This window comes from Trifolium pratense, linkage group LG2 (assembly GCF_020283565.1).
Source record: "Trifolium pratense cultivar HEN17-A07 linkage group LG2, ARS_RC_1.1, whole genome shotgun sequence".
Taxonomy (NCBI): Eukaryota; Viridiplantae; Streptophyta; class Magnoliopsida; order Fabales; family Fabaceae; genus Trifolium; species Trifolium pratense.
This window is the reverse complement of record NC_060060.1, coordinates 15,605,164-15,664,841: the sequence shown is the minus strand read 5'-3', so window position 1 is coordinate 15,664,841 and position 59,678 is coordinate 15,605,164. Positions and strand designations below refer to the sequence as shown.

General features: G+C 32.3%; 9 protein-coding genes across 15 annotated transcripts in view; 4 read left to right on the top strand and 5 right to left on the bottom strand.

Moving 5' to 3' along the window:
• The first annotated feature begins 4,533 nt into the window (after nt 1–4,533).
• LOC123907558 lies at nt 4,534–5,185 on the top strand. The gene is made up of 2 exons (XM_045957873.1): nt 4,534–4,976; nt 5,117–5,185. The coding sequence occupies exons 1-2, from the start codon at nt 4,659–4,661 to the stop codon at nt 5,183–5,185; spliced, it is 387 nt and encodes a 128-aa protein (XP_045813829.1). The 5' UTR covers nt 4,534–4,658.
• Nucleotides 5,186–5,287: 102 nt separating this feature from the next.
• LOC123904264 (putative disease resistance protein RGA3) lies at nt 5,288–5,734 on the bottom strand. Its single transcript, XM_045953948.1, has one exon. It carries the CDS (start codon nt 5,732–5,734, stop codon nt 5,288–5,290), a length of 447 nt encoding a protein of 148 aa, XP_045809904.1.
• A 1,284-nt stretch (nt 5,735–7,018) lies between these two features.
• LOC123907553 (putative disease resistance protein RGA4) lies at nt 7,019–23,955 on the bottom strand. Of its 2 annotated transcripts, none has more exons than XR_006809269.1 (2): nt 7,830–11,761; nt 7,019–7,384 (listed from the first exon to the last, which is right to left on the bottom strand). XR_006809269.1 is itself a non-coding variant. In XM_045957867.1 (2 exons), the coding sequence occupies exons 1-2, from the start codon at nt 23,897–23,899 to the stop codon at nt 8,410–8,412; spliced, it is 3,210 nt and encodes a 1,069-aa protein (XP_045813823.1). In that variant the 5' UTR covers nt 23,900–23,955; the 3' UTR covers nt 8,395–8,409. The 2 variants fall into 2 exon arrangements, 1 of the variants encoding a protein (XP_045813823.1); XM_045957867.1 differs by lacking the exon at nt 7,019–7,384 and adding an exon at nt 21,594–23,955 and having other exon boundaries at nt 8,395–9,313.
• LOC123907556 (probable serine/threonine-protein kinase PBL15) lies at nt 16,595–20,479 on the top strand. The gene is made up of 4 exons (XM_045957871.1): nt 16,595–16,688; nt 18,591–19,079; nt 19,818–19,953; nt 20,045–20,479. The coding sequence occupies exons 2-4, from the start codon at nt 18,663–18,665 to the stop codon at nt 20,206–20,208; spliced, it is 717 nt and encodes a 238-aa protein (XP_045813827.1). The 5' UTR covers nt 16,595–16,688; nt 18,591–18,662; the 3' UTR covers nt 20,209–20,479.
• A 6,860-nt stretch (nt 23,956–30,815) lies between the features above and the next one.
• Nucleotides 30,816–35,730, bottom strand: LOC123907552 (putative disease resistance protein RGA1). 6 transcript variants are annotated; one of them, XM_045957864.1, is made up of 4 exons: nt 33,581–35,434; nt 32,096–33,277; nt 31,572–31,635; nt 30,816–31,181 (listed from the first exon to the last, which is right to left on the bottom strand). In XM_045957864.1, the coding sequence occupies exons 1-3, from the start codon at nt 35,289–35,291 to the stop codon at nt 31,619–31,621; spliced, it is 2,910 nt and encodes a 969-aa protein (XP_045813820.1). In that variant the 5' UTR covers nt 35,292–35,434; the 3' UTR covers nt 30,816–31,181; nt 31,572–31,618. The 6 variants fall into 6 exon arrangements, with proteins under 6 accessions (XP_045813820.1, XP_045813821.1, XP_045813815.1 ...); XM_045957865.1 differs by having other exon boundaries at nt 30,816–31,154; XM_045957859.1 differs by having other exon boundaries at nt 32,096–35,730.
• A 7,120-nt stretch (nt 35,731–42,850) lies between these two features.
• LOC123907555 (probable serine/threonine-protein kinase PBL15) lies at nt 42,851–45,814 on the top strand. Its single transcript, XM_045957869.1, has 5 exons — nt 42,851–43,322; nt 44,062–44,197; nt 44,293–44,426; nt 44,576–44,699; nt 45,196–45,814. Exons 1-5 carry the CDS (start codon nt 42,906–42,908, stop codon nt 45,642–45,644), a joined length of 1,260 nt encoding a protein of 419 aa, XP_045813825.1. The 5' UTR covers nt 42,851–42,905; the 3' UTR covers nt 45,645–45,814.
• Nucleotides 45,815–47,024: 1,210 nt separating this feature from the next.
• LOC123907550 (D-inositol 3-phosphate glycosyltransferase-like) lies at nt 47,025–48,653 on the top strand. The gene has a single exon (XM_045957857.1). The coding sequence runs from the start codon at nt 47,055–47,057 to the stop codon at nt 48,513–48,515; it is 1,461 nt and encodes a 486-aa protein (XP_045813813.1). The 5' UTR covers nt 47,025–47,054; the 3' UTR covers nt 48,516–48,653.
• A 294-nt stretch (nt 48,654–48,947) lies between these two features.
• Nucleotides 48,948–54,778, bottom strand: LOC123907549 (protein NUCLEAR FUSION DEFECTIVE 4-like). Its single transcript, XM_045957856.1, has 3 exons — nt 54,338–54,778; nt 49,942–50,873; nt 48,948–49,780 (listed from the first exon to the last, which is right to left on the bottom strand). Exons 1-3 carry the CDS (start codon nt 54,644–54,646, stop codon nt 49,294–49,296), a joined length of 1,728 nt encoding a protein of 575 aa, XP_045813812.1. The 5' UTR covers nt 54,647–54,778; the 3' UTR covers nt 48,948–49,293.
• A 4,436-nt stretch (nt 54,779–59,214) lies between these two features.
• Nucleotides 59,215–59,678, bottom strand: part of LOC123907548 (F-box/kelch-repeat protein At3g06240-like) — an 846-nt gene continuing 382 nt past the window's right edge. The window contains exon 1 of the mRNA XM_045957855.1: nt 59,215–59,678. This exon is cut by the window's right edge and continues 382 nt beyond it. Coding sequence (XP_045813811.1) covers nt 59,432–59,678 — 247 coding nt within the window. The 3' untranslated portion in view covers nt 59,215–59,431.

The window sequence follows — 59,678 nt, the reverse complement described above, 5'->3', positions numbered from 1 at the left end:
GTAACAGGTGCAAACACTTCATCATAGTCAATACCTTCTTTCTGAAGAAATCCCTTTGCCACTAGTCTTGCTTTATATCTGGTTACTTCACCTTTTGAGTTCACTTTCAGCTTGTAAACCCACTTCACATCTATTGCCTTCTTTCTCTGTGGAAGATCCACCAGCTCCCATGTTTGATTGCTTTCAATTGAATCCAATTCTTCTTTCATAGCACATCTCCACTTTTCACTTTGTAGAGCACTATGCACATCAATTGGTTCAGATTCAGCCATGAATGCTAAATGGATCAACTCACCATCATTGTTCACTTGACCATCTGAGTTCATTTCACACTCTTGTAATCTTGCTGGTAGAACTCTAGGCCTATTTGATCTTCTCACCTCAGGCACTGGCTGATTTACTTGTTCTTCACTAACTTCTTCAATCATCACACTAGTTGACTTCTTTCTGTCATTAGTGTTCCAGTCCCATTCCTTGAGTTCATCAATTATTACATCTCTACTGATCACCACATTGTTGTTGATTGGATCATAGAGTTTGTAACCTCCAGTTGAGTGATAACCAACCAATATCATCATTGTTGACTTATCATCCAGCTTCTTTCTCAATTGATCTGGTGTGTGTCTAAAAGCTAGTGAACCAAACACTCTCATATGATTCACATTTGGCTTGTGTCCTGACCAACATTCTTCTGGTGTGATACCCTTCAATCTCTTTGTAGGGCATCTGTTCAATGTGTAAGTAGCAGTAGACACTGCTTCACCCCATAACTCCTTAGGTAAATGCTTCCCCTTCAGCATACACCTCACCATATCCATTATTGTTCTATTCTTCCTTTCAGCAGTCCCATTTTGCTGTGGAGTATATGGTGGGACTATGTCATGCACAATGCCTTCATTGTCACAGAATTTTGCAAATTCATGTGATACATACTCTCCACCCCCATCTGTTCTTAGGGTTTTGAGTCACTTACCACTTTGTCTCTCAACTGTAGCTTTAAATTTCTTAAAAATTTCAAACACATCACTTTTCTTACTTATCAAGTAAGTCCATAGTTTTCTGCTAAAGTCATCTATGAAACTTACAAAGTACCTGTTACCTCCATTTGAATTCACTTGCATTGGACCACATACATCTGAATACACCACTTCAAGTACACTATTAGTTCTACTTGCTGCATGTTTGCTGAAACTCCCTCTGTGCTGCTTTGACTGTACACACTCTTCACAAATCTCTTCAGGAATTTGCAGGCTTGGCAAGCCTGTCACCATCTTTGATTTTTGCAGCAAGCTGAGGTCCTTGAAATTCAAGTGCCCCATTCTATAGTGCCATCTCCATTCTTCTCTGCTTGATGCAGTCATCAAGCACTTGTGATTCAGAACATTGAGCCCAATCTTGAATGTCCTATTCTTTGACATTTCAGTTTTCAACATCAAGTTACCTTTAGTGTTGTACACTTTCAGCAACCTATTCTCCATTACAATTCTATAATCTTTCTCTAGCAATTGGCCTATACTGAGTAGATTACATTTCATACCTGGTATGTACAATACACCAGAAATTACTGAACACTTGCCATCCTTTCTTTTGATTGTTACATCACCAATAGCTTGTACTGCAAGACTGCTATTGTCTGCAAACTTCACATTGTGATTCTGAGTAGCCTTTAGGCTTGTGAACCTGTCTTTCCTCCCTATCATGTGTGTTGTACATCCAGTATCAAGATACAATTTCTCTTGAAGATCACTTTCATCTTTTGTAGTTACAAGAAGCATCACTGAGCCTTCATCATCATCATCATTTCTAGCCATTTTGGCTTCAGCATCACTTGATTCCTCTCTGAATCTACATTCATCTGCAAAGTGACCATAATTTTGACAATTATAGCATTGGATGTGTTTCTTGTCAAATTTTCCTCTTCCACCTCTGCCACCTCTTCCACCTCTTCCACCTCCATTGTAACCACCTCTACCACCATTGAACTGTTTCTTCTGATTTCCACCTCCTTTGGTATCTTGATTCTCTTTTCCATTTCCATTCTGATAACTATCTTTTCCCTTATTGCCTTGCCATTTTCCCTTTCCTTTCTTATTCTTATTACCCTGCTGAACTTGTAATGCTATCTCACCATTTGATTTATCAGAATTTCTCTGATTCATCCTTTGTTCATGTGCTTCTAAAGAACCTTGCAGTTCCTCAACCTTGATACTGTCAAGATCCTTAGATTCTTCTATAGCAGCTACCACATAGTCAAACTTAGGAGTTAAAGATCTCAATATCTTTTCTACTCTCATTGTACCAGACACAATTTCTCCACAAGCTTTCATTTCATTAACTAATTTTGCAATTTTAGTGAAGAATTCACTTACAGTTTCTTTCTCTTCCATTTGTAGATGTGCAAACTTGCTTCTTAGGGTTTGTAACTTCACTTTCTTCACCTTCTGATCTCCAGCATAAGCTGTAGCCAAGATATCCCAAGCTTGCTTAGCTGATTCACAGTCTCCAACCTTTTCAAAGATATCAGGACTTACACTTTGATGAATTATGAACAATGCCTTGTAGTCTTTCTTCTTCAATTCTTTGTGTTGTGTTCTTTGAACCTCTGTTGTACCTTCTGAGAGTGGTTCAACACCACTAATCACTTGTTCCATCACATCTTGATAATTGAACAAAACTTTCATCTGTTTGCTCCAATTATCATAATTCTTTCCATCCAAAATTGGTAGATTCGCAGGGAATTGACCATTGTTAAAGGTTGCCATGGTTAAAGCACGAACCAGGCTCTTGATGCCAGATGTTGGCGCAGCTTAGGCTTGATACAATTCACTTTGGCCTGCACACAGGCTTGGCAAGCAGGCAAGAAACACACACGCGCGCTGCACTGTCACTTGGCCTCGCCAATGAGCACAGATGCAGGATCTACTGTTCTTGCTGCAACAATGGCGTTTTAATGGAAAGAATGAAAAGCATTTGTGTAATTGAAGAAGAAGATGATTATAGGGGAAAATAGCTCAGATTTTATTCATCCACTTGGGGGAAAATTAGTTAGTTACACACACTAATATGAGCCAAGCTCTTTTTATACTAGATCACCATAAGCTTGGTGATTCTCTTAGGCCCTAACCAACTAATAACCTCCTAACAAACTCTAACAACCTAGGTAGAACAAAATCTAACTGACTCTAACAAGCTTCACTAACAAACTTCACTAACAAACTAACTAACTTGCTTTAGAAGCAATTAGTTACACTTTCTTTTGGTAGCTTGCACACCAAGCCAGCTCATCAACAATATGAATTAGCCATTAGATTCTTCTTAGATTTAACACTTTTCACTATTGGTATTCAAATATCCGTAGTGGAATTCTTTGGTCAATTGTGTTTCACTACTGGTATTCAGATATCAGTAGTGAAATCCCTTCTCCAGAAGTCTTTTTTCTAGTAGTGGTGGAGTTTGGGTAAAAATCTTCGAGCTATTGTCATTTATATGAATGACTTTTTTTTTTTGAAGGAATTTATATGAATGGCTTATGACACATATAGAATGTTAACTAAAGGCAAGAGATTAAGAATTGCCATAACTAAAGGCAATTAAATGACACATATATGAAACCGCAGCCGATTGACCACAATGTACAAAGAAAATAGAACAACATGCCATTTTCTTATAACAACAATAATAAAATATACAAACACAACAACACCAAGAACATATCCACATGAATTCCATTCCAAAGCTTGGCATTTTCCTATGTCAATTTTATTAGGTGATTTCTAATAAATATGTTATATTTCAGTACCTTCCAAAGCTTGACATTTTTTTTGTTCTTATTTCCACTCAGTTATTCACCAGAATATATCCACATGAATTCCATTCATCTCTTTGGGTAATAACATGTTGCCAGCATAATGTTCCGCAAGAGCTGAAATACATCTTAAACATTTCTTTACAACAACTTCATTTTCAAAAGTACACCTTCCACCGATTTAGAAATCACATCATTGTTGAAACTTGAAATCAAATCACCAATGGTCTCTTTGACTCAAGGACGACATGAAAAAAATAGAATTTAAAATCTGGATACTTGTTCTTAGAGTACGTCATCATTAATTAGATAGTTGTTTTAAGGCTTAAATGTAGTTTTATTCCCTATTTTGATTGAATCGAAATCTTATACCTTATTTTAAAATTCAGAATTTTAACCCTCTTATTTTATAATTGTTTGAATTTTGCCCCTTCTATAATATTTAACTCAAGTTTTATTATATGTAATCGATGTGGGACTCTAATGACAAATACACGCTTAACATGGTGTTACCATTAGAGTTTGAAAGTGGCAAAATATATACTTTTTAATTAACTTACTCTGAAGTCTGATTATTATGGATTTAGTTTGTTTAATTTCTTTATAAGTTGGTTGTTTTGTGTGTGCTGATTTTGTGGAATGTGTACTCCGATTAAATGTGATTTTTTGTGTTTTTGGTATTGTGAAATTTGATGGGATATATATTTTATGTTTACACAGAGAAGAGAAGAAAATATATTGTTGCATTCATATAGAGAGATCAAATAATATCAACAAAATTATGCATAAGTAAGTTTTCAAAAAACTGTTAGTTTTACTTTTATGCACCAATATTAATCCACATATATATGACATGGAACCAGAGTACTCACAAGGATCAACTTCATGTTGTTTTTGCTTCTCCACCAAGAAAGGTGTTGTTGCAAGAAATAACAAAAGCAGAGGAGTTTCAAGTTCAGACCATGTTGAATGGAAAACGAACGATGAAATATTATCTGATATGAGCAATTTTTCTGTCAAAGAACAAGAAAAGAGGCTGAAGAAAGCATTGAAAGAGGAGAAGAAAGTATGTACTGAAGCAGAGAGGGTTGTACAATGGGTGAAACAGGAATCATCTAGAATTGATTCTTATACAATCAACTCAATTCTTAGTGATAACAAGGAGAAAGAGGTATAGGGGTTAATTAGATATAAACTGTGATTACAAGAAATATTTGTGAAGTGTATAAACATTATTTGCTAAGATATTTCAATGTTTTTTTTTTACATAATTTTTATTAATGAAATTATAATGTGTTGATATGAACTAAGAACTCACACGGATCATGGAGAGAAATCAACATGAAAACAACATTATTCAATGATTCAGTAAGTAATTAATACAAATTCTGTCTATAAGAGAAGAACATAGAAAAATGCATAACCAATTCAAATTCTCTCTAACTAACTTTGTAACAGAAAGTGAACTAACTAACTAACTACTTATTTTGTAAGGGACTCCAGTTCTCCTCTCTCTAGCCGTCTCTGGCAAGTGAACTTCCTTTCTTCAGCAATTTGATCGAGTCTCTCCATTATGCTCTTCATTTTCTTAGCAACTTTGTAACGAAATGCAACATGTTTAGGATTCAAAGAGGATAAGAAAGAGAGTCCATGCTTGAATCCTTTGTACTTCAACTCCACTGCTTTAGTGGCACACTCGTCCAAGATGTCATCAAGGACATGAGCTGCATCTTTCAGCTTTTGCAGCCAATCCTGTATAGCTTTATCAGTGAATTGTTTCTCCTCAGCATCTTCAAGAGTAGCCTTGATTGTAGTGAGCAAGCTGGAAATCTTTTCAAATTCTTGATCAAAACCAAGAAATAGGCCAATCTCCTTTTGAGCCAGTGAACTTAAACTCCTAAGAACAGTTTCAATCACAGCTTCAGCCATGTTTTTTTTTTTTTTGTAATTTTGCAAAATGAAAATTTGAAACAGGGTTAATCTGCGAAGCAAGAGGATACGAATGAAGCGGGTTATTAGATCCAAAATAATGCAACTCTGGAATAGTTGACTATTTGTGCATAGATGCTGAATATGATCTGTTCCTATATGCACTCACACGCTGAATAATATCTTACATTTTATTTTTATTTCTTAAAAATATTCAATAAATTTTGGTCTTCTAAATATTTTACTTCCGAATTTTTTGTTCTTATATTTTTAAATCAAATAATGCATACTCTTAATATTTTTGAATGAATTTTTGTATTCATATTATAGTATTATAATAATCTCTTCTGCACAAATTTAGAATTTTTTAATAATAAGATGATTTAAATGAACTAAAAAGTTCACATTGAATTCATCCTTTGTAAAAAAAAAAAAATTAAACTCTTGCAATATACTAGCATTCTGTTATGTACTAAATATGATGGCGAATAAATTTCATAATTTCGAACTACACATGAGTTGACATAAAACAATAATAAAAAATTGTGATAGAAAATATTTGATGATCAAAACTTGTTTACATTTTTTTTGGTAAAAATTCAAAATAAAATTTGAGATATTTATGGTGGGCTATATATAACAATTCTTTTGCTCTATAAAGAAAAACTCAAATCAAATTTTACACATTAAAAGATTCAAGAGAGGCAATATAGAAATATAGAAACTACAAGAGGCAATATAAGAAACAACGCAATCACATGGTGGGTGCCTTCCTAGAAGAAGCTAATTCCAAGAACACCGTTCACACTCCACAGTAGCCAAAGAGGCAGTTAAACAATGCAAAACCTGCCAAAAGGAACAACGCAACAAGGTGGAAATTAAGCCAATAAATAACTTGGTTATTGAAGAACTTGTTTGCTACTCCGACTTATTACTCTACATCAAATATTGAATGTTAATATTCAATATAAGTATAATATTACAAAATAAATAAAATTCAAGATAAAGCTTGTTATAGTGATTATAACGCAAAACTTAAAATCATGAAACAGATCAAATGAAACTGATTCGGTGGTAAAATTAAACATTGGTCATGATAGTGGAGTTTGGGTAAAAAGAATTCCGAAAGTGTATATTTATAAACATCGGTTGAAAGTGTATATTTATAAACATTATTTGCTAAGAAATTTCAATGTTTTGTTTTTTTTTTTTTATGTAATTTTTATTAATTAAATTATAATGTGTTGATATGAACTAAGAACTCACTCGGATCATGGAGAGAAATCAACATGAAAACAACATTATTCAATGATTCAGTAAGTAATTAATACAAATTCTGTCTATAGGAGAAGAACATATAAAAATGCATAACCAATTCAAATTCTCTCTAACTAACTTTGTAACAGAAAGGGAACTAACTAACTAACTACTTATTTTGTAATAGTGTGCCACAGCCCACAAGTCTAAGATTGGCAATGGGATGGAAGAAAGATTGTGGAGGAAGAGCTTTGATGAAATGATTTGCTATTTGATTTGATGAAGAAATTGGCAGCAACTTCATGAGGTCGAATGGAAAGCTTCTCTCGTACTCGTACCATTGACAATCAATCTCAATAATATGTTCTGTCCATTTGTGAAAGATGGGGTTAGCTGCAATACAAAAAGCACTTTTGTTATCACAGTATAAATTAAGCCAGTTTAGAAAACACAACTCCCAAATCAACAAGATAATAACATAGCCACTATAATTTACGGGTGGCTGAAGCCAATGCACGATATTCCGCTTCATAAATTGAACAAGCAATGGTGGATTGCTTCTTTCAGCGGCGATTGATCAAAGAATCTCCTAAAAAGAATCAATATCCGCTGATGGAACAGCGCTAATCCGGGCATCCAGCCCAATTAGAGTGACTGTAGTGATGCAGTTCTAAAAGAGAAGTTGTACCAAAGAGAAGTTCTTAAAAATGAACGTAATTCATTTTTATAACACTCTCTTGGCAGTATTAACTTCATAACTTTTAACACATTAATAGCAAAACAGTTAAACCAAGTACACAAGGAATTAAAAAGTAAAGGATATGAGGACTGTACATACGCTGAACTCTTTGTTTGCTCAGATTGAAGGAACTCATGCTGAATGGATCACACATATGCTTCATTTATAATTTAGTAATTATCATTTTCATCTATAAAAGAAGAACAATTGAGTAAGATAAACATGAAGAAAAAAAAAAACTTCTATAGCTAACCACACAAATCATTTACCTTATAATTGATGTTGGACACTTTAAATTATATGTCCACTTAAATTTTGAGTTTTTTTTTTTTGCATTGTGAGACTAAAAAAAGTTTTACAGATATACTCTCAAATCACATTCCACATCATATGTTTTATAATTTAAAAGATATTTTTAGAAAGTAACATAGAAAAATAGCGTGAGTAGATATCTACCAATTAAATCCTTAATCTTTTTTAAATTTGAATAATATATATATATATAGATTAGTTAAGTACCCTTATATCATATGATGACAAGTGCTTATGATGGACTATATATATACGTGTTCATTAACGAAGGTAATTAAAATTGAATTTGAAATTCTAAGTTTAAACACATGAAGATGTATATAACAAGGATATTGAGGACAAACTCATTTATAGCGAACCACACAAATCACTTACAGATATAAAGATACTTCACATGAGCTATTTTTGGCCAATCCTCCCCTGTTTCCTTTTCACATCTATTTGCTAACTCTGGATGGCAACCATTAATATGCAAAGTTTGAAGACCACTGAGACACTGGATGGTAGTTGGAAGACACATTAGGTTCGGACATCCAGCAATACTTAATTCACGAAGCAAGCCAAGGTTACCCAAACAGTCAGGTAAGGATGTAAGATTTGGAAGTTCACTCAATGATATGAATTCCAAAGCCGTCATGTGTTGTAAAGCCTCTGAAAAACCACTCATATCAGAGATATTTCCGATTCTCAATTCCTTAAGACATGTTAAGTATCCAAAACCTGCTGAAAGATTGAACTTTGGACATCTCTGGATTTCTAAATGCTCAAGAGAATGCAACCCTTGCAATGCTTCATCTTTCAATGACTCCAGGTTCTCACAATTTTCAATTGACAATCTCCAGAGTACACAGGGGTTAATGGTTTCAATTGGGAGTAACTTAAGTTTGGAGTGATTCCTAATCATTAATTCTTTAAGAGAAGTAAGATTACTTAGCATATTGTCTGGAAAGCAAGATACCTCTTCATTGTGTCCAAGATAGAGAGATTCAAGGTTATGGAGTTTGTGGATTGAGCTTAACAACTCCCAACTGCAATTCCCTTTCACACTTAGCTCCTTGAGAGCTGGAAGAAAAGGCAAACCTAACAAATTAGGACACCCGATGATTTTAAGTTTTGAAAGGCATGTAAACATGTTTTCTGCAACCTGATCTCTTGAAAAGCTTATCAATTTTGACATCTTATTTAACAATAGATTTTCCAAAGCTATAAATCCACCTGCAATTCCACCATTAGAGGACTCTTCTTTTAGATATAAACAGTTTTTGCAATCCCTGAGTTCCAAATCTTTTAAAGAAGGACTAGACATCCATTGTGGAAAATGTTCACCTCTATATCCTTCTACACCAAGAAATTGAAGTTGTTGGGCATGAGGTTGAAGCATTTCAGCAATCTGCTCGACATTTTCCTGCAAATCAGATTCTTCATTTGCACCCCATGACAACCGCAAATCGTTTAAGTACTTTCTAGACATATTGGCTTCTTTAGAATCTGTTACATTTTTCACTCGCTCAAGGTGCTTTAGGTGAAGCTCTCCTTTAAGGTTTAGCTGCGCCAATTCTGCCAAAAGGGAACCTCTTTTCTTCCCAACTATATACATGGTTAAAGTCCTTAGGGAAGTTAACTTGCTAATATTGGAGGGTAAGCTTGATAATGAGGAGCAACCAATCAAAGATATATGTTGTAGAGATTCCAAGCGTGTCAAATTATTAGGCAAATTTTGTAGTTTTGTACAACAGTCTAACTTTAAAATTTGTAAATTCCACAATTCACATAAAGATTCTGGAAGAGTTTTGAAGTCGCCATAAGAAAGATTCAAGTACCTTAAATATCTTAAATGGCCAATTGAGGATGACAACTTTTTCCTATTCATATACTCAAGCACGCGTAAAGAATAGCATTCTAGTAAATGAGGTGAAAGTTTGTACGCATCAATAGAGCCAAGAGATATATAGGTCTTCAAAGATTTGGTATTTGGTAACTGGATGACTTCCTCAAATTCCTTGCTTCTATAAATTGAGATATGACGTATTCTTTTAGACATCGGTGCGACACTGTCCTCTGTAATGCAATAGACATCTTCTGTAATAGATTGAGCAAGATCGTGAACAAGATCATGCATCTTGAAACTCAAAACATTGCCAAAAAATTCATCTTTCCTAATATCTTGAAAAAATGATCTCCAGTATAATTCATTCCACACATCATTGCCTATATCTTCTGCATCCAACATTTCATTGGATGAAATAAAGCCATTAGCAATCCAAAGTTCAATTACAAATTGCTTGTTTATAATGTAATCTTTGGGAAATAGTGCACAAAGGGCAAAACATTGTCTGAGTTTAATTGGCAAATTCAAGTAACTTAGTCTCAAGGCAGGCATGACAACGTTCTCACCTTGTAAACTCCACAACTTGCTTTCCTTGATATAGAGCCACTCCTTTTTATCTCTTTTAAAACGCAAGAGACTTCCTAGTGCTATTGTTGCAAGAGGCACTCCCCCACACTTTTGCACTATCTCCTTACCTATGACCACAAGCTCGGTGAGTTCTTCCTCGTTTGCTCCAAAGGCCCGTTGTTTAAACAACTCCCAACAATCATTGTAAGATAACATTGATAGTTCATGAGGAGGCATTGTTCCCATGATTGTTGCAACCTTCAAAAGTCGAGTGGTGACTATAACCGAAGCACCCTTTCCTCCAGAAGCCAATATAGATTTCAACTTTTGCCAATTCTCTTGCTCTTCATCCCATACATCGTCTAAAACAAGCAGATACTTTTTCCTGTAAAGCAAGTCATGAAGCTTTCTCTGTAGTGGATCTAGTTCCAAATCCTCACAAGCATGTCCAGATATTGATTCAATAATGGATTTTGTCATTCTTTTCAAACTAAAATCTTCTGAAACACATACCCAAGATCTTAGTTCAAAGTGTTTAACCACCCTGTCATGGTTGAAGATACTTTGGGCAAGTGTTGTTTTACCAAGCCCCCCCAAGCCTACAATTGGATAGACTGATAAATCATCCGAATCAGCAGCAGGACCAACTAAAAAGTCTGCAATTTTTTTCACATCTTCATCTCTTCCATACACTTGAGGTTGAGTAATGGTAGAGGTGGTTTGTCGCCGGTCAGGGACTCCAGTTCTCCTCTCTCTAGCCGTCTCTGGCAAGTGAAACTTCCTTTCTTCAGCAATTTGATCGAGTCTCTCCCTTATGCTCTTCATTTTCTTAGCAACTTTGTAACGAAATGCAACATGTTTAGGATTCAAAGAGGATAAGCAAGAGAGTCCATGCTTGAATCCTTTGTACTTCAACTCCAATGCTTTAGTGGCACACTCGTCCAAGATGTCATCAAGGACATGAGCTGCATATTTCAGCTTTTGCAGCCAATTCTGTATAGCTTTATCAGTGAATTGTTTCTCCTCAGCATCTTCAAGAGTAGCCTTGATTGTAGTGAGCAAGCTGGAAATCTTTTCAAATTCTTTATCAAAACCAAGAAATAGGCCAATCTCATTTTGAGCCAGGGAACTTAAACTCCCAAGAACAATTTCAATCACAGCTTCAGCCATATTTTTTTGTAACTTTGCAAAATGAAAATTTGAAACAAGTTTATGTGTGAAGCAAGAGGATAAGCAATAAGTTGTTTTGCGCGAACTTATTGGATCCAAAACTGCTCACTCAATAATGCAAATTTGGAATAAATGCTGAATATGTGGTCAAAGAAAGTTGCTGTCCTATATATGGATTAATCAACACGCTAAAAAATATGAGGAAAAGTCGAAGAAAGTTGCTTTGTGACTGCCACTCAATAATTCTTTTGATATTTTTATTTTTACTCTTTTAAACTTATGTAAAATTTGTTGGTAATTTTGTGGTTTGGTTGAATACTGATATCTTATACGTAAAATTAATTCAATATTTTTTTTTTATTTTTATATAAATATAATATGATACTGTATTGAATTTTATTTATTACTATGTACATACGTATGACCTAACTAAATTTCAGCCATGTTTTGTAACTTTGCAAAATGAAAATTTGAAACAGGTTAATGTGAGAAGATAGGATAAGAATGAAGTGGTTTTGCTTCGAGATCCAAAAACTGATCAATCAATCAATAATGCAACTTTGAAATAATTGAGTACTCTACATAAATGCTGAGATGTGGTCCTATATGTGCAAGTGATTGTCCTGTATGCACTAATAAGGGAATTTTAATGGATATTATAGGTGAGTAAAATACGACTTGTACAAAATTGACGAAAATGATTAACTTGAAACCTAAAATAAACGTAAGAGACTAAATTGATACTTTTTAAACGTAAGAGACCAAATTGAAACCTAAAATAAATGTAAGGGACCAAATATGTAGTTAAGCCAATTCGTTTTATATAGATGGTAGCATAAATTTTGCCAAGCTTATTTTTAGCTTACGCAAATAGTTTACACAATTTTTATGTATTATTATAAGTTTGTCAAGGTAGTTTACGATAAAATAGATTATAAAAATATAATTTTCACTAGTGTGGACTTATAAAATAGAATAATACATAATTTATATTGCATAAACTGTTTATATAAGCTAAAAAATAAGGTAATTCAAACGGGCCCGAATGTTTAGTTGCAATTAGAGTATCTCCTATAGAAATGTCTAAATGAGTTTTTTTAGTGTAATGATTTCTACATTATTTTTTTATCGTTTGAGCAACCGGTAGAGTGGATATAAAACAAATTAAATAAAAATTTAATATTGGCTTTTTTGATACATAATATTGGCTTTTCATACGATAATTAATTTGAACATACATTCATTAAAACGGTAATTAATCTCTCTTTGTAACTCCAAATTTAGTGGAGTTTGATTCTGTGGAAAACTAACTCGATTGCGGTCGTTTCGGTACCAGTTTGGTGAATTATTGATCCAAATTGAATTTTGTGCGAAACTTTGAACTTGAGGCTCAGAAGCAGATTTTGTGCAGAATTTTGGTGGGGGGCAAAATCCAACAAATTATAAAATAGGGGGGTAAAATTCCACATTTTAAAATAGGGGGATAAAATTCCGCAATTTTCAAAATAGGGGGAGTAAAACTGCATTTAAGCCAAAAAAATTTACATACGGAATGAAAAAAACAGATCCAGCGATTGGGTGTCAACTAAGCAGAGCGGGAGTTAACTTCTCAGGGACAAATCTTCTAAAGAACTCTTTTTTTCTTACAAAAAATATATTTTTCCTCTTACTAAAATAATTCGGAATGTATTTTCTAAAAAATTTTACTGTTGAAAATAATATTTTACACTACAAAAAATTCGAAAAATATGGGCATTAGCCCTCTTTTCCTACCAAAAGAAAAAATTAAACTCGAAAAATATTTTCTGAACTTTTTATGCATGACCAAAAAAATCTTTTTTGGAAGAAAAAGAGTCTTGGGCGGAGAAGAGAATTTTACCCTCCTAGTGGAAAATTTCTCATCGCACTACCCCATTTTCTCACCACACCCCTGGAAATTCCATTTTTGCCCTTGCTCAAAAAATTCGGAACGCATTTTCCGAATTTTTTTTGCCTTCAAAAACAACTTCGGAATGTGTTTTCCGAATTTTTTTCAAATTTGAACTAAAAAAATTCGGAAAACGCGTTCCGAATTTTTTGAGCAAGGGCAAAAATGAAATTTCCAGGGGTGCGGTGAGAAAATGGGTAGTGCGATGAGAAATTTTCCTCCTAGTGGGGGCTTGGTGACATAATGGACTTCCGAAATTGAGGTTATTGGAGAGATTGGGTTAATGGATGAGGATTAAGCAACATAAGATAAATATGGAGAATGCAAAGAAAAAATTTCACACAAAATGTATACTGGAAAACTTAATAAATGTTTTCTGGTTTGTTTTCTTAAATTTTACTATACTATTTTTTTTATGAATACCGGAAAAATTTAAAAAAAAATAAAATAAAATGTTTATGTTTTAGTTTATATATAAGGGTAAAATAGGTAGTTCACACAAAATGTTGGGGTAAAGTTATAATTGTTGGGGTAGGAAAAAAAATCTGGACTTCCCTTTTGCTTCTGGCCCAATTACGAGGCTGGTGGAAATATTTGAATATGGGCCTTTTTTAGTGTTGTTATCATCTTCAAGAATTTCTCTTTTCACCCCTAACATTTTTGCACCACTTTGAATTTTCAAAAATACTCTATTCAAATTCTAGAACTCGACCATATAATTTCTAAAACTCGAACGTCCTCTATACATATGTGGAATTTTAAAATTTTATATGTTCAAGTTCTAGAACTCAAGCAACTTATTTGGATTCTAGAACTTGAATCTCGTTTTTACTGAGACAATTCTGGTTTCTTAAGTTGTTTACGTGTTTCGAATATTGACGCTCCTCATGAATTTTCTGCTGATGCAAAGTCAGACATTGCACATAAAGCTTAGTTGCAATGTCTGGTTTCCTATCAGTGGGAGCATCCACAAATTTAGGTGCAATATTTGGCTTCGCGTTAACATGAAAATAATGAGGAGCATCAATATCTTAAATTACATAAACAAACTGCTCAAGTTCTAGAACTAGAAATTAAACAATCTGTTTACAAATCACATTAAAGAACTAGAAATTGAGAAATTTGTTTTGAATTCTAAAACGTGAATGTCTCCTTAAATTTCAGTTTGAATTATAGAACTTGAACGTATAAAATTTTAAAATTTCAGATATGTCTAAGGGACATTCGAGTTTTAAAACTTAAACGTGTAAATTAGATGCTCGAGTTTTAAAACTCAAGCATCGTTTTTTTAGAAATTCAGGAGACACGCGAGAAAAGTTTAAAATGTGACAAAAGAAATTCTAATGAACTTTTTTGCAACATTCGTTTGGCTCATTTGGTGATATTCCTAAGTGGCTTAATACCTCTTGTGTATGTTGGGTCCTAAAATTGGATTTGTCATGCTTCTTCTTCTGAGAATCTGAATGATCAAATGATGCAGCCGTGACCAAAATTTTCAAACTTTGATTATAAATAACATTAAACTGATCTATGCATTTCTATTTGATAATTAAAATTTGAAATTGGAGTCAGAGTACTAGTGTGAATACCTCATTCAATATTTGTTTTTCTTTTCTTCAATTTTCACATCCTTTTTATATTATATTATATTATATATATAATTATAATGTAGTTTTTTTGGACTAAACTGTTCAATATGTTATCCAGCATTTCAAATTCTTAACCACTCCTCTTTGCATAACACACAATTTGTTACTCTTCAGTAGTTGCATTTCTGAATAAAGACATAAATTGATGCTATCATTCCCTTCGTCACTGTTCTTGTTTATACGTTTCTTAGGTTACCAAATCATTATTAGCATACATATATATTTATTCTATTCTAAGAGGTGAAATTATGTTTTCTTAATATGATCCATTTACATAAATTAATTAACTATTATGAATTGAAAAGTTTGGATAGCATCAAAAATTGATATTATTAGAAGAATGCACACTAATGGATCAGATAAGGTTCTAACCAATCACAAATTTAACAATTTAAAATCATTTGTTGTGCCAATAATTATAACCAATACATTTTTTGGATTTCACATCTCTACAATGCATTTTAGAGGAATATATATAGTACATAAATAAATATACTGCTAATATTATAATAAAAATACGCATATATGGTATTCGTGAGCATAACTCGGTTGGTATAATGACATCTTATTTTATATGTAAGAGTTGAAGTTCGAATCCCGAACACTTCACTTATTTATCTTACTTAAGGGTGAAATTCTAGCCACTACATAACATAAAAAAAATATATATATTCACATACTATTGTATAATTTGTATATAGAGTTATGTTGGTTGGAGATTTGAGGGAGCGTTGAAAGCAACAACGAGTCAATATTTTAAGATCATAAGAGAATGTGATACCACATTGCCACCTGATATCTTTAGACATTAGCAATGTGTGTCGTCTCATCTCTTTTATATATTCATCAGTTTCTACATTCATAATCGATGTGAGGCTAAATACTCATATTTGAACTCAACAATCTCTCGTCTCCCACATCCTAGCTATATTTGATCAAAATACAAGGATGTCACGCCCACGCCCACACCCCAACCAAATCATTCAAACTCTGATATCACTTATTGAAAAATCTAAATACTTCATAATTTAAAAGACCAACTTATGAGTGTCTTATCCAACAACTCCATAGACAGAATTGGAAATTCACTTAATCTATAATTTTCAACCTTTAGTAAAAATAGAAGATCAATCAAACAGTTCACACTCATCCACATTGCATTACTATCTCCATTCCTTGAGTAACCAAGCCAATAAAATAAGCATCTAATTTGTGACCACCTAAAATAGTAGTGGAGTAGTCAATCCTCCAAAAAGTCAAAAAGATTTTGGTATATATTTTGCATGAATACACACACTACAACACTATATAGGTATCAAATTAAATACACAACAAGATAACATAATAAATAACAAAATAAAACATGACAACATAATTTCCCTCAAATGTATACTAGAGTGGTTAGAGAGTAGTTAAAGAAAAAAAATTAAAATATATCATTCTTCCTCTGCCCAATTCCTCTGTCCCTTTCACTAACCAAAATAAAAATATTCAAAGTATATTATATAATCTGTTATGAATCATGGAATCGAAGGGATAAAGATCATAGATGTCGGCAAGATAGAGTGCATAAGAGTATTCATGAGGAAGATACTCATAGAAATTCATATTGAATGAATATAGATTGATAAAAGAATGAGTAAAATGTACAATGAAGTAGCTTATTTATAGGACAATTTGGAGTAACTAACTCCCTAACTAACTTTCTAACCTCCTAACTAACTTGGTAACCTATCAACTAACTCTAGTTGATTAACTAACCATCTATATTCTTAACAGCCTCCCTCAAACTCAACATTGGGAAATTTACCAATTTGAGTTTGAATTACAAAGCTAAATCCAAACAAAGAAACAAAGCATTGAATTTTTGGCTTGTAATACATTCCTCGAAACCATAGACTCCAAGCAAGCAACATAAAATCTGCACAACTAGCCTCATAACACCTTCCATAGTCTGCAACAAGTGACCTTCCAATTGGACTGAAACCTTTAAACAAACACCAGAACCAACTCTTGTGCAAAATAACCTTGTCTATACCAAATTGCATTGTATTCAACGATTTTAATAGAGGACCTTTACCAAGTATCTTATGAGCATTACAATTTCCAAACTCCATGAATAAACCAAATGTAACAATTCTTAGCAGAATCAATCAAAACCTCAAGATCAGATGCAATTCAACCCTTCAAACAAAGATATTTAATTGATTTTCACATAAGCAAGAACACAAGCAATGTCAGCAAATAACCAATTAACAAAATCTGATCCTTCTCTAATGTGAAAACCAACTAATCCAAAACTGAACAAATGTGCAGAATTGACTTCTATATTGTAACAGCCTCCCTCAAACTCATAGTAACAGAATTCTTAGTATGAGTTTGGAAAACAAAGGACCAAACAGAAGGCAAGAACAACGGTTATTTCAACATCCACAATTATGCAGAACTGACTTCTAATATATCACTGACATAGGAAAGTTCCACCGGGATCGAAAGGAAAGATTGAAACCGAATTGAAAAATGACAGAATATGGAGCATAATAGCAAAACTGTAAATCATTCTCATAGTTCCACCGGGATCAAAAACAGTGATGCATAAACCACGATGATGAGAAATGAAAACGATGCTCGCCGACGAAGGCAGTAGCAAATCAGAAAGCGTCTCACCTTTCTTGCTGTTTTGATCTTGATCTCGCGAGAATCGGACGTCGCCGTCATGTTGACGCTCGACCTTGATCCGAGAAGAGAACGCTTGAACGCCGGATTGATTCTGCGATTTCTTGCTGACTGCAGAAAGTTCAAAACCAGTTTCGTAATCCTTCGAATGCTTGTCTTCTTCTGAAGCAGTGATCATGAAATTGACATTGTTGCAACAAGAATCACCAAGAAAACAAGGTATCTCCCCAATCTTGATGGAGAAACCATCAGAATATGGTGTAATAGAAGGAATAGGAACCAGAATAATTGGACTTGCGAAGCTGCCAAAAAGGATTGAATCTTGCGAAGTTGAAAATTCCAGATCTTGAGTAGAAGTGCTGAGAATTGCAACGTCGTCAGATTCTTCTTCTTCTTCACAACTTTCAGAATCGTAAGCGGAAGCGCAATCTTCATCTTCATCCCTCGGGTATCGCTCTGATACCATGTTATGAATCATGGAATCGAAGGGATAAAGATCATAGATGTCGGCAAGATAGAGTGCATAAGAGTATTCATGAGGAAGATACTCATAGAAATTCATATTGAATGAATATAGATTGATAAAAGAATGAGTAAAATGTACAATGAAGTAGCTTATTTATAGGACAATTTGGAGTAACTAACTCCCTAACTAACTTTCTAACCTCCTAACTAACTTGGTAACCTATCAACTAACTCTAGTTGATTAACTAACCATCTATATTCTTAACATAATCTTTAGTATATTTATTTGGCACCACAACACAACCATTCAACACAATTCTCTTCATTTTCTTTTTGCAATGAAAGAATCATCAAAACCATGGAGACCATTTACATCAAATTGTTGCACAACAGAAAACCAAACAATCTTAAAAAATTTCAGTAAATGTAAACCTTCACGTTCAGATTATTCTAAGAACATTGCTCCTTTACCATCTTTTAGGAGACTTTCTTTTTCTGATCTTAGCCGTTCCTCTTCGACGCGAATCAATGAAGATCTTGCACTTTCTTTTGGTTCTGATTTGTGTGATTTTCAGCTGAGTGAACTTCGAGCTATTACGCAGAATTTTTCGAGCAATTTTTTGCTTGGTGAAGGTGGATTTGGAACTGTTCATAAAGGTTATTTAGATGATAATTTTAGACAAGGTTTGAAGGCTCAACCTGTTGCTGTTAAGCTTTTGGATATTGAAGGTTTACAAGGACATCGTGAATGGCTCGTAAGTATTTACTTCCTTCGGTCATTTTTTATAAGAAACAGTTCATTTTTTAAATTTATTGAATAACTGACATTTTTTGTCTGTATTATAAAAGTCAATTGTTTTTTTTTATAAAAAGGACGAGAAAAAGTATTAATTATGCAAAAAGGTTTCATAGACACAAAATATTTCCTACACATGCGACACATGGTCAATCACATGTAAAATCGTGATTATTTCAATTAAGTAGATCATTAATTTAAACCACTTTCAAAATTTGTCATATTGTGGTTAATAATGTAATTTAATTAACCATAATTTTGACCGTGAATTGAATTAATCATCTACTTAAATTTACTATATTTTAAATGCGATTAACCATTTGTAGCATGTGTAGAAAAAGTGAGTTTCTAATGTTTTTACACTAATGCAAAGTCTTTAAGTTTTTTGTGTCAATGAAAAAGTCATTTACTTTTGACCTAAAGTTATTATTAGAATCTAAAAAAGAAATATTAAAATTGTACCTTTTTCTTTTGTTAATAAATTTCCATACATTAAAAATTTGTAGTTGTTAAAAAATAAAGTACTTTACAGCAGAGAGACATATGGATTATTGGATTGCATTCTAGTGATGCTTGTCCAAAATAGTGTGTTAAAAATGTGATATTGTAATAATTGATGGAAAAGAAATTAAAATATTTAAATAAATTTATAATTTGTTGAAGTGATTTAAATAATATTGGGTTACTTGGTTTTCAGGCAGAAGTGATTTTTCTTGGGCAGTTAAGGCATCCAAATTTGGTGAAGTTGATTGGATATTGTTGTGAGGATGAAGAAAGACTACTTGTCTATGAATTTATGCCAAGAGGAAGCTTGGAGAATCACTTATTTAGAAGTATGTATCATAATCATTGTTTATTTTTATTATACATGAATTAATAAGGCATATGTTACACATATCATAAAACCACTATATGTTATTGCAGGACTAACATCAATACCTTGGGCAACAAGATTAAAAATTGCAATTGGTGCTGCTAAAGGCCTTTCTTTCTTGCATGGTGCTGAAAAACCAGTCATTTATAGAGACTTTAAGACTTCCAATGTCTTACTTGATTCGGTGAGTACTGACAGTGTAAAAAACGTTTAGACTGTTAATCAGTTATAACCGTTGGATCATTAAATTATTATTTTTTTGTAGAAAAAATATTTTATTTTAATCATACTACCTTAAATTTTGAGTTTATTTTTTATTTTTTTAACAAATTTTAAGTTTTGTATTGTGAGACTAAAAAAAGTTTTACTGAATGATATATCAAATCACATTTCATCATATATTTTATAATTTTAAAGATATTGTTAGAAACTAACATAACAAAATAGCATGATTGGATATCTACCAATTAAATCCTTAATCTTTTTTAAATTTGAATAATATATATATAGATTAGTTAAGTACCCTTATATCATATGATTACAAGTGCTTATGATGGACTATATATATATATATATATATACGTGTTCATTAACGAAGCTAATTAAAATTGAAGATGTATAACAAGGATTACTGATAATAAGATACTTCACAAATTGAAAATGGACAAAAACTCATTTATAGCGAACCACACAAATCACTTACTGATAAAAAGATACTTCACATGAGCTATTTTTGGCCAATCCTCCCCTGTTTCCTTTTGACATCTATTTGCTAACTCTGGATGGCAACCATAAATATTCAACCTTTGAAGACCACTGAGACGCTGGATGGTAGTTGGAAGACACATTAGGTTCGGACATCCACGAATACTTAATACACGAAGCAAGCCAAGGTTACCCAAACAGTCAGGTAAGGATGTAAGATTTGGAAGTTCACTCAATGATATGAATTCCAAAGCCGTCATGTGTTGTAAAGCCTCTGAAAAACCACTGATATCAGAGAAATTGCCGATTGTCAATTCCTTAAGACATGTTAAGTATCCAAAACCTGCTGAAAGATTGAACTTTGGACATTTCAAGATTTGTAAATAGTCAAGAGAATGCAACCCTTGCAATGCTTCATCTTTCAATGACTCGAGGTTCTCACAATTTCCAATTGACAATGTCCGAAGTACACAGGGGTTAATGGTTTCAATTGGGAGTAACTTAAGTTTGGAGTGATTCCAAATGAATAGTTCTTTAAGAGAAGTAAGATTACTTAGCATATTGTCTGGAAAGCAAGATACCTCTTCATTGTGTCCAAGATAGAGAGATTCAAGGTTATGGAGTTTGTGGATTGAGCTTAACAACTCCCAACTGCAATTCCCTTTCACACTTAGCTCCTTGAGAGCTGGAAGAAAAGGCAAACCTAACAAATTAGGACACTCGGTGATTTTAAGTTTTGAAAGGCATGTAAACATGTTTTCTGCAACTTGATCTCTTGAAAAGCTTATCAATTTTGACATCTTATTTAACAACAGATTTTCCAAAGCTATAAATCCACCTGTAATTCCAACATTAGAGGACTCTTCTTTTAGATATAAACAGTTTTTGCAATCCGTGAGTTCCAAACGCTTCAAATCTTTTAGAGAAGGACTAGACATCCATTGTGGAAAATGTTCACCTCTATATCCTTCTACACCAAGAAATTGAAGTTGTTGGCCATGAGGTTGAAGCATTTCAGCAATCTGCTCGACATTTTCCTGCAATTCAGATTCTTCATTTGCACCCCATGACAACCGCAAATGGTTTATGTACTTCCTAGACATATTGGCTTCTTTAGAATCTGTTACATTTTTCACTCGCTCAAGGTGCTTTAGGTGAAGCTCTCCTTTAAGGGTTAGATGCGCCAATTCTGCCAAAAGGGACCCTCTTTTCTTGCCAACTATATACATGGTTAAAGTCCTTAGGGAAGCTAACTTGCTAATATAGGAAGGTAAGCTTGATAAGGAGGAGCAACCATTCAAAGATATATGTTGTAGAGCTTCCAAACGTGTAAAATTATTTGGCAAATTTTGTAGTTCTGAACAATAGTCTAACTTCAAAATCTGCAAATTCCACAATTCACATAAGGATTCTGGAAGAGTTTTGAAGCCACCATGAGAAAGATTCAAGTACCTTAGATATCTTAAATGACCAATTGAAGATGACAAATTATCTTTGTATTGGTAGTCAAGCAATCGCAAAGAATAACACTTCAAAATGTTTGGTAAAAGGTTGCGAACTTTAAGAAACTGATCTCGAGTTATACAGGTCTTCAAAGATTCGGTATTGGGAAACCGAATGACATCCTTAAATGTATTCCTTCCACACATTGATATATGACGTATTCTTTTAGAGGTAGGTGCACCATTGTCCTCTGTAATGCAATAGACATCTTCTGTAACAGATTGAACAAGATCGTGAACAAGATCATGCATCCTGAAACTAACATTGCCAAAAAATTCATCTTTCCAAATATCTTGAAAAAATGATCTCCAGTATAATTCATTCCACACATCATTGCCTATATCTTCTGCATCCAACATTTCATTGGATGAAATAAAGCCATTAGCAATCCAAAGTTCAATTACAAATTGCTTGTCTATAATGTAATCTTTGGGAAATAGTGCACAAAGGGCAAAACATTGTCTGAGTTTAATTGGCAAATTCAAGTAACTTAGTCTCAAGGCAGGCATGACAACGTTCTCACCTTGTAAACTCCACAACTTGCTTTCCTTGATATAGAGCCACTCCTTTTTATCTCTTTTAAAACGCAAGAGACTTCCTAGTGCTATTGTTGCAAGAGGCACTCCCCCACACTTTTGCACTATCTCCTTCCCTATGACCACAAGCTCGGTGAGTTCTTCCTCATTTGCTCCAAAGGCCCGTTGTTTAAACAACTCCCAACAATCATTGTAAGATAACATTGATAGTTCATAAGGAGGCATTGTTCCCATGATTGTTGCAACCTTTGAAAGTCGAGTGGTGACTATAACCGAAGCACCCTTTCCTCCACAAGCCAATATAGATTTCAACTTTTGCCAATTCTCTTGCTCTTCATCCCATACATCGTCTAAAACAAGCAGATATTTTTTCCTGTAAAGCAAGTCATGAAGCTTTCTCTGTAGTGGATCTAGTTCCAAATCCTCACAAGCATGTCCAGATATTGATTCAATAATGGATTTTGTCATTCTTTTCAAACTAAAATCTTCTGAAACACATACCCAAGATCTTAGTTCAAAGTTTTTAACCACCCTGTCATGGTTGAAGATACTTTGGGCAAGTGTTGTTTTACCAAGCCCCCCCAAGCCTACAATTGGATAGACTGGTAAATCATCCGAATCAGCAGCAGGACCAACTAAAAAGTCTGCAATATTTTCCACATCTTCATCTCTCCCATACACTTGAGGTTGAGTAATGGTAGAGGTGGTTTGTCGCCAGTCAGGGACTCCAGTTCTCCTCTCTCTAGTCGTCTCTATCAAGTGAAACTTACTCCTTTCTTCAGCAATTTGATCGAGTCTCTCCCTTATGCTCTTCATTTTCTTAGCAACTTTGTAACGAAATGCAACATGCTTGGGATTCAAAGTGGATAAGAAAGAGAGTCCATGCTTGAATCCTTTGTACTTCAACTCCAATGCTTTAGTGGCACACTCGTCCAAGATGTCATCAAGGACATGAGCTGCATCTTTCAGCTTTTGCAGCCAATTCTGTATAGCTTTATCAGTGAATTGTTTCTCCTCAGCATCTTCAAGAGTAGCCTTGATTGTAGTGAGCAAGCTGGAAATCTTTTCAAATTCTTGATCAAAACCAAGAAATAGGCCAATCTCATTTTGAGCCAGGGAACTTAAACTCCCAAGAACAATTTCAATCACAGCTTCAGCCATATTTTTTTGTAACTTTGCAAAATGAAAATTTGAAACAGGTTAATGTGAGAAGATAGAGGATAAGAATGAAGTGGTTTTGCTTCCAGATCCAAAAACTGATCAATCAATCAATAATGCAACTTTGAAATAATTGAGTACTCTGCATAAATGCTGATGATGTGGTCCTATATGTGCAAGTGATTGTCCTGTATGCACTAATAAGGGTATTTTGATGGATATTATAGGTGAGTAAAATACGACTCCTACAAAATTGACGAAAATGACTAATTTGAAACATAAAATAAACGTATGAGACCAAATTGATACTTTTTAAACGTAAGGGACCAAATTGAAACTTAAAATAAACGTAAGGGACCAAATGTGTAGTTAAGCCAATTCGTTTTATATAGATGGTAGCATAAATTTTGCCGAGCTTATTTTTAGCTTACGCAAATAGTTTACAAAATTTTTATGTATTATAAGTTTGTCAAGGTTGTTTACGATAAAATAACTTATAAAAATATAATTTTCACTAGTGTGGACTTATAAAATAGAATAAAACATAATTTATATTGCATAAGCTGTTTATATAAGCTAAAAAATAAGGTAATTCAAACGGGCCTTAATGTCTAAATGAGTTTTTTTAGTGTAATGATTTGTACCTTATTTTTTTTATTGTTTGAGCAACCGGTAGAGTGGATATAAAACAAATTAAATAAAAATTTAATATTGGCTTTTTTGGATACATAATATTGGCTTTTCATACGATAATTAATTTGAATATACATTCACTAAAACGGTAATTAATCTCTCTCTATAATTCCAAATTTAGTGGAGTTTGATTCTGTGGAAAACTAACTCGATTGCGGTCGTTTCGATACCAGTTTGGTGAATTATTGATCCAAATTGAGTTATGTGCGAAGCTTTGAACTTGAGGCTCAGAATCAGATTTTGTGCAGATTTTTGGTGGGGGGCAAAATCCAACAAATTATAAAATAGGGGGGTAAGATTCCGCATTTTAAAATAGGGGAGGTAAAATTCCGCAATTTTCAAAATAGGGGGGGTAAAACTTCATTTAAGCCAAAAAGATTTACATACGGAATGAAAAAAACAGATCCAGCGATTGGGTGTCATCTAAGCAGAGGGGGAGTTAACTTCTCAGGAACAAATCTTCTAAAGAACTCTTTTTTTCTTACAAAAAAGATATTTTTCCTCTTACTAAAATAATTCGAAATGTATTTTCTAAAAAATTTTACTGTTGAAAATAATATTTTACACTACAAAAAATTTGAAAAATATGGGCATTAGCCCTCATTTCCTACCAAAAGAAAAAATTAAACTCGAAAAATATTTTCTGAACTTTTTATGCATGACCAAAAAATCTTTTTTGGAAGAAAAAGAGTCTTGGGCGGAGAAGAGAATTTTCCCCTCCTAGTGGGGGCTTGGTGACATAATGGACTTTCGAAATTGAGGTTATTGGAGAGATTGGGTTAATGGATGAGGATTAAGCAACAAAAGATAAATATGGAGAATGCAAAGAAAAAATTTCACACAAAATGTATACCGGAAAACTTAATAAATGTTTTCTGGTTTGTTTTCTTAAATTTTACTATACTATTTTTTTTATGAATACCGGAAAACTTTTAAAAAAAATAAAATAAAATGTTTATGTTTTAGTTTATATATAAGGATAAAATGGATAGTTCACACAAAATGTTGGGATAAAGCTATAATTGTTGGGGTGGGAAAAAAAATCTGGACTTCCCTTTTGCTTCTGGCCCAACTACGAGGCTGGTGGAAATATTTGAATATGGGCCTTTTCTAGTGTTGTTATCATCTTCAAGAATTTCTCTTTTGTATCAGTTTCAATCACAGCTTCAGCCATGTTTTTTTAACTTTGCAAAAATGAAAATTTGAAACAGGTCAATGTGTGTGAAGCAATGAGGATAAGCAAGAAGTTGTTTTGCGTGCACTTATTGGATCCAAAAGATGATCACTCAATAATGCATCTTTGGAATAATTGAGTACTACTGTGGATAGATGTTGATGATGTGGTCTATATGCACTATCATACTAAACACACACATAAAAAGCAAAGAATAAAAAGAAAGGAAAAGAAAGTTGCTTTAATAATGCGTGATGCGCTTTAACAATTCTTTTGAGATTTTTTATTTCCGTGTATAGATGCTGAATATGATCTGTTCCTATATGCACTCACACGCTGAATAATATCTTACATTTTATTTTTATTTCTTAAAAATATTCGTCTTCTAAATATTTTACTTCCGAATTTTTTGTTCTTATTTTTAAATCAACTAATGCATACTCTTAATATTTTTGAATGAATTTTTGTATTCATATTATAATATTATAATAATCTCTTCTGCACAAATTTAGAAATTTTTAACAATAAGATGATTTAAATGAACTAAAAAGTTCACATTGAATTCAACCTTTGTAAAAAAAATAAGTTAAACTCTTACAATATACTAACATTCTATTATGTACTAAATATGATGGCGAAAAAATTTCATAATTTCGAACTACACATGAGTTGATATAAAACAATGATAAAAAATTGTGATAGAAAATATTTGGTGATCAAAACTTGTTTACATTTTTTTTTTTGTAAAAATTCAAAATAAAATTTGAGATATTTGTGGTGGGCTATATATAACAATTCTTTTGTCTCTATAAAGAAAAAAAATCAAATTTTACACATTAAAAGATTCAAGAGAGGCAATATAGAAATATAGAAACTACAAGAGGCAATATAAGAAACAACGCAATCAGATGGTGGGTGCCTTCCTAGAAGAAGCTAATTCCAAGAACACCGTTCACACTCCACAGTAGCCAAAGAGGCACTTAAACAATGCAAAACCTGCCAAAAGGAACAACGCAACAAGGTGGAAATTAAGCCAATAAAGAACTAATCCAAAAGCCAACCTACTTTGACCGCATTTTATGAAATCAAAACTAATACACATGCTCTTTAAATAAACACAGTCGGTATAATATTCCACTTTAAATATTAAGTAATAATAATTAGAGTAATAACTTGAGACTCAAATTGAATTTTAGAGAGTAAAATGAATTGTATGATTTTATACGTGGGAGTTACCATAGATAATTGAAGGAATTAAAGGATAATTAGGGGTGAGCATTGAGCAGGTATGGACGGTTTTAGGTCCAATTTATCAAGCTAAATTTAGGGCATCATTTTTTTTTAATTTAAAATAGGATTTTTCCTGTTTAATGGATAACTTTTTGTTCCCGTTAGACGACCTATTGGACTATATATGAAGGCCCAATTTCGACCTAAAAAATATTGCTATACAAAAAAATGAAAAAATAGAAAGAAAAAAAATTATATAATATTGACAGTACACCATAATATCATGTATCACATTGAATCAAATGGATAAAATATGTGGTGCATTGGTGAGAGACCTGTTATGGTCTCCCACCCTAGAATCCCGCCGAAAAGAATCATGCATGGTAGATGGCTAGTGTTTTGTTCAACTAGTATCCGGACCCGTGCCAAGCACGGGTTAAAAAGTGACTATAAAAATTAAGATTTTAATATTTCAAATTTCATAATTATCAGGGGCGGCCCTGTGGGTGTGCAAGGTGAGCCACCGCACAGGGCCTCAAACATTTAGGGCCCCTAATTATTTATATCGGTCTATTAAAAAATTTATATATGTAAAAAAAATTAATGACTTTGTTACTACTAAAAATATTTTATAACTCAAAAAATAAAATATTTAATAAACACGCTATTAATTTTATAAATAATTTTCGGTTGATTGTAAAAAAAGAAGCAACATTACAAGAAAGTTTTTTTTCCCCAAGAAAATGTAAAGTTGATAATTATATTAGATTGAAGATGTATTTTAATGTCATTGATTAAAATATGTCGCTTTTAGATGTTATTTACTATGATGACTATTTTTTATGTTATTTACAATTTAAATAGAGAATGACTTTTAAAAAAAAATTATTTTTATTAAAAATCCATTTAAAATTTTCAAACAGGGCCTCCAAATACTCCGGACCGGCCCTGATAATTATCTAACACAAAAAATTATAAATTACACTAATATGTTTAATAAGTGACTCCAAATTTTTTTGTCTATAAAAATCTGTGTAACAAATTTTGCTACTTCAAAAATTAAAATGCCAATAATTAAATAATGACTAAATTTTGGGGAAAAAAAATAAACCCAAAAAATCATTTTTTTTTAATAAGGGATCTAATTTTTACTTTTATGAAAATATGAAGACCAATATACATTTAAATTTATTTTTATTACAAAAATAATTTAACACAATTCAAATTTGTTGCGCACATAAAATAAAGTAGAGTAGTTACATTCGAATATCATCTTTTTATTTCTAAACTTTTGACTTTCTGCATTTTATTTAAAGTAAAATAGTTACATGCGAAGATCATCTTTTTCTTACGGTTAGCTTGTCATAATTCGGTTCTTGCTTTATCCTTACTCAATCATTGGAAGTTGGACACTTCCTCTATTTTTACTCGATGTGGCCTCCAGGAAACGATTTTCCTTCATTGTGTTCAGGACTATACATTCTCTAGAAACCTTTGGCACCACATTGAATTCAATGACTGAACTTTCTTCTCTTTAATTGACGCACATGATTGACTCAAGGTCGGCTCCATGGGTTCCCAAGCTAATTCCTTATCGGCCGGTGTTTGGTGTATATGGAGATATCATAATTTAATTTATTTAAACAATGAATCTTGTCTTTAAATCAGCTATCCTTCAACATCCAGAGCTTGGTCGAGATTTTCACATCTTTTTTCTCCTCTAATCACGTTGGTACAGGTTCATCAAATGGAACAATGAAAACTTCTCTTGTGTGATGCTCAACGTTGACGGTAGTTGTTTAGGTTCCCCGATTAGAGCTAGTTATGAGGGTCTTATCAGATACAATTTAGATTTTTACTTACCAGACTTTTCTGACTTCATTCGTGAGTCGTCTAACATGATGCTTGGGAAACTTTATGTTGTTTATAGAGGTCTTACATTGGCCAAAAACTTGGCTATCGAAGAACTTGTTTGCTACTCCGACTTATTACTCTACATCAAATATTGAATGTTAATATTCAATATAAGTATAATATTACAAAATAAATAAAATTCAAGATAAAGCTTGTTATAGTGATTATAACGCAAAACTTAAAATCATGAAACAAATCAAATGAAACCGATTCGGTGGTAAAATTAATCATTGGTCTTGATAGTGGAGTTTGGGTAAAAATCTTCGAGTTATTGTCATTTATATGAATGACTTTTTTTTTTAAGGAATTTATATGAATGGCTTATGACACATATAAAATGTTAACTAAACGCAAGAGATTAAGAATTGCCATAACTAAAGGCAATTAAATGACAAATATATGAAACCGCAGCCGATTGACCACAATGTACAAAGCAAATGGAACAACATGCCATTTTCTTATAACAACAATAATAATATATACAAACACAACAACACCAAGAACATATCCACATGAATTCCATTCCAAAGCTTGACATTTTCCTATGTCAATTTTATTAGGTGATTTCTAATAAATATGTTATATTTCAGTACCTTCCAAAGCTTGACATTTTTTTTTGTTCTTATTTCCACTCAGATATTCACCAGAATATATCCACATAAATTTCATTCATCTCTTTAGGTAATAACATGTTGCTAGCATAATGTTCCGCAAGAGCTGAAATACATCTTAAACATTTCTTTACAACAACTTCACTTTTAAAAGTACACCTTCCACCGATTTAGAAATCACATCATTGTTGAAACTTGAAATGAAATCACCAATGGTCTCTTTGACTCAAGGACGACATGAAAAAAATAGAATTTAAAATCTGGATACTTGTTCTTAGAGTACTTCATCATTAATTAGATAGTTGTTTTAAGGCTTAAATGTAGTTTTATTCCCTATTTTGATTTAATCAAAATTTTATACCTTATTTTAAAATTCGGAATTTTAACCCTCTTATTTTATAATTGTTTGAATTTTGCCCCTTCTATAATATTTAACTCATGTTTTATTATATGTAATCGATGTGGGACTCTAATGACAAATACAAGCTTAACATGGTGTTACCAGTTTGAAAGTGGCAAAATATATACTTTTTAATTAACTCACTCTGAAGTCTGATTATTATGGATTTAGTTTGTTTAATTTCTTTATAAGTTGGTTGTTTTGTGTGTGCTGATTTTGTGGAATGTGTACTCCGATTAGATTGTGAAATTTGATGGGATATATTTTTATGTTTACACAGAGAAGAGAAGAGAAGAGAAGAGAAGAAAATATATTGTTGCATTCATACAGAGAGATCAAATAATATCAACAAAATTATCCATAAGTAAGTTTTCAAAAAATTGTTAGTTTTAATCCACATATATATGATATGGAACCAGAGTACTCACAAGGATCAACTTCATGTTGCTTTTGCTTCTCCACCAAGAAATGTGTTGTTTCAAGAAACCAGAGGAGTTTCAAGTTCTGACCAAGTTGAATGGAAAAAGAATGATGAAATATTATTATCTGATATGACCACTTTTTCTGTCAAAGAACAAGAAAAGAGGTTGAAGAAAGCTTTGGAAGAGGAGAAGAAAGTAAGTATTGAAGCAGAGAGGGTTGTACAATGGGTGAAACAGGAATCATCTAGAATTGATTCTTATACAATCAACTCAATTCTTAGTGATAACAAGGAGAAAGAGGTATAGGTGTTAATTAGATATAAACTGTGATTACAAGAAATATTTGTGAAGTGTATATTTATAAACATTATTTGCTAAGAAATTTCAATGTTTTGTTTTTTTTTATGTAATTTTTATTAATTAAATTATAATGTGTTGATATGAACTAAGAACTCACTCGGATCATGGAGAGAAATCAACATGAAAACAACATTATTCAATGATTCAGTAAGTAATTAATACAAATTCTGTCTATAGGAGAAGAACATATAAAAATGCATAACCAATTCAAATTCTCTCTAACTAACTTTGTAACAGAAAGGGAACTAACTAACTAACTACTTATTTTGTAATAGTGTGCCACAGCCCACAAGTCTAAGATTGGCAATGGGATGGAAGAAAGATTGTGGAGGAAGAGCTTTGATGAAATGATTTGCTATTTGATTTGATGAAGAAATTGGCAGCAACTTCATGAGGTCGAATGGAAAGCTTCTCTCGTACTCGTACCATTGACAATCAATCTCAATAATATGTTCTGTCCATTTGTGAAAGATGGGGTTAGCTGCAATACAAAAAGCACTTTTGTTATCACAGTATAAATTAAGCCAGTTTAGAAAACACAACTCCCAAATCAACAAGATAATAACATAGCCACTATAATTCACGGGTGGCTGAAGCCAATGCACGATATTCCGCTTCATAAATTGAACAAGCAATGGTGGATTGCTTCTTTCAGCGGCGATTGATCAAAGAATCTCCTAAAAAGAATCAATATCGGCTGATGGAACAGCGCGAATCGGGGCATCCAGCCCAATTAGAGTGACTGTAGTGATGCAGTTTATAACACTCTTTTGGCAGTGTTAACTTCATAACTTTTAACACATTAATAGCAAAACAGTTAAATCAAGTACACAAGGAATTAAAAAGTAAAGGATATGAGGACTGTACATACGCTGAACTCTTTGTTTGCTCAGATTGAAGGAACTCATGCTGAATGGATCACACATATTCATCATCTATAAAAGAAGAACAATTGAGTAAGATAAACATGAAGAAAAAAAAAAACTTCTATAGCTAACCACACAAATCATTTACCTTATAATTGATGTTGGACACTTTAAATTATATGTCCACTTAAATTTTGAGTTTTTTTTTTTGCATTGTGAGACTAAAAAAAGTTTTACAGATATACTCTGAAATCACATTCCACATCATATGTTTTATAATTTAAAAGATATTTTTAGAAAGTAACATAGAAAAATAGCGTGAGTAGATATCTACCAATTAAATCCTTAATCTTTTTTAAATTTGAATAATATATGATGACAAGTGCTTATGATGGACTATATATATACGTGTTCATTAACGAAGCTAATTAAAATTGAAGATGTATAACAAGGATTACTGATAATAAGATACTTCACAAATTGAAAATGGACAAAAACTCATTTATAGCGAACCACACAAATCACTTACTGATAGAAAGATACTCCACATGAGCTATTTTTGGCCAATCCTCCCCTGTTTCCTTTTTACATCTATTTGCTAACTCTGGATGGCAAGCCTGAATATCCAAAGTTTGAAGACCACTGAGACGCTGGATGGTCGTTGGAAGACACATTAGGTTCGGACATTCTTCAATACTTAATGCACGAAGCAAGCCAAGGTTACCCAAACAGTCAGGTAAGGATGTAAGATTTGGAAGTTCACTCAATTCTAGGATTCGCAAAGCCGTCATGTGTTGTAAAGCCTCTGAAAAACCACTCATATCAGAGAAATTGCCGATTCTCAATCCCTTAAGACATGTTAAGTATCCAAAACCTGCTGAAAGATTGAACTTTGGACATTTCAAGATTTCTAAATACAAAAGAGAATGCAACCCTTGCAATGCTTCATCTTTCAATGACTCCAGGTTCTCACAATTTTCAATTGACAATGACCAGAGTACACAGGGGTTAATGGTTTCAATTGGGAGTAACTTAAGTTTGGAGTGATTCCTAATCATTAGTTCTTTAAGAGAAGTAAGATTACTTAGCATATTGTCTGGAAAGCAAGATACCTCTTCATTGTCTTCAAGATAGAGAGATTCAAGGTTATGGAGTTTGTGGATTGAGCTTAACAACTCCCAACTGCAATTCCCTCTCACACTTAGCTTCTTGAGAGCTGGAAGAAAAGGCAAACCTAACAAATTAGGACACCCGATGATTTTAAGTTTTGAAAGGCATGTAAACATGTTTTCTGCAACCTGATCTCTTGAAAAGCTTATCAATTTTGACATCTTATTTAACAATAGATTTTCCAAAGCTATAAATCCACCTGCAATTCCACCATTAGAGGACTCTTCTTTTAGATATAAACAGTTTTTGCAATCTGTGAGTTCCAAATCTTTTAAAGAAGGACTAGACATCCATTGTGGAAAATGTTCACCTCTATATCCTTCTACACCAAGTAATTGAAGTTGTTGGGCATGAGGTTGAAGCATTTCAGCAATCTGCTCAACATTTTCCTGCAATTCAGATTCTTCATTTCTATCCCATGACAACCGCAAATGGTTTACGTACTTCCTAGACATATTGGCTTCTTTAGAATCCGTTACATTTTTCACTCGCTCAAGGTGCTTTAGGTGAAGTTCTCCTTTAAGGTTTAGCTGCGCCAATTCTGCCAAATAGGAGCCTCTTTTATTGCCAACTATATACATAGTTAAAGTCCTTAGGGAAGTTAACTTGCTAATATTGGAAGGTAAGCTTGATAATGAGGAGCAATCATTCAAAGATAAATGTTGTAAAGCTTCCAAACGTGTCAAATTATTAGGCAAATTTTGAAGTTTTAAACAATGATCTAACTTCAAAATTTGCAAATTCCACAATTCACATAAGGATTTGGGAAGAGTTTTGAAGCGACCACAAGAAAGATTCAAGTACCTTAGATATCTTAAATGACCAATTGAAGATGACAAATTACCTTTGTAATGGTAGTCAAGCACTCGCAAAGAATAACACTTCAAAATGTTAGGTAAAAGCTGGTCAACATTAGAATAATCATCTGGAGTTATACAGGTCTTCAAAGATTCGATATTGGGAAACCGAATGACATCCTTAAATGCATTCCATCCACACATTGAGATATGACGTATTCTTTTAGACGTAGGTGCACCATTGTCCCCTGTAATGCAATAGACATCTTCTGTAACTGATTGAGCAAGATCGTGAACAAGATCATGCATCTTGAAACTCAAAACATTGCCAAAAAATTCATCTTTCCTAATATCTTGAAAAAATGATCTCCAGTATAATTCATTCCACACATCATTGCCTATATCTTCTGCATCCAACATTTCATTGGATGAAATAAAGCCATTAGCAATCCAAAGTTCAATTACAAATTGCTTGTTTATAATGTAATCTTTGGGAAATAGTGCACAAAGGGCAAAACATTGTCTGAGTTTAATTGGCAAATTCAAGTAACTTAGTCTCAAGGCAGGCATGACAACGTTCTCACCTTGTAAACTCCACAACTTGCTTTCCTTGATATAGAGCCACTCCTTTTTATCTCTCTTAAAACGCAAGAGACTTCCTAGTGCTATTGTTGCAAGAGGCACTCCCCCACACTTTTGCACTATCTCCTTCCCTATGACCACAAGCTCGGTGAGTTCTTCCTCGTTTGCTCCAAAGGCCCGTTGTTTAAACAACTCCCAACAATCATTGTCAGATAACATTGATAGTTCATAAGGAGTCATTGTTCCCATGATTGTTGCAACCTTCAAAAGTCGAGTGGTGACTATAACCGAAGCACCCTTTCCTCCACAAGCCAATATAGATTTCAACTTTTGCCAATTCTCTTGCTCTTCATCCCATACATCGTCTAAAACAAGCAGATATTTTTTCCTGTAAAGCAAGTCATGAAGCTTTCTCTGTAGTGGATCTAGTTCCAAATCCTCACAAGTATGTCCAGATATTGATTCAATAATGGATTTTGTCATTCTTTTCAAACTAAAATCTTCTGAAACACATACCCAAGATCTTAGTTCAAAGTGTTTAACCACCCTGTCATGGTTGAAGATACTTTGGGCAAGTGTTGTTTTACCAAGCCCCCCCAAGCCTACAATTGGATAGACTGATAAATCATCCGAATCAGCAGCAGGACCAACTAAAAAGTCTGCAATTTTTTTCACATCTTCATCTCTTCCATACACTTGAGGTTGAGTAATGGTAGAGGTGGTTTGTCGCCGGTCAGGGACTCCAGTTCTCCTCTCTCTAGCCGTCTCTGGCAAGTGAAACTTACTCCTTTCTTCAGCAATTTGATCGAGTCTCTCCATTATGCTCTTCATTTTCTTAGCAACTTTGTAACGAAATGCAACATGTTTAGGATTCAAAGAGGATAACAAAGAGAGTCCATGCTTGAATCCTTTGTACTTCAACTCCAATGCTTTAGTGGCACACTCGTCCAAGATGTCATCAAGGACATGAGCTGCATCTTTCAGCTTTTGCAGCCAATTCTGTATAGCTTTATCAGTGAATTGTTTCTCCTCAGCATCTTCAAGAGTAGCCTTGATTGTAGTGAGCAAGCTGGAAATCTTTTCAAATTCTTGATCAAAACCAAGAAATAGGCCAATCTCATTTTGAGCCAGGGAACTTAAACTCCCAAGAACAATTTCAATCACAGCTTCAGCCATATTTTTTTGTAACTTTGCAAAATGAAAATTTGAAACAGGTTTATGTGTGAAGCAAGAGGATAAGCAATAAGTGGTTTTGCGTGAACTTATTGAATCCAAAACTGCTCACTCAATAATGCAAATTTGGAATAAATGCTGAATATATGGTCAAAGACTATGTATGGATTAATCAACACGCTAAAAAATATGAGGAAAAGTCGAAGAAAGTTGCTTTGTGACTGCCACTCAATAATTCTTTTGATATTTTTATTTTTACTCTTTTAAACTTATGTAAAATTTGTTGGTAATTTTGTAGTTTGGTTGAATACTGATATCTTATACGTAAAATTAATTCAATTTTTTTTTTATATAAATATAATATGATACTGTATTGAATTTTATTTATTACTATGTGCGTACCAATACCTAACTAAATTTCAGCCATGTTTTGTAACTTTGCAAAATGAAAATTTGAAACAGGTTAATGTGAGAAGATATAGGATAAGAATGAAGTGGTTTTGCTTCGAGATCCAAAAACTGATCAATCAATCAATAATGCAACTTTGAAATAATTGAGTACTTTGCATATATGCTGAAGATGTGGTCCTATATGTGCAAGTGATTGTCCTGTATGCACTAATAAGGGTATTTTAATGGATATTATAGGTGAAATACGACTTGTACAAAATTGACGGAAATGATTAACTTGAAACCTAAAATAAACGTAAGAGACTAAAATGATACTTTTTAAATGTAAGAGACCAAATTGAAACCTAAAATAAATGTAAGGGACCAAATATGTAGTTAAGCCAATTCGTTTTATATAGATGGTAGCATAAATTTTGCCAAGCTTATTTTTAGCTTACGCAAATAGTTTACACAATTTTTATGTATTATTATAAGTTTGTCAAGGTAGTTTACGATAAAATAGATTATAAAAATATAATTTTCACTAGTGTAGACTTATAAAATAGAATAATACATAATTTATATTGCATAAACTGTTTATATAAGCTAAAAAATAAGGTAATTCAAACGAGCCCGAATGTTTAGTTGCAATTAGAGTATCTCCTATAGAAATGTCTAAATGAGTTTTTTTAGTGTAATGATTTCTACATTATTTTTTTATCGTTTGAGCAACCGGTAGAGTGGATATAAAACAAATTAAATAAAAATTTAATATTGGCTTTTTTTATACATAATATTGGCTTTTCATACGATAATTAATTTGAACATACATTCATTAAAACGGTAATTAATCTCTCTCTGTAACTCCAAATTTAGTGGAGTTTGATTCTGTGGAAAACTAACTCGATTGCGGTCGTTTCGGTACCAGTTTGGTGAATTATTGATCCAAATTGAATTCTGTGCGAAACTTTGAACTTGAGGCTCAGAAGCAGATTTTGTGCAGAATTTTGGTGGGGGGCAAAATCCAACAAATTATAAAATAGAGGGGTAAAATTCCGCATTTTAAAATAGGGGGGTAAAATTCCGCAATTTTCAAAATAGGGGGGGTAAAACTGCATTTAAGCCAAAAAAATTTACATACGGAATGAAAAAAACAGATCCAGCGATTGGGTGTCAACTAAGCAGAGGGGGAGTTAACTTCTCAGGGACAAATCTTCTAAAGAACTCTTTTTTTCTTACAAACAAGAAATTTTTCCTCTTACTAAAATAATTCGGAATGTATTTTCTAAAAAATTTTACTGTTGAAAATAATATTTTACACTACAAAAAATTCGAAAAATATGGGCATTAGCCCTCTTTTCCTACCAAAAGAAAAAATTAAACTCAGAAAAATATTTTCTGAACTTTTTATGCATGACCAAAAAATCTTTTTTTGGAAGAAAAAGAGTCTTGGGCGGAGAAGAGAATTTTCCCCTCCTAGTGGGGGCTTGGTGACATAATGGACTTCCGAAATTGAGGTTATTGGAGAGATTGGGTTAATGGATGAGGATTAAGCAACAAAAGATAAATATGGAGAATGCAAAGAAAAAATTTCACACAAAATGTAATGTTTTCTGGTTTGTTTTCTTAAATTTTACTATACTATTTTTTTTATGAATACCGGAAAACTTTTAAAAAAATAAAATAAAATGTTTATGTTTTTGTTTATATATAAGGGTAAAATGGGTGGTTCACATAAAATGTTGGGGTAAAGCTATAATTGTTGGGTTAAAAAAAAAATCGATGTTTTCTCTTCGGGCCCCCCGTGTTTCTTTTATACCCCTAATATTCCAATTTTGCCCTTGTGAAAAATTCAGTTCGCAGAAACCGAATTTTTTCTAGTGCAAATTCAGAGTAAATTTCGGTTTTTAGAAACCGAAATTTGTTTTCAAGGCAAAAAAAAACTTCGGTTTCTACGAACCGAAGTTTTTTCAAGGGCAAAATTGGAAACTCAGGGGGGATAAAAGATTCACGGGGGGTGGGGAGAGAAAACATCAAAAAAATCTGGACTTCCCTTTTGCTTCTGGCCCAATTACGAGGCTGGTGGAAATATTTGAATATGGGCCTTTTTTAGTGTTGTTATCATCTTCAAGAATTTCTCTTTTCACCCCTAACATTTTTGCACCACTTTGAATTTTCAAAAATACTCTATTCAAATTCTAGAACTCGACCATATAATTTCTAAAACTCGAACGTCCTCTATACATATGTGGAATTTTAAAATTTTACGTGTTCAAGTTTTAGAACTCAAGCAACTTATTTGGATTCTAGAACTTGAATCTCGTTTTTACTGAGACAATTCTGGTTTCTTAAGTTGTTTACGTGTTTCGAATATTGATGCTCCTCATGAATCTTCTGCTGATGCAAAGTCAGACATTGCACATAAAGCTTAGTTGCAATGTCTGGTTTCCTATTAGTGGGAGCATCCACAAATTTAGGTGCAATATTTGGCTTCGCGTTAACATGAAAATAATGAGGAGCATCAAGTTCTAGAACTAGAAATTAAACAATCTGTGTACAAATCACATTAAAGAACTAGAAATTGAGCAATCTGTTTTGAATTCTAAAACGTGAATGTCTCCTAAAATTTCAATTTGAATTATAGAACTTGAACGTATAAAATTTTAAATTTTCAGATATATGTCTAAGGGACATTCGAGTTTTAAAACTTAAACGTGTAAATTAGATGCTCGAGTTTTAAAACTCAAGCATCGTTTTTTTAGAAATTCAGGAGACACGCGAGAAAAGTTTAAAACGTGACAAAAGAAATTCTAATATACTTCTTTGCAACATTCGTTTGGCTCATTTGGTGATATTCCTAAGTGGCTTAATACCTCTTGTGTATGTTGGGTCCTAAAATTGGATTTGTCATGCTTCTTCTTCTGAGAATCTGAATGATCAAATGATGCAGCCGTGACCAAAATTTTCAAACTTTGATTATAAATAACATTAAACTGATCTATGCATTTCTATTTGATAATTAAAATTTGAAATTTGATCAAATATAATCTATGCATTTCTATTTGATAATGCAGCCGTTTTCATGACCAGTTCACGGCCCGACCGGTTCGACCGGCCGGTCCGGTTTTGATAACCTTGAGTCAGAGTACTGGTGTGAATACCTCATTCAATATTTGTTTTTCTTTTCTTCAATTTTCACATCCTTTTTATATTATATATATAATTATAATATAGTTTTTTTGGACTAAACTGTTCAATATGTTATCCAGCATTTCAAATTCTTAACCACTCCTCTTTGCATAACACACAATTTGTTACTCTTCAGTAGTTGCATTTCTGAATAAAGACATAAATTGATGCTATCATTCCCTTCGTCACTGTTCTTGTTTATACGTTTCTTAGGTTATTACCAAATCATTATTAGCATACATATATTTATTCTATTCTAAGAGGTGAAATTATGTTTTCTTAATATGACCCATTTACATAAATTAATTAACTATATATTATGAATTGAAAAGTTTGGATAGCATCAAAAATTGATATTATTAGAAGAATGCACACTAATGGATCAGATAAGGTTCTAACCAATCACAAATTTAACAATTTAAAATCATTTGTTGTGCCAATAATTATAACCAGGGACGGATCCAGACATAAAAAAATGGTGTGGCTAAAATTAAACACTTGTAATATAATTTTAAAGTTGATGTCGCACCACCATTTTTGGCTCATCTACAAAATCACTTGGATAAAGCTCAACTATTCTCAATAATTGTGCACATCTAAAGCTCCAAATGACAATGAGAGACTCAAACTTGGTGAGTGGTGGCTATGGGGAGGGTGGGTGATGAAGTTGATTGATGAAAAGGGAGAGAAACATGTGTTTTGTGTTCACTGCTTCAATTGAAAACAATTCTTTTTTTTTTTTGGATAAATTGGATATTTGGTCTTTTAACTTATTTATTGGTTTCATATTGGTCTCTTAATGTTACAAATTGGCCCCTTAACTTTAATTTTGTTTGTCATGTTGATAATTTTCGTTAGTTTTTCTCAAAAAAAGTTAACTTTGTTTTATATTATTCGTTATATGTACGCATAAATGATTTATTTATGAGTAATATTTGTAGGCGTGTTAAGAAATATGATTACAAGTTCAGACATCTTTCTTAGACCAAAGATAAAGTTAACGTTTTTTTCAGTAAAATTAAAGGAAATGATCAATATGCCAAACATAAATAAAGTTAAGCGACCAATTTGTAACTTTAATTAGTTAAGGGACGATTTGTAACGTTAATTAGTTAATGGCCCAATATGAAACTCATTTATGAGTCGTGCTAAACAGTACTCGGGAGCACTTATTAAACATATTAAAAGAGGAAATCAAAGATAACTTTGTAGTAGTTTATTTTTAATGTATTAAACACACAAAATACAAGATAAAATTTCCTTATTAATGTATTTAACTAGTATCCGAAGACAATATTTAACACAGTATATATCTATATACATATTTATAAAAAAAAATATCAAAAAATCTGGTGTGGCTTTAGCCACACCAAGCCCCTTAGTCCATCCGTCCCTGGTGGGTGATGAAGTTGATTGATGAAAAGGGAGAGAAACATATGTGTTTTGTGTTCACTGCTTCAATTGAAAACAATTCTTTTTTTTTTTTGGATAAATTGGATATTTGGTCTTTTAACTTATTTATTGGTTTCATATTGGTCTCTTTATGTTACAAATTGGCCCCTTAACTTTAATTTTGTTTGTCATGTTGATAATTTTCGTTAGTTTTTCTCAAAAAAAGTTAACTTTGTTTTATATTATTCGTTATATGTACGCATAAATGATTTATTTATGAGTAATATTTGTAGGCGTGTTAAGAAATATGATTACAAGTTCAAACATCTTTCTTAGACCAAAGATAAAGTTAACGTTTTTTTTCAGTAAAATTAAAGGAAATGATCAATATGCCAAACATAAATAAAGTTAAGCGACCAATTTGTAACTTTAATTAGTTAAGGGACGATTTGTAACGTTAATTAGTTAATGGCCCAATATGAAACTCATTTATGAGTCGTGCTAAACAGTACTCGGGAGCACTTGTTAAACATATTAAAAGAGGAAATCAAAGATAACTTTGTAGTAGTTTATTTTTAAAGTATTAAACACACAAAATACAAGATAAAATTTCCTTATTAATGTATTTAACTAGTATCCGAAGACAATATTTAACACAGTATATATCTATATACATATTTATAAAAAAAAATATCAAAAAATCTGGTGTGGCTTTAGCCACACCAAGCCCCTTAGTCCATCCGTCCCTGGTGGGTGATGAAGTTGATTGATGAAAAGGGAGAGAAACATATGTGTTTTGTGTTCACTGCTTCAATTGAAAACAATTCTTTTTTTTTTTTTGGATAAATTAGATATTTGGTCTTTTAACTTATTTATTGGTTTCATATTGGTCTCTTTATGTTACAAATTGGCCCCTTAACTTTAATTTTGTTTGTCATGTTGATAATTTTCGTTAGTTTTTCTCAAAAAAAGTTAACTTTGTTTTATATTATTCGTTATATGTACGCATAAATGATTTATTTATGAGTAATATTTGTAGGCGTGTTAAGAAATATGATTACAAGTTCAGACATCTTTCTTAGACCAAAGATAAAGTTAACGTTTTTTTTCAGTAAAATTAAAGGAAATGATCAATATGCCAAACATAAATAAAGTTAAGCGACCAATTTGTAACTTTAATTAGTTAAGGGACGATTTGTAACGTTAATTAGTTAATGGCCCAATATGAAACTCATTTATGAGTCGTGCTAAACAGTATTCGGGAGCACTTGTTAAACATATTAAAAGAGGAAATCAAAGATAACTTTGTAGTAGTTTATTTTTAAAGTATTAAACACACAAAATACAAGATAAAATTTCCTTATTAATGTATTTAACTAGTATCCGAAGACAATATTTAACACAGTATATATCTATATACATATTTATAAAAAAAAATATCAAAAAATCTGGTGTGGCTTTAGCCACACCAAGCCCCTTAGTCCATCCGTCCCTGATTATAACCAATACATTTTTTGGATTTCACTTCTCTACAATGCATTTTAGAGGAATATATATAGTACATAAATAAATATATACTGCTAATATTATAATAAAAATACGCATATATGGTATCCGTGAGCATAACTCGGTTGGTATAATGACATCATGTTTTATATGTAAGAATTGGAGTTCGAATCCCGAACACTTCACTTATTTATCTTACTTAAGGGTGAAATTCTAGCCATTACATAAAAAAAAAAATTCACATACTATTGTATATAGAGTTATGTTGGTTGGAGATTTGAGGGAGTGTTGAAAGCAACAACGAGTCAATATTTTAGGATTATAAGAGAAGGTGATACCACATTTCCACCTGATATCTTTAGACATTGGGAATGTGAGTCGTCTCATCTCTTTTATATATTCATCAGTTTCTACATTCATAGTCGATGTGAGGCTAAATACTCATATTTGAACTCAACAATCTCTCGTCTCCCACATCCTAACTATATTTGATCCAAATACAAGGATGTCACGCCCACGCCCACGCCCACACCCCAACCAAATCATTCAAACTCTGATATCACTTATTGAAAAATCTAAATACTTCATAATTTAAAAGACCAACTTATGAGTGTCTTATCCAACAACTCCATAGACAGAATTGGAAATTCACTTAATCTATAATTTTCAACCTTTAGTAAAAATAGAAGATCAATCAAACAGTTCACACTCATCCACATTGCATTACTATCTCCATTCCTTGAGTAACCAAGCCAATAAAATAAGCATCTAATTTGTGACCACCTAAAATAGTAGTGGAGTAGTCAATCCTCCAAAAAGTCAAAAAGATTTTGGTATATATTTTGCATGAATACACACACTACAACACTATATAGGTATCAAATTAAATACACAACAAGATAACATAATAAATAACAAAATAAAACATGACAACATAATTTCCCTCAAATGTATACTAGAGTGGTTAGAGAGTAGTTAAAGAAAAAAAATTAAAATATATCATTCTTCCTCTGCCCAATTCCTCTGTCCCTTTCACTAACAAAAATAAAAATATTCAAAGTATATTATATAATCTTTAGTACATTTATTTGGCACCACAACACAACCATTCAACACAATTCTCTTCATTTTCTTTTTGCAATGAAAGAATCATCAAAACCATGGAGACCATTTACATCAAATTGTTGCACAACAGAAAACCAAACAATCTTAAAAAATTTCAGTAAATGTAAACCTTCACGTTCAGATTATTCTAAGAACATTGCTCCTTTACCATCTTTTAGGAGACTTTCTTTTTCTGATCTTAGCCGTTCCTCTTCGACGCGAATCAATGAAGATCTTGCACTTTCTTTTGGTTCTGATTTGTGTGATTTTCAGCTGAGTGAACTTCGAGCTATTACGCAGAATTTTTCGAGCAATTTTTTGCTTGGTGAAGGTGGATTTGGAACTGTTCATAAAGGTTATTTAGATGATAATTTTAGACAAGGTTTGAAGGCTCAACCTGTTGCTGTTAAGCTTTTGGATATTGAAGGTTTACAAGGACATCGTGAATGGCTCGTAAGTATTTACTTCCTTCTGTCATTTTTTACAAGAAACAGTTCATTTTTTAAATTTATTGAATAACTGACATTTCTGGTCTGTATTATAAAAGTCAATTATTATTTTTTTATAAAAAGGACCAGAAAAAGTATTAATTATGCAAAAAGGTTTCATAGACACAAAATATTTCCTACACATGCGACACATGGTCAATCACATGTAAAATCGTGATTATTTCAATTAAGTAGATCATTAATTTAAACCACTTTCAAAATTTGTCATATTGTGGTTAATAATGTAATTTAATTAACCATAATTTTGACCGTGAATTGAATTAATCGTCTACTTAAATTTACTATATTTTAAATGCGATTAACCATTTGTAGCATGTGTAGAAAAAGTGAGTTTCTAATGTTTTTACACTAATGCAAAGTCTTTAAGTTTTTTGTGTCAATGAAAAAGTCATTTACTTTTGACATAAAGTTGTTATTAGAATCTAAAAAAGAAATATTAAAATTGTACCTTTTTCTTTTGTTAATAAATTTCCATACATTAAAAATTTGTAGTTGTTAAAAAATAAAGTACTTTACAGAAGATAGACATATGGATTATTGGATTGCATTCTAGTGATGCTTGTCCAAAATAGTGTGTTAAAAATGTGATATTGTAATAATTGATGGAAAAGAAATTAAAATATTTAAATAAATTTATAATTTGTTGAAGTGATTTAAATAATATTGGGTTACTTGGTTTGCAGGCAGAAGTGATTTTTCTTGGGCAGTTAAGGCATCCAAATTTGGTGAAGTTGATTGGATATTGTTGTGAGGATGAAGAAAGACTACTTGTCTATGAATTTATGCCAAGAGGAAGCTTGGAGAATCACTTATTTAGAAGTATATATCATAATCATTGTTTATTTTTATTATATATACATGAATTAATAAGGCATATGTTACACATATCATAAAACCACTATATGTTATTGCAGGACTAACATCAATACCTTGGGCAACAAGATTAAAAATTGCAATTGGTGCTGCTAAAGGCCTTTCTTTCTTGCATGGTGCTGAAAAACCAGTCATTTATAGAGACTTTAAGACTTCCAATGTCTTACTTGATTCAGTGAGTACTGACAGTGTAAAAAACGTTTAGACTATTGATCAGTTATAACCGTTGGATCATTAATTTATTTTATTTTTTTGTAGAAAAAATATTTTATTTTAATCATACTACCTTAAAAGTTATATAAATGATGGTTTGTGCATTGTTAGGACTTCACAGCAAAATTATCAGATTTTGGACTTGCAAAAATGGGGCCAGAGGGATCAAAGTCACATGTTACAACAAGAGTTATGGGCACCTATGGATATGCAGCCCCAGAATATATCTCAACAGGTAATTGTTCAAACAAGTGAATGAATCAAGAGATTCTAACCCATTTTTCATTGTGCTACCCTAACTTTGGATTGATTAAATTAAGTTTATGATTCTTTATTTATAATTGGTTATAGTCCGTAGAGCTGTCAAATCGAGTTGTCGAGTTCATTCCCACCTTACCCCTCAGCGGACTAACCTGAAAAAGTTGGTCGGGCCAAATCAATCCGTAGTTTCATTAGTGCTACGGATTTGGTGGTATAGCCTTGTCTAAAATATGTCGGGCCGGACATGGCTGGTGAAAGCCCAAATTTTAACTATTTTAATTGGCCCAACTTATCCCAGCGAGTCTACAGGGCAGGGCCAAAATGGCCCAGTTGTTTTACGGTTTGTAATTAAGGAGTCCGACCTAACCTAAAATACAGGTTTTTCGGACCAGCCCGTTGGACTAGGCCAAAATTGACAGCTCTAATAACTTCCTTGTCTCTAATGCAACATATGAATGTTTACATTACAGGACACTTGACAACAAAAAGTGATGTCTACAGCTTCGGAGTAGTCCTGCTAGAACTACTAACAGGAAGAAGAGCGACGGACAAATCACGACCAAAGACAGAACAAAACATTGTGGATTGGACAAAGCCTTACTTGAGTAGCAGTAGAAGATTAAGGTACATAATGGATCCAAGGCTTGCAGGACAATATTCTGTCAAAGGTGCAAAAGAGATAGCACATTTGGCATTACAATGCATAAGTTTGCATCCTAAAGACAGACCAAGAATGGCAATGATTGTTGAAACACTTGAAAGTCTTCAACAGTTTAAGGATATGGCTGTAACTAGTGGACACTGGCCAATATCATCAAAATCTACTAAAAATGGAGCATCTAATAATAATAAGGTGAAAACTAGAGCAATTAGTGCAAATCAGAAGCAATTGGCTCCAGTTAGAAGCAAAAAAGTTTGATTACTATGAATTATATTAGAAGAGTGTCTTTTAATTAAGAGTTAAGTATCACATGTGGTATGGCTAGATTGATTCTTAAGCCACCCTATATATGTGTAAATCTATAAAATACTAATATGCATGCATGTAATGTTAACTGTATATTGTATAATAAAATCTTTCTTTTCGTATCCGAGGTTTTCTTTTCGAGTCTGTCTAAAAGTGAGCGAGACCTAAAACAAACTTTGAGGTTAGGTTTTTTTATCGACCTGTGTAGACTTTTCGCCTTATAAAGACTAATACTAATAAGTTTCTTTTAGTTCACTGCTAAGATTTTAGTAGTCTCATTCTTGGATCGATCGAACTAGAGTTAATCATCTCAACTTCAATAAGCTTAAAAGAATTTAAGGAAAGAAAAAATATTTTGTAACATGGTTTAGAATAAAAGTTGCTTATTGCTTTAAGTTGAAGCTATTCCATGTGATTTCAAAATCAATGACCCTTTCATTAGAACAAGTAACTGCTATCTATTGAAAGGCAAGGAAGAAGAGTAAATTTTTCAACTGCTTTAGGACTGAGCTAATCCTACAACTACGTCACATAGTTTGACCTCAAATTATACATTCCAAAAATGATGATGAGATTGAATTGTAAAGATTTCAAATTATGTGAATCTTTTATTTGTGTCAAATCAATTGTTCTCGTTGACTTTTATTAAAAAAATAAGCTTCTTGATGGAGTTGATTGAGTGACATAATCAGCTTATCCTTTTACTTTCTGCATAAAACAATTTTCCTAAAAAATAATGATGAGCCTAATGTTTCATTGCTCAATTTCTTGTATATCAAGCAAAAAAAAGGTAGCCCTCTAATAATGAATATCAATTTTTTAAGTCCATTCTATGTGTATGTTGAGTGTGTGCATGTTAAATACAGTTTATGACTCAAACTTACGAAACCTTTATCACATGGATCCACTTTTTCTTCTTCAAAAAAGGGGTGTGAAAAATGCACTTAAAGAAAATCCAACTTAAACACTTTGGGTGCGTTTGATTCGTAAAACAGCAAGAACTGAACAGAACAACACAGGACAAAACAAGATAATACAGGACAGGACAAAACTGTACCGGAGAGATATAAGGCGATAATATTTTTATATATTCAAAAATTAAATAGGTATTTTCATATTTTTTATAGTTGTACTGTGAACAAAAAGTTGTCCTGTAGTTTAGTGAGGGACAAAAAAATTTGTTTTTGTCCTGTCCATTGCTACCTAATTTGTCCAGTCCCATGATCAGTTTCAAATCAAACAAAGTACAACAAAAGTTGTCCAGTCCAGTCCCCTGTTTTTTAGCAAATCAAACGCACCCTTTTTTCAATGCTTTAAAACTCATATATAAGCTCAAAGTTTCATAATCCCTTTAAAGAATTAATGGCTTTTAACAACAAATTCAAGAAGACTAATTCACCTTCACATTTCAATTTCTGCTTCACCCTTTTCATCATTTCTTTCTTCACAATACCAACTTTTTTCCTCCTCAACAATTTCACCACAAACTCCAAAGGTGCCAACCTTACCAAAAACTTTTCAGGTAATCTTCTTTCAGCTGAGTTTGCATGGAACAGCCTCTCATTTTTACAACACAACCCTGCACCTATAGTTCTCAAAATTGCAGTCTTTTCTAGAAAATGGCCTAGCGGAACCGTTCCCGGCGGCATGGAACGCCATGCTCACACACTTCATACTGCGTTAGCTCGCCGCGGACATCAAGTTCATATCTTCACTTCCCCTTCAGAAGATGAAACAACAACAGGAACAACTTCAATCTCGTCAAAAGGTTCACCGTCTTCACCTTATATTCATTATCACGAGGGCGAGCCGGGTAAGTGGCGTTACAACAAAGCATGGGAACTTTTTCTCGAAGAAAACCAAAGAGATCAACCTTTTGATGTTGTTCATTCAGAAAGTGTAGCACTTCCTCATTGGCTAGCAAAAGAACTTCCAAATCTTGTTGTATCATGGCATGGCATAGCATTAGAAAGCTTGCAATCAAGCCTTTTTCAGGACTTGGCTCGTCTACCAGACGAGCCAAGATCACAAGATTTTGAAAAAGGGTTACAAGGAGTTGTCCCTAAGGTTCTCAATGAGATAAGATTCTTCCACAAATACTCTCATCATGTCGCTATTAGTGATAGTTGCGGCGAAATGTTAAGAGATGTTTACCAAATTCCGAGTAGAAGAGTTCATGTGATCCTCAATGGTGTCGATGAGGACGATTTCAGAGAAGATGTTGAATTAGGAAAAAAGTTTAGAACCGAAATCGGGATTCCAAGTAATGCTAGTTTAGTATTTGGAGTAGCTGGAAGATTAGTGAAGGATAAAGGTCATCCACTTCTTCATGAAGCATTTTCAAGGCTTATAACAAAACACACCAATGTGTATCTGATTGTAGCAGGTTCTGGACCATGGGAGAATAGGTACAAAGATTTAGGGAACCAAGTTCTTGTTCTTGGATCAATGAATCCTTCTAAGCTAAGAGCATTCTATAATGCTATTGATATTTTTGTTAATCCTACATTAAGACCACAAGGACTTGATCTTACACTAATGGAAGCTATGATGATTGGAAAGCCACTTTTGGTATCAAGGTTTCCAAGTATTAAAGGAAGTATAGTTGTTGATGATGAATTTGGTTATATGTTTTCTCCAAATGTGGAATCACTTTTGGAAGCACTTAAAGAAGTTGTAAAGGATGGTAAAGAGAGGCTAGAAAAGAGAGGAAATGCTTGTCGCGAATATGCAAATTCTATGTTTACAGCAAGAAAGATGGCATTAGCATACGAGAGATTGTTTCTATGCATAAAAAGGGATACATTTTGTACCTACCCTTGAGGTTAATTTAGGATAGATATTGTTTCTTTTTCTTTCTGTAATTGAATTTTTCTGTTTCTTTAATTCTATATGACATGACTATATCATAATTTTGAAAAAAAAAATTATCATTTGGATATATTTTTCTCATAAATAATAAAGGGGTTGGGATTGTGATGATTGTGTCACATATACATATTGTTACTCCCTCCGTTCCTTTTAAGTTATCATTTTAAAGTTATTTATTTATACATACCAATGAATAAATTGTTACTTTTGATGGAATTATTAGTCATTTTCCTATAATACCCTTAACTATATATTATCTCATTACATCTATTTCTTTCTCTACGATAAATACTTAAGGGTATTATTGGCAAAACAATAAATAATGTCGCATTGAACTTTGAAAACAAGTAAATGTGAAAAAAAAATTTCTACAAAAGCGACAACTAAAAAGGAATAGATGGAGTAATAATATATAACAGTTAAATTGTTAATCAATTCATTATCTGTTACTTCAGAAAACATACAACTTACAAAGTAGATTATTTATCTGCTCACTTTCTCCCCGAGTTACAATCTCAAAATTTCACGAGGATCAAGACTCCGCCGACACAATTTTTCAAACCTCATGTATCCAAAGCTTCCATCCTTATTTGCTTGTTTCATTGTGGTGAAGAGAACCAAAATCCTAACTCTTTCTGCCTCCAAAATCATGTCCTATACATGTCAAGCTTCTCTGCAGTTATCAACAATTATGTATGATATGATATTCACATCCTTGCAGTGTCAGAAATCAAGACACAGTCGATTGTGCTGAAATACGGTGTCTCTCGAAACATTCATAAGCATGTTTGGTTCTTAAGAATAACATCAAACTAGAAATTAATCCTATGACAGATATACATCCCCACGATACAAATGTCCAGAAATAGCATTGTCTTCCCATACAAACTAACGAATTGGACATTATTATGTTCCCGTTTGCAGGTGCGGAGATAGCATTAGCATCATAAACTAATGCAGCCAGAAAACCATAGAGAAGGGATCCAATTGGAATATTTGTAATAAGAATGTTGTGATTGACACTAAGACTGTTAGCTCCAAATAGCTCGGACGTAACTGCCACTGCAGCTGCGAATATGAAGCCTGAGCTCAAACCGATTAGCGCAGTGCCTATATTAAGTGCCGCAGCACTATCTGATGAAGCCAGAAATATGAATGCAATCGGTGTTGGTATTAGTGCAATGGTTAGCCATCCTGTTCTCGCAAAGTAGACCTTGCTGTAAATGCGGAAAAAGTGACCGTCAGTGTCATCACGTATACGGAAAATACAAACAGAGAACACACGTGATTTGATCACAAAGTTCAGCCAATTTTTACAAGTTCGTTTAAACACTTAATTAAGTATTTATATCAAAAGATAAGTCAAAAGAATACTTACTTTCGAATGTAGTCCGGCGTAGCTGAAAGCAAACGGCCAAAGAAAGAGAACGATGAATATAGCGTGACAAGTGTTGACGTTCTTGAACTGTGGCCTAAAGATTGAGCTATCTGTCCAAGATTATTGCTGTAAACAAGACCAATAGTACCTCCACAGAAGTATGCAACATAGTAAAGCCAAAAATCCAACCTTTTTACAAGAACCGCGGCTGAATGTTCTTCTCCAAGCATTTCCAATTGATCCTGTCCGAAAAACTTGTTACAATTCACATCACTACTTTTTGCCCTCTGAATTCCATATCCATTTTCACCAAGTAGGCTTTGACCGTCTCCATTGCTGACATTACGAGCGCTGTTTTCACGTGTAAGAAGTTCTTTATGAAGCTCAAGATCATCAACATGAACAAGAATGAAGCCAGTGTTTTCAACTTGAAGGCTCGAATGAACAGTGCGGTGAAACCAATCTCTAGCATATATAATACCAGGAATACATAACGGCGAGATTAAAAGTATAAGAGCTCCACCAAAGTAAAATCTCGATGTAGCTTCGTCAGAAGTTGATGAGGCAAATATAAGGAGATAAAGGCCAGTGAAAACCGCTAAAATGTTCAATGTGAGAAATATAAATGAGTTGTGACGAGCAGCGTGTGGAGAATAAGTGTCTGATAAAGGCGGTTGGCGAAGGATTGGAGGTAATGCAGCAATGGAAGTGAGAAGAGGAACAAGGGCATTTAAGAGAAGATAGAGGTTATCTGATGAAGGGTTTATTGAATTTGCGGCGAGAGTGTAGAGTGCTGCACTTACACCATTGAAACTGACAGTGAGTGATAATGCTAAGGGTCTGTTAACTGGGAAATTTTTTATGCAGAGAACAAAACATACTGTGTTGAACCAACATATGCTACAGCCACTTAACAGACACAGAAGAAAAACCTGAAACATGAAAAGTCAAAGCTAGTCAACTTCACTATAATTCTAACAAATCATTTATATATTGCAACTCTATTAAAATTATTTGTTTAAGCTATAACATGTTTTCCTATAGTGAATCATACAAGTATACAACTAAAATAAGAACTTTTTACTTTTTTAATATACTAGTCTATCGCGCATAAACCTATAGAGACACTAATCTCAGACGTAATTAATTGTGATTCATTTAAGATATTTACTTCATACTATTTCCGCTAGAGTTCTTTAAACCAGTAATGTTTCGAGGAAGACTAAAATATTTGAAGTGCAATTCAAATTAAAAGAAAAATTCCAAGTTGTTAGTATTTACGTGGATAGTTTAATAAAAAAAGAGTAAACAACCATTTTGATTTTTGAAAGTGTCATTTGTCGTCATAGTAGTCCCTAAATCATCAAAAAAACATTTTGGTCCTAGAAGTTCGATTCAGGGACTCTAAAATGTTTTTTGATGATTCAGAGACTAATGTGACAATAAGTGACACTTTCAGGAATGAAAATGACTGTTTACTCTAAAAAAACAGTGCTAGCAACACTCACTCTAATCATCTTGTCCTAATACTCAATCTCTTTCTAAACTAAGTATTAGCGTTCATGTAACATCTTGTTTGAGGTGTATCGATCCTTTGCTGAAATAATTATTTACCAGACTTTACTTTATTTAGCTCTCAATCTTAATTCAGATTATATTGCGGCTCATTTTTCATGTAATCCATAAGCTTATGAAAAGAAAATAAAAACTTGTATTAATACTTGTTAACTTGCTATCATTATCATAATTTTTCTAAGCTATCATTTTCATTATTTAATATATATATATATATATATATAATTATTATGGTAGTTGGGACCACAATAACGTACAATACAAAAGAACAGTTAAAAACGTCATAGAAATGAAAATGACATATAAGATTTTTCTAAGGAAATTCACAAGTTAGTTATCTCTCACTTCTCCTATGTTACTAGCTCTTATTATTCACAAAATATACGGTCCATTCAAATTCAAAAACGAAGCAAAAAAAAATACAATGTTTGGTAAGTAAGATAGTACGACTTTGGAATCTTATCAACTAGAAAGAAAAAGAGAGAAAAAACAATAAAAATGTTTGAAAAACTTTTTCTATCAACCGTTGCAATGGGAAGTTATTCCTATAGCTGGAGGCCACACATAATAAGTGCCATTATTCCTCCTAGTACTATAGTAAATTCTTTCAATTTCAATAAAGATTTATAAGTATAGTATATATTTTCAAAAAAAAAAAAAATAAGTATAGTATATTATTGTTTAAATTGTTCAAAAAAAAATTAAAACAAATATTTTTTTGGACAAGTAAAACAAATATTTTTATTAAACTAAATTAATTTAAATAATTTAATTATATAGTTTAAGTATAGAATTTAAGTATATACTTTTCTTTTTCTTTTCTTTTTTGAGAAAAGTATATAATTTTCTTAAAAAGTACTAATAAAAAAAATAAAATAAAAATTTATCATCAAAAGAAAAAAAGCATATTTTTGTACCAAAAAAAAAGTATATGTTTTCTCATGTTCAAAAGTATTTATTCTTGACCTCACTCCATAATATTCTTTCATTAATATCTTTAGAGTATTGTTTTTGTAACTATGTCATTGCTGCAAAATATCTATCACTAATATTTTTAGAGAAACTAACTGACCACTTTAATATGATCTAACCCAAGACTTGTTAATAAATTAAAAGTATTTTTTCTCAAAAACAAATAAATTAAAAGTATTTAAAAATGTAAACCAAAAAAAAGTATTTTAAAATAGAAAATATTAACTAGTGTCCGTACGACACTAATTAGAAAACCTAAAATAAAAAGTTTGTTAATATATTTTTAAAATATAAATAATGTTATTTTCAATACGAAATAATCCGACCCTTTTAAAACAAATATAAATTAATAATTTTTTTATTTATGTTCAAAAAATCTTAAACCACCTTCTTAAGAAAAGGAACTAAAATGGGGAAGTAGTACCCCACCACAACAACCATTCATTCATATACCATTACCACCGGTCAGTCAAGGTTTGCCCAGGTACGGGTACGGTACCGCCGTATTGGTATCTAGTACGCGGTATCACATTTTTAGAAAATTTAAGGTACATGAATGTTAATATAAAATATTAGAAAAATTATTTTTAAGTGAATTATTATCATCATGCTTTGAAGATTTAATTTTTTTTTATCCACCGTCTCAATTATTTTCATCAAAAATGAAAGATAATTGAAATATAATAAAAAATTATAATATTTTAAAACATTTTTCAACAGTCAATATATTTTTTCCGTATTGATAATCATAAATCAACCAAATAAAAATGGGTACGGTACGTACCATACAAGTACCATGAAATATCCGGTAATGGCACCATTTTATAAATACTGATGCTTAAGGCAAAAACTAAAGGTCCCTCCCTCTATATATGCGACAACCTACCTATAAATTAATTATCAACATTTTGTTTAAAAAACACTTACACTGTGTTTGGATGTTCAAAGAAATAGGAAAGAAAGAAATAGTGAAGAGAGAAATAAAAAAGATAGAAATAAGAGAGAAGTTGAGTGGAAATTCTATATTGTTTGGATGAATAGAAATAGAGAAGAGGATGAGTAGAAATATGAATGGACAAAACTTACATGCATTTCCATACATGCATTTCTTACTTTTCCACTCACAAAGAGGTGGTTATTTGTGTTTTTTCATTTTGAAAAAATAAAAGAAAATTATTTTTTAATAAAAAAAACTACCTCTTTGTGAGAGGAAAAGTAAGAAATGCATGTATGGAAATGCATGTAAGTTTTGTCCAATATGAATAGAGAGAAATTAATAAAAATGAAAAAGACTAATTTATCCTTCATATTTAAAAAAATAAAAAATAAAGTTGAATATTAAAACTAAAAAAAAATAAAATAAGGAGAAGGACATTGTGGGAAAATGCATCTCTCCACTCCTTCAATTCACAAATCTCACCTATTGAGGAGAGATTTCTTTTGGCATGGGACCCACCTAAAAAATTTCTCTCTCTCCTTATTTCTCCCTTTATCCAAACTAAAGAAATACCTTATTTCTTTACTATTTCTCTCTTCTTTATTTCTCTCTCTCATAAATCTATCAAAACAAACATAGTGTTAAGAAAATAAATTATCATGTTATTGTTAAGAAAATTTCGATAATCTCTAAATATACAAGATAGATTATTCCTTTCAACTGAATTTTCTCTATAAATTTTCTTCGTATACAGAGTCAGAAATCAGACATGTAACCGAGTATTAAGATAGTCTAAGTCCCTTAACCAATTTAGTATTGGTCAGAAACACTTAAATTAAACCATTATTACTAATTAAGACTAAAAGAAAATAATGGAAATGAGAAAAAGAGGGCAAAGAAAAAGGAACTAACCAGAAAATAAGGCAAAGAGATGAAGTTATTGATGAGAAGAAATTGAAGGCCATAACCAATAAGACCCATAGAAGCAGAAATAAACATAACAAGAGAAATAGGAAGATACATAAGAGCAAGACCAGAAGACCAACCAAATACTTTACCCATATCACTAGCAGTTGCTAAGTAGTTAAGTTGAACTTGTGATATTTTAAGAACAGATTTCATTGTTGATGAATATGATGAAAAATCAAAATTTGTTCCTGTAAATGCTTGAATCCATATTGTTGCTATTAGTATCATCCATTTTCTTGATTGTCCTGCCATTGTTGTTTTCTTGTTCTTGTTGTTTTCTTGTTCCAAAGGAGAAGGAAGAGGAGTGGGAGAGAAGAAGAAGAAGAAGAAGAAAAAATGGTTGGTTGGTTTGTGTTAGTGTCTCTCTACGTGGCTTTGTCTCTTACATTGTGTAGATTTGGATTTTCTTTTATAATAAAAAAATTAACTAAAATTAACCCCACAGAATCTCAGATTTGAAAAATAAATAAATAGTATAATCAATTTGAAAAATTGTCAGATTTTTATTTCATAAAATAAAAACACCAGATTTTGTCTCCTAAAATTTTCTATTTTATTTTATTTTATAATAGAAATTCTTTATATTTTTAGAGATAAAAAACTTGTTTAACTCAATAATAAATAAATAAATAGAGTAAAGACATATTTTAATTCAAATTTTTCTAATGAAATCCATTCACGGTAGCACAATAATTTACTTATTTAGGTATATTAAAGAGTTTAATGGACATACATCGTCACCGTTAAAACTTATAGGATTTTGTGAAATCAATAGCAATGCAATTCCAATAACACATCATGTGAAATCAATACCAATAAAACAAGAAAAACGTTAAAAATCTTATGGTATGGTTCAAGGGATGGACTGCCTTTCATGCCTCAACCTCAAGGTTTGAAATAATGAAACTTTTGTATAAATGTTTTTTATTAAGTAGTATAGTAATTAAAACGGTTTATTTATTATTTTCATAAATGTGTTTTGCATATATTTTTAAGAGAATTGTTTTTTGGATTAAATAAGATTTTTGGTTTTAAAAATATCAAAAATTTTAATTTTAATCCCTAAAACTAAAAACAAAACGTAATGATATATACTATATATATATCAATTACTTGATGAATTTAAAATATAAATTTTTGCTTATAGTAACAAACGAAGATCGAGTATTTCTTAAGCTTTTCTGCTCCAACATCTCATCTCGTAAAATGTTGTAATAAATATTGAAAATATAAAACAAATTTTGTTAAATATTGAAATGACTTAGGAAAAATAGAATCTAAACATTTAAAAATTCTGAAATTTCATTTTGGCATAAAAGAGTTTCATGTCTAAGGGCGTTCAAATTCTAAAATTTAAAAACATGTAAAAATTTGCATTTTTTTCCTAATAATTTACTTTTTAGTTCTTTCCATAAAAGAAAAATGCTTTTTAGGCCCCCCTACATTACTCTCAGGCCCCCTGTCTTGACCATTTTGCCCTTGAAACCAGTTTGGAACTTGTAATATGAAGCTCTAAATACTTTCGTATTCTAAATACCAAAATAACACTTGCCAAGTCTGGTACGTAACTAAAAAACTCACCGTTTATTGTTTTTGTTTTATGCAGAACTTACATCTGTAAACATGGAGAGACTTAAAAGAGAATTTGTAACTGTTGGTTTAATTCACCTCCTTATGTCGAACAATAGTGAGGTTTCATTTCAGTCTCTTAACTCTCGTCAACCTAATGCAATATATAGTGATAGAAAGTTAATGAAATTTTTTGAATCTTTACCCTAAACAGTTTGCGACACAAATTAATTCCTTTGCAACACAAATTAATTCCCAGTTTTTTGAATTTTTTTGAATCCATGCCCTAAATCCACGAATTCATTCCTCAAAAACCCTAAATCCACAAATTAATTTCAATCAAAACCCTAAACAGTTTGCGACAACGAACATTGAGAAATTAGGGAATCAAAAACCCAAATTCATGACAGTGAGAAATTAGAGAGAAATCTTACTTGCAAATTCGGAGTTTATGATCCAAAAATTCCTTTTCTGTGACTCAGGTTAGAGAATGAAACTGATTATGTTCTGTAATGTATAAAACGAAACGACGATTTTGTATTCTACCAAACGAAACGACGCGTTTTCGTAGTGTTTATAACGAATGTATGATTTTCGTATCATACGAAACGAACAATGTTGCGTGTACTTTTTTCTTGGGCGTCAAACACCAGATCGTATCCTAAGAAACGAAATTGTTTTGATTCGTAATATAAAACCCAAACTATTATGGATCCAAAATTGAGGTATTTTGGGATTTGAGGGGGGTGTGGGAGCAACTAAGGGCCTAAAAAGCAATTTTCTCCATAAAAGTAGCTCTCTAATTTTTAGACCTCTGCTTGCATGGCAACCCATAGTCCATTAACTTGCACAAAAAATCATTTTAAACATAATTTTTTTTATGCAGTAAGTGGTTAAAATTTTATGTTTTAAAATAAATACAAGAGTTCAAACTCTAACATCTGTGTATAAGATACAATATCCATATCATTTAAGTTATGTTCACGGAGATCCTTTAAACATAAAACTTATATATGTTGTATAAAAATAAATTTTGTCTTACTAAAAATAGCTTTTAAATTTTGTATAGTGTTCGAAATCTGGTCTTTCTGCATATAACAAACAATGTCATTACCAACTAAATTATGTTCATGTAGACCCTTTTAAACATAAAACTTATGTTTCATGAAATCAAGCTCGATCTTTTTATATTATGACTCGTTTGGAGAATACTTATCATGATAAGTGCTATGTATAAGTTTACACAAGCTACATCTATAACAAAAGGTAATTTTTTTTTTCTATATGCTTTAAAGATGTTTTCATAATCTATCTTTACATAAATTATAAAGGAAAATTGAAAAAAACCTATGAAAAATGGGATGTTGTTTTTGTAAGTTAGCTTGATAAAGTCCAAAGCCGGTATTCTTTTTTGTTAGCTCCAGTAAGGAGAGTGCTGGGATGATGGTGTGAAAAATGGAGGTGGGGAGGCTTTAGATTAAATGTATATTCTCATTATTTTGTATTGGGAGGGTATGAAATGAAATTCAATGGTGGAGGTAGCAACTGAAAATTGGACTCGCACGCAGCCCAATTATTTAATCAGGTAGCCCAAGTTTACATAGAGAATGAAAGGCCAAAGAACATTTTAGCCCGTGTTTGTATTGTCAGGTAGTTTAATAGTTTGAGTTTTATAATTTATGGTGAATAATTGAAAAATTATAGATTCGAATTCCGATTCTTGTAATATCCATATCAACTGAATTATACTCATATGACGTATTTATTCACCCAAATGTGAAAAAAAAAAAATCATTTTTAACCGTCGATAATGGAATGCATTTGTCACACACATACCAAATAAGTGAAAAACCTTATGCTTTCTATTTTTATTTTTTTTTTAACAATTGCCTCCCTAAAATATAAAGATAAATAAACATATGCAATTTTAAGATTCAAATTTCCCATAGCTAATGTACAAGTCAAAGATAAATAACAATGCACTGCCAAAGCATCACTAAGATTACATGCTAGAGAATGACAAAAACCACTCATATTTGTTAGCCAAGGGAAAAAGGAAACATTAGTACACACCCAAATTACAATTTGTTAAGTATTTATTTGCAAAATAAAATGGAGCTATGTATGTAGCACAATCCCTCTTGGAGTGTCCTACAACCAATTTTCACATGTTACTAATCTAATACCTCTGATCTGAATTGTAAGAAGAACTGCAACAAGACTAAAGTAAATTGATTTCTTAGACCACATCCCTAGTGAAAAAAAAGTAGAAAATATGAACACACATTAAATGAAATGCATGTAAAAATTAAAATATATGAAATTGTATTTCAATCTTATGCTGCCACCCTCTGATTTCTTTCTAACAAAAAAATTGACTAGCTTAATGACTCTGGTTTGCATAAATTGATCATGATAGCAAAGGAGCATGCTACTGAGACTAATGAAGCATATGCTTAACTCTTTGTCTGGAGTTTTTGGTCAGGAACAGGCATAAATGTTTTCGAGGTTTCCACTGGCTTGTATGAATTCGCACTTTGTAAAAGGCATAAATGTTTTCGAGGTTTCCACTATGAACAAATCATAAACCTGCCAATCAAACTGCTGTAGTATCTCAATAGCAGCGACTTGCTATCCCTTTGGACATCTATAAAAGCATTATGGTCTGTGAAGTAGAATTTGAACCAAACTAGGTACACCAAATTTGAACCAATTGGATTCCAAGATTCAGGGAAAAGAATATACTTTTAATACAGCAAACGCAAAAACAGTATGCTACTAGTCATTGGGACGCCAAAGCAATTTCCACTTCAAAACTCAAAAGATGATATATACCACAAATCTAATCAAACTCCAATAAAAAGTTTTTTTGTCTTATGCATAATTGCATATAGCTAACAGTTTAACAATTAACACCCTCCTAGAAAGCTTATCACCTTGCGTTTTCTTTTTCTTCGAAAACTCTAAGTTGTAATTGCACCACAATTTAGGTTCAATAGGTGATTTAGTTTTGATGTTTCTTATGATTTTCTAAAATTTCATTTAATTATTCATGTGTACATGCAAGAGCCAAAGTTAGAGAACATAACCTTCATTTTCCTTCAATTACATATGTGGCTAGGATCAAATTTTTAATGAATAACTTTGAGTCAAAGTCGTGAAATTGTGATTTTGATATTGATCAACATGCATAACCTCCTGATACTAGATTACCATTGGCTACAACATACATCATAACTCAATCCAATTAAACAAGCATGTCAATATTTCAAATAAGCATCATACAAATAGTAAGTCAAGAAAAATTTGATGACATATTGGATCAGCTCACAAAAGCAATCAAACTGTCAAACACAAATTATCCTACAAATGCAGCCACCAAAGAGTACATATACAAATAATTATAAATATAATGAAAATGGCGAAGGAGAATATTTCATAGCCTCGTTCTTCTTGTCTGTCATCTTCTTAAGCTTGTTCATTGTGGGGTGAAAGTAGAGACTCTATATACAGAGTCACTTCGTATACATCATAAGGATAACAATTATGATGGGAGCGATACTCTAGCAACTGTCCTTTGCCATCATACTTGGCCAGTCCAGTACAACAATAATCAGTTCTAACAATATCACCACTTTTTGTAGAGCATAAAGGGAACATGTACTCATCGGGAAATCCATCAATAGGAAGAACAATAGTTTTAGTCCAAGACGAA

Bases quoted from the DNA above. Each gene is read 5' to 3' on its own strand.
- LOC123907552 (XM_045957859.1), bottom strand. From the start codon at position 35,291: ATGGCTGAAGCTGTGATTGAAATTGTTCTTGGGAGTTTAAGTTCCCTG.
- LOC123907550 (XM_045957857.1), top strand. From the start codon at position 47,055: ATGGCTTTTAACAACAAATTCAAGAAGACTAATTCACCTTCACATTTC.
- LOC123907553 (XM_045957867.1), bottom strand. From the start codon at position 23,899: ATGGCTGAAGCTGTGATTGAAATTGTTCTTGGGAGTTTAAGTTCCCTG. The intron at 9,314-21,593 runs GGATTGCAAAAA...TTTGGAACTCAG, and splicing joins TTGAAGCGTTTGGAACTCAC to GGATTGCAAAAACTGTTTAT.
- LOC123907556 (XM_045957871.1), top strand. From the start codon at position 18,663: ATGAAAGAATCATCAAAACCATGGAGACCATTTACATCAAATTGTTGC. The intron at 19,080-19,817 runs GTAAGTATTTAC...CTTGGTTTTCAG, and splicing joins AAGGACATCGTGAATGGCTC to GCAGAAGTGATTTTTCTTGG. The intron at 19,954-20,044 runs GTATGTATCATA...ATGTTATTGCAG, and splicing joins GGAGAATCACTTATTTAGAA to GACTAACATCAATACCTTGG.
- LOC123907549 (XM_045957856.1), bottom strand. From the start codon at position 54,646: ATGGCAGGACAATCAAGAAAATGGATGATACTAATAGCAACAATATGG. The intron at 50,874-54,337 runs GTTAGTTCCTTT...TTCATGTTTCAG, and splicing joins TCTCTTTGCCTTATTTTCTG to GTTTTTCTTCTGTGTCTGTT. The intron at 49,781-49,941 runs GTAAGTATTCTT...CCGCATTTACAG, and splicing joins ACGCCGGACTACATTCGAAA to CAAGGTCTACTTTGCGAGAA.
- LOC123904264 (XM_045953948.1), bottom strand. From the start codon at position 5,734: ATGGCTGAAGCTGTGATTGAAACTGTTCTTAGGAGTTTAAGTTCACTG.
- LOC123907555 (XM_045957869.1), top strand. From the start codon at position 42,906: ATGAAAGAATCATCAAAACCATGGAGACCATTTACATCAAATTGTTGC. The intron at 43,323-44,061 runs GTAAGTATTTAC...CTTGGTTTGCAG, and splicing joins AAGGACATCGTGAATGGCTC to GCAGAAGTGATTTTTCTTGG. The intron at 44,700-45,195 runs GTAATTGTTCAA...TTTACATTACAG, and splicing joins CCCAGAATATATCTCAACAG to GACACTTGACAACAAAAAGT.
- LOC123907558 (XM_045957873.1), top strand. From the start codon at position 4,659: ATGGAACCAGAGTACTCACAAGGATCAACTTCATGTTGTTTTTGCTTC. The intron at 4,977-5,116 runs GTATAGGGGTTA...ATATGAACTAAG, and splicing joins GTGATAACAAGGAGAAAGAG to AACTCACACGGATCATGGAG.